We start from the raw sequence: 72,089 nt of genomic DNA, 5'->3' as shown, positions 1-72,089 counted from the left end.
AATTAGTATCACCAGTCATCAGTTAATTTTATTAACACGGGCTTATAAAGAGTCATACATAAGAAGCAGGTTTTAGCCCTTTCAGAAAACCTAAAGAAACAACTTTGGTATCCAAACGTATAGAACTGTGAAAGCATAAAGTGTTTCATTTATCATTCTATTAACAAGAAAAATAATGCCAGATAATTTATGAAGCACTGTCTAATTAATTCATTAGCTATTATGAATATTTGTTATTGAAAGAAGTGTATCTGAGGGAAGACATTATTTAGATGGTTAAAGTTGAAAAGTATTGAAGAAGGAATGTTTAAAAAAGTAGTCATTTAAATGTTTGATATACTGATGAAACAATACTAATAATGCAAGTTTGATGTTTTGACATGTACTTGCTGGATATGTTTCTACCCTGGTAAACAAGGAGCATATCAGCCTCATTTACCCTGCTGTAGCAACCAGGTTTAATTAATTTTTTTTCTGTTGGCTCTCTTCAAGAAGATTATTACATTTCTCTGTCAACTGTTATTTTTTGAAAATACAATTAGACCTAAACCTTTCCAAGAGCATTTTATCAAATTTGATAGCTTAAATGAGAGACATTGTCCTTTGCAAATTCATATGTTTTCATTAGTTTAAAAGGCCTCCCATCAGAACTTTTCATTAAATTTATATGAGATTTCTGGTGTGTAATTCCGTGCTTAGCAATATTTGTTTTCTTCTGCAATATTACCCAAACACTTTTGTTGTTTGTTTGTTTGTTTGTTTGTTTTTTAATTATGATTACATTTAGTGTTATATTCCCATCCTTTGGTGCTCTTATGCTGAAGGAGATGATAATTAAAATTGTATAAGTTGTTTTTTTTTTTTTTTTTTTTTTTTTAACAGAAAGAAAATATTTTTATGGGTTTCAGGAAAATAATCACTAACAGCTTCACTAAATCTTTAAATGCAGTTCCAATGAGATAAATTTTCTTACTGAATTAGATGTTTGTTAGCATGATAAATTTTTGCTTTAACCTTTGCAAATTAGAATATTAATGTACAGAATAATACTATTAACCCTAACAGAAATAACATTAGTGACTGTAATTCCATTTTGATCAAAGACAACAAAAGATTCAGATTTGAATCTGTTTATGATGGCAGCAAAAGAAGTGCTGCCTGGTGATTGTAATGTCATTCTCTGTTGAGACAGTTAAGGTAGGGGCTTGCTACCTGTAGAAATCCATCTTTTAGCTATGTAATGTCAATCTTGAAAAACTGTCTATGTTTCTGTTACATCAAGATTAAACACCTGTGTTGTACACCTAACCGGATTTACTTTTAAGCTTATTCTTGCAGTGGGAATGTTATAATGGTTCTACTTGCTTGTTCCTCAAACTTGAAGTGAGGAAGTTGACCAAGCTTGCCTCTCACACTCTTGGGAGAGATTAGTTCTCTCTTCTGTAATAGATCATTGAGTTCTGTCAAGTGTTAAAATATGTTTCACTGATACACTACGAACTGGCCTTGTGCTTTTGAGGCCAAAATTGTCAGTCAGAAGTAACAAAATAAGAAAAATTCTCTAGAAATTCTGTGTATTTGATATTTCTGAAAAGAAACCAGATATTTATGATGGGTAAGTATGGAGCTCATGATTTCGGTAGATTCTTTGAAAAAATAAACTGCACCTTCGCATTCCTAAAAATCAACAAGAATTCTTTGCCTACATTAAGGAGATAATCTTATACATATATATATATAAATATATAAATAAATATAAATTATATATATATATATATATATAGGTAGGAGTCAGCTACTTGAGCAAACTTGTTGCTTAGAGAAGCTGAAATTAATGAAAGGGCCCTGAGAGTTTAATGTAGTCAGACATCGTATTCCAGAACACTGGAAAGCAATGATTTCCCACTGGAAATCCCTTTGATATCAGACTATCAGCAATGAACTTAAGTACCTATGGCCAACTCTTTCTCCTGGGAGGCAAGCAGACTTCCCTGACACCTTTTGATATCCAATACAGCAGTCACTGGGATAGGGCTGAGTCTTTTCATCAAGTCGCAGTAGCATAGCTTAGAGCAGAAACATAAATTCAGGCTATCTACAGACCATGGGAAAAATAAAAAAGCAGTCTATGGGGAATTAATAATTTCATTATTTCCTCACCAAGCTATTCTGTTTTTCTAATAAATACATGTATTTGTATATGCAAAACCACCACCAACAACAAAAACAAAAAACAACAAACAACTAAAACAAAACAAACCAGCCATCACACCCAGCAACCTACAAAGAATCATTTTTCCTACATCCCAAGTAAAAGTTTGAGCTACAGAACCAATAACCAGTCACTTATTTTCTTTTTCTACCTTTTTGTCCAACCAGTTCATACCTTATCAAGCCCTTGGCTCAGGAGATTAATTAGAAGTCTGCCCAAGTATAGGGGAGACCCATGGCTCCAAGACACTCATCAAGGTCAATATTTGGACAAATATATTTGCCAACATAAAGGCATCTGTCTATCTATGTAGGTGGCAGTATGACTTTAAAGCAGAAATGTAGGCAACATAAGGGAATGAGGTACTTGCAGCACAAAGTAGTATCTGTATATGTAATGTGAGACTCAGCAACTTCTAGGCACTGTGTTTAGATGCATTGCCACAGTCAGACACCTACATTTCTTCATGAACTTACCTCAAAGAGGTAGGATTTTCAAAAATGTGTATGTGGAATAGAGTCATAGATTTAATTGTCTTTCATTGGTGCATGTACTTTGAAGTAACTTTGGTGCTTTTTGAAAGAAAAAAAGTCATCAGATGAAATCAGCCAACTGTCTGGAAAGGGAAAGGCAGATACTGTTGTTCCTAAACTACATACATTCCATCCAAATGGGAAGCATGTTCATTTTGCGTATCGGCCACTGCTTTGTGCACCAGAATCAGTTTGTAAATAGACTTAAGGGATTCATCCCCCTTAAGGATTCACTGAATATAACTAATATGCTCAGTGACACTGAGATGATTGTACTTGGCTGACATCTTTTCCATGTAGATAATGGTAGGGAATAAACAAAGGTAGTATATCTTTCCATGCCAGAATGGAGTTGTTTTTTTGTTGTTGTTGTTCTTTGTTTTGTTTTTTCCTTGCATGTGTGCCACAGTCTGTAGAGGTGTATGGTACAGGCTACAAGGTTTTGGAAAGACATGGACTATGTCTTACAACCAAAGCCTGTATTAAAGAGAATGTATATAGTGAGGAGTGGTATTTGCTTAGTGGGACAGCCTGAGGACCTGACAAAACCTGTCTGATAATGGCAAATACAGTCATTACAGTTCTATACAGTAAAATCCCTACTAATACTGGCTGTTTAGCAGGTAAGGATGATTTTTTCTGAGTTTATCAAATCTACTCTCTTCCAAGCAAAAGGCTTACAATAATAACCATTTCCTTTTCAAACCAACAGAAGGAAATTCTTGTCTCAAGAGTCTGTTATTTCTCTTGTGATTGTATTACTCCAGGATCCTCTTCATAGCATTTCTTTCTTCCCTTAAATAAATTTTTACTGTTGTGCTTCCAGAGCAGAAACTGTTGTCAGGAAATGAACTCTTTTATTGTTGTGATCATAAACAACAACAACACACAAATGGAGCTCTCATGTATCTTCTTGGACACTGATGCATGACATGAGGCAAAGAAGAAACGGACATGAATTCTGTCTACACAATTGTCCTCTATGTTAACATGGTATCTTAGGTGAATACTTGTGCACCATAAAGCTAGAGTGCTCTTTTGTGTGTATATAGCAGGTAGTTCTGATTTGAAAAAAAAAAAAACACATATATCCACAAAGTTGTTTACTGTTTGTTTTTTTTTTTTTTTAAATTATTATTTTATTTATTTATTTATTTTTATTTATTTCTACCTATGCATCCCTGCTAAGGAAATGCCTACTAGTTATCATCTGTTATCATCAAAACACATTTTATATTTATATTTTGTCTTGTTAAATTACTTCTGTTGTATCCATTACTTCCAGTTGGCTGATTTGATTTATGTGGAGTCATGGAATGTGGAATCATTGAATTTATAGAATCATAGAATATCCCGAGTTGGAAGGAACCCATAAGGATCATCGAGTCCAACTCCTGGCACCACACAGGTCTACCCCAAAATTCAGACCATATGACTAAGAGCAAAATCCAAATGCTTCTTAAACTCCAACAAGCTTGGTGCAGTGACTACTTCCCTGGGGAGCCTGTTCCAGTGTGCAACCACCCTCTCAGTGAAGAACCTCTTCATGATGACCAGCCTAAACCTTCCCTGCCTCAGCTTGACACCATTCCCACGGGTCCTATCACTGGTGACTAAGGAGAATAGATCGGCGCCTGCCCCTCATGTAGGGGCAAGGCATTGTTGTCTACATGTAGCTGTAGACCACAATGAGGTCTCCCCTCAGCCTCCTCTTTTGCAGGCTGAACATGCCAAATGACCTCAACCACTCCTCTAGGCCCTTCACCATCTTTGTAGCTCTTTTCTGGACACTCTCCAATAGTTTTAAATCCTTAGATCATGTTTTTTCATTTGCATGAAGTTTTTCAGGTTAAAAGTTATTTAAAATAAACTGAATTTCTCTTTCACATTAAAATACCTTGGATTTTCTAGATTTCCATTTTCCTTTTTTATTCTTTTCTGGTGTCTCTCCAGTATTTCTGGATTTTTTTTTTTTTTTTTTTTTTTTCTCATGCTTATTCTCATTTTCACATCTTTTTGTCTTTAGAATTATTTAATGAACTCCATGTTTCTGGTCTCCTATTCATTACATTCCAACTCATAAGGTAGATCCTGCATTTCAGTGTGCAAACCATCAACACAGTTAACCACTTTGTTGTGTTTGCTTTACTTCTTTCTGGACCTCATAGGACTAGCAGGTAAGAGGCAGCCTTACAGAAAGTGCCCATTAAATCTTTCCAAAGAATGGAAGATTTCATATTTACTGAAATCTAATATCCAGGTAAACAGTTGCAGTATTTAAAGCTCTGAACAATAGTCCTGCAAATAGGTAATAAAAATATTTGCATAATCTGTGAAAATTCCATGTCACATATAAGACGTTGTTTTCCATTATTAGATTCCTCGGAATATTCTCATGCCAACAGGGCCTAAAAACATAAGGGGTCTGGGGACAGATAAACATTCAACTTGAGACTGAACAACATTGGAAACTTTTTTTGGCTGTTCTCCATACTAAACTATGTTCTAAACTGTGTTGGCAGAAATCAAGAGAGTTTTTACAACTGTCACATGCTGTTTCAGGTCTGTGTCTGTGTGTCATTCTGTTCCTGGGCAAGTGAGTGGGGCAGTCTTGGTGAGATGACCAGATGATTGGAAGCATAGGACAGTAGGAATTGGAGAACAGCACCCTTAAAGGCTATAAAATGTCCAGAAAATACTGTTTCAGAAGCCAATAAGGATTTTGAAAAACTCGCAGGAGACTCTGGTATGACAAGTGATTACCCTGCTTGTCAAATAAGCAAAGTGTTGCCAAAAAGATTGAGATGGATTTGAAAGTAGGCTTCAAATACAGTTAGGTATTTAAGCTCTGAAAATCTAATCTCTTGTCCCCACAGGCAAGAAAGCAAGCAAAATGTTCTATGAAGTCATCTATTGATCTTTGCGTTTCTGAACTGGGTAGTTCCACACAACTGTGCGTAGGGGCAAATATCCTGTGTCATACACACTTTAAGTGAATTTAACTTGATTTTACCATGTAGTCTGTACCTAGAGAAGTATTTACCTGCAGTGACCTGTTTTCACAATTGGGTGTCTGCCTGGCAGGAGTACTGGGAGTGACTTTTGAAATATCCATGTGGTTTAGGAGCATGGACACTATTGAGCTTCTAACTCTCCTTGACACTACTGGAAACTCTTGCATTGCAAACACTTTATAGGACCTGCTGGGATGGTACTGATTTAGTTAGCTCTTCTGAAGAGCTAAAGCCTGTTTTCCAGTTTGCATTTGCCCCAGTTGAAATGCACCTCACTGTGGTAGGAGTAGAAAAGCAATCTGTTAGGGTTTGGTATAGAAGCACTCATACACACTCATTTTTATGCTCATCTTTTGATCTCTTCCTTAAAACCCTGCACGACTCATGAGAATGTGTTTATAGCTGTATAACCCTGAAATGTTATGTTGCTGATGCAGATTGACCTCCATAAATAGCACGTCCTCTATACCAAGATCCATTTTCTCCACTCTCTACTGCTCCTTTGAGATGATTTTTACTGTTGTTCCTAGCTCTGGGGATTTTTGTTGAGAGCCTGTTTGCAGAACACATACCACACATACCTTTCAAGGCTCTCTGACTCTTATTACCAATATTACTTTTAAAAATGATTTAGTGAAGGCTACAGATGTGCTAAATAGTTTGGCAAAAAAAAGTATGGAAAGCCTCTGAACAGGGGCACCCACCTGCTGGCTTGTGAGTCAGTGCTTCTTTGGTTTTACTGTGCTGAATGTAGAATAAATAGCAGATGATGAGAAATGTTGTACACTGCAATAAAACACAGAGAATGCATGTTTCATGACAGAAAAGTAAATCACTGCTGCACATTTTGTTACAAAATATGCACTCTACTATTCTGTTTCTTGAAAAGGTTTAAGTGAAAATGCAAAAACCTCCTTTTGCAAAGCACTTTAATTTCAGATTTCTCATGCAATCCTACAGCCTCTCTGTCCTCTCTCCCAGGATGGAGCACCTTTTTTAAGTATTGAATCACAATTGACAAGAGCCTAACCTGAAGTATTTTACTGCTATTAAGTTCCTTTAAAAACAAGAGAGAGAGAGAGATTACTAACATCAGCATCATATGCTGCTGTTTAGAAGGAAACTAGCTAAACAAAACACATTTGGCATAGACACATTTCAGTGCCACAAACTGCACTAATGTGATGAGGTAAAGAAGGAAAAATAAAGGAGTGTTGTTTCATCCTCCCCTGGATTGTGGTTGTGCCCAATAGCGGGTTTCTTAATGTTTCCATTACATCCCCCTATTTTTAGAAGTTAATAGCTCGGCTATAACAATTTGCTTCAGGCTGAAGCTTGGCGTACAAGGTCTCAGTCAGGGAGCACATTTAGTGAAATAGAAGATTACCCATTTTAGAGCTATATATTTTTTTCTGTCACACAATCTAAAAATATTCTCCATTTCAGAAATTACATTTGGCATCTGATTTATCTATAATGTAATCTGATATCTTTTTTTCACTGCATTTGACCAATGAAAAACCCTGTAAGAGAAAAAAAAGTTTTTTTTTTTTTTTTTTTTTTTTTTTTTTTTTTTTTTTGTGTATCTATATGAGAGTGGTGGCCAATGTACTGCCCTTTCTCAGGGTTAAAAACAATCTGTTGCCATTTGTAATTCAGGCAGACTTACACTGTGTACATTATATGACATCAGTTTACCATGTGAGTTTTTTACTTTAGTATAAGCCATAGCAGGAGAAGATGCAGGACTAGATGGATGGAGAATCTAATCTAATATTGTTCCTGTTTTTATGTTTCCTAGATCTTGATCATTTGGGCACTTCAGAAATATCTACCTGAAAAGATATTTCTATAAAGACAAGGTGTTCTGTGTGAACAGACCATGAAACTTAAACAGCATGATACCTGCTAGTCTTCCATAAATTTCTTTTTCTACATTTGTAGTTATGCTAAATATAGCAGAACAAATGGTTGGAAGAAGGAGTGTTTTGGAGAAGAGACAACCCCCCCAAATCATTTATAGAAATGAAGATAGTATTGTAAAAGTGATAACACTTGTATTTACAGAACAAGTTATAAATATTTCAAGGATCAAAAATAATACAAATAACTGTAGAACATTTTTTTTTTTTTTTAGAAGGTATTTCTGTTTTTTGGAGGTACCTTTGTTTTTGTTTGTACTGTGGCTAAGTCAAAATGAAATCCCCAAATTATATTATTGCTTTGCTGCATAATACTTCTGTGGATTTTCTGGGCTGAAAAGCAATAGAAAAACTGTGTTTATTTCTTATTTCTTGAATATCAGTTCATTGTACTTGCGTCAAGTTGACATTATTTATTTATTTATTTATTTATTTATTTATTTATTTATTTATTTATTAAAAGAGATCAAGGACTAAAATACATCAAAATTGCATCAAAATAGTCACAGAGAACACAAGACATCCTGTCCCTCAGCCTTGCACTGGTGTTTGTGCAGACCAGCACTCTGGACACTAACATGCTTTTTTGGGGGGATATGTTTCTGTTGAGCAGCCCATTGATTTAGTACAGCAGCATGCCAATGTTCCTTTTTCCTATAGCATCTGGACCAACTCTTGATATAACCCAGTTAAAAAGATATCATCAGGCAACTTTTACAGACCAGAAAAACTCTCCATACTTCAGAAATTATCTTACTCTTCTTTTCATGCAATACACTTTGTTGTCATGGGCTTCTATATCAACTCATTACCTTTTGTAGAAGATTTCCTTTCCTTTCCTTTCCTTTCCTTTCCTTTCCTTTCCTTTCCTTTCCTTTCCTTTCCTTTCCTTTCCTTTCCTTTCCTTTCCTTTCCTTTCCTTTCCTTTCCTTTCCTTTCCTTTCCTTTCCTTTCCTTTCCTTTCCTTTCCTTTCCTTTCCTTTCCTTTCCTTTCCTTTCCTTTCCTTTCCTTTCCTTTCCTTTCCTTTCCTTTCCTTTCCTTTCCTTTCCTTTCCTTTCCTTTCCTTTCCTTTCCTTTCCTTTCCTTTCCTTTCCTTTCCTTTCCTTTCCTCTTCTTCTTCTTCTTCTTCTTCTTCTTCTTCTTCTTCTTCTTCTTCTTCTTTATTTGTTTTTCCATTATTTTCTATTTTTGCATGTGAAGGACTCAGGAATAGAAACAACCTTTGCTGGAAGCCAAGTAATCTGCAGGGTACATTTTCTGCAACAGGTAGAGCAATATAATTCAGTGTGCTTAGAAATTAGCCAAAATGTAGCTAAACTTGCTTGGGTAACTTCTTTCAAATTCTCTCTCCCCCATCCCGACAGGGAATCCATCTTCCATCCTATTTCCACTCTGTCTTCTCCCAAACAAGGAGAATCTATTGCTCAGCTCTTCAAAGCATATCAACCAGGTTACTGGCATGTAAACATTACAAATGAAGCATGTTGTACAAAGACATTTGATATTCCCAAAAGCCTTCACGATAACTGTAATCATCAGTCGTTTGTTCAGTGGGGACTAAGGAGTATCTGTACTTTTCTCGTATATTAAAACCTCTAGAAAAAATACAATATTGTCATAAATTACTTCAAGAAACAAATATCTTCAGTTTTGACAGGCAATGGCTAATTTGTGTTTGAACTACAGACACCTTCTGAAAAGTATTGGGAAGGAAAGAAGCCTCAGTTAGTCTTTGGAATGGGAACATTTTTGAACAGCTTTTAATAGACATTTTATTTATTTATTTACTTATTCTTCCAAACAATGCATGGACCTAACTAGTAAGTTTGGCTGGATTTTTTGTTTTTCATCCTTATCATCTACAAGGTTGACTTTTTTCTTATAATGTTCTCTCAAACTTTGTGAAAGTTTCTGATATGCAAAATAGATTTCATGAAGAATGGCAGTCTAGGTCTTCTCCCTCCCTCCCTCCCTCCCTCCCTCCCTCCCTCCCTCCCTCCCTCCCTCCCTCCCTCCCTCCCTCCCTCCCTCCCTTCCTTCCTTCCTTCCTTCCTTCCTTCCTTCCTTCCTTCCTTCCTTCCTTCCTTCCTTCCTTCCTTCCTTCCTTTCCTTCTCTTTCTGTTCTCTAAACCTCTATATTGATCCTTTGAACTTGTGAGTTATTATGTATCATATGCAGTTTAAAGTAACCTTCCCTTTAAATTCCACGGCTTTTGTTGGCTAAGTAAGTACTTCAACAGCATTATTACAGTTTTCTTTGTGTGAATATTGTCAGTCGGGCACTTAGCACAGGTAACTATATAGCAGTTATACTTGGGACTTAGCTGTGAATGTCACCTATTAGGTCTTTGCAAAATCCTCACAACTGATCAGAAATTCCACTGCATGGAAAAATTGTCTATTGTCAAGCAGAGCTTTAATTAAAGCTATGCTTTGTTTTCAATCCAATTTAGGAACAAATACAAAAAAAAAAAAAAAAAAAAAAAAAGTAAAATTTACAATGCCTGGCAATGTATCCAATTCTGAGCTGAACAAAGAAGCTTATATGCTGAAAATCTTGTAGGAATAAAGCATGTAAGATAAATAAAAAGCTTCCAGTGCTTAATTCCAATCGTCTCCACAACAACTGGAGCTGCTGATAAGACACCTACTCAGAGTAATGATGCATAATGTGAAGAAGCAATAACCCAGACTGCATAAGTATGAAGGAATGCCATCCTTTTAAAGAAAAGTGTGGCAAATGTGAAGCTCTGTTAATGTTCTGAGCCATTTTCAAAGGTACTTTTGTGAACACGGCAAATTGCCAAGGTTTATTTTTTTCCAAGTATTATAGGGAGAACAAGAAATGTGACTAATATAAGGGCATCAGGCATTTGTCCATGTACTATCATGTAAATATTTATGTACTGTCAGTTCATTATTAGTAGAGGTTCTAATAGGAATATAAATATTATAAAGTGTGTTTACGACAGATAAATCATAGGGGTGCTGAAGTAATTTGCAAGAGTAAAGCTCATTTTGGATAATTACAGAGGCCCAGAAGATTGTATTTATGTTTTACAAAGAAAGGGGTTGTTCAGAAGAAAACTGTTTTGGGCTGCTGACATTCTGAGAAGGCTAGAGGCTGAACCTGCCTGGGACTGACTTAGGAGCATATGCAAATATTAATGAAGGATTTTGAGAAAAGAAAGGAGGGAAAAATTGGTGTGGTTGCAATTGCATACCTAACCTTATTCAGTCAAATTTCATGCAGATGAATTACTGTAACTATAGAAATAATGTAAGAAAAGATTAGTTAAGATTATGCTGGCAATAAAGATACTAATGTTTCATTACAAACAGAGTTCTATTTTGCATTTTATGTGGGGGTAAATTAGACTGCAATGTTGTTTATCCTTGTTTTATGAAGGCTATTTTCATATCCATATTAAAGCTTATTATTGCTCTTGCCTTCACTCCCCTCCCCATCCACATTTTATCTAAGCTAACTAAATACTTGACTCGGCACATCTTTTTTCTATATGTCTTAAATATAGTTAAAGCTAAGAATAAAACAAAACAACCAATCTCTCCTCCATCCCAAAAAGGGCTATACAACAGAGCAGTAGACTTTGGAAGGTCATATTATAATGAGATTAAAATGTGCTTCTCTAAGGTAGTGTTCAACTGCAAATAAATGTAGTTCAGCTGTTTTCCATTAACGTTTTACTGATTAGGTTAATTTCAAGTGAGATTCTACCACTTGATTCTACCATTCTATGACAAGCTAGTCAATGTCTGTCTGGTAGATGATTGTTCAAGTAAAACACTATGAGAAGGAACAAAATTGTTTTCTGAACTGTAATAAAAGAGCTTAATTAGAATGAAGTCTATCCCAAACACATTTTTAGTGATAATAAAAGCTATGAATTCCTTTTTTGTTTGAAGATCTTTTTGTACTGGAGTGGTTATTGGAAACTGGCTGTCTCTGAAGGACAAAGTTTCACCTAGAAATTTGGGTATATCTTTTAATACTTTTTTCTTTTATTTTCTCCCTTTCCCAAGCCTTGTCAAGAGCCATGTGTTTGTTGTTGTTATTGCTGTTGCTGTTTGGTTGGGTTTGGTCATAAAAACTAACTAACTAACTAAAAAATCATATGAAATACAGTAATAGGCAGCTAATTGGTTCTATTAAATAAATGCATGAGGGTTAAAGCTCACTGAACTAGCTACTACACAGTTTATGGACTTTTTGCCATATTGACCACTTCTACATATATATCACACCATCTGTCCTGAAGGCCTATATGTCAGAACAAGACAAAACAGATATTTTCCCACAAATAAAACCTATTGCCTTGCCTAATCCAGCTTCCTCAGCAGAGGATGGGACTCCCTACCAAAGCAACAGAAAAGTTCACCTGACAGACTTGCATCTGTGGCTGACTACATGTATTAAAGGTTTTTAATTGTACCATATAAAACAGAGCTGGAAGTTATTCATTGACAGCCTGAGAAGCCTAAAGCCTGCTAGGCTGCCTCTGGTAATCTGTTGCTTGTTCCCTCCGCAAACACAGTATAATTTTCTGCATGTGCTCCCTTTTCACTTTTGATGACAGTGTTCATTGTTACTTTCCACCCTGGCCTCCCTCATGACAGCATGGTCTCATGCCACTGGATAAGCCTGGAAAGACAACTTCAAATGCTTGAAAATGGAAAATAGAAATTGACTTGTTAACTAGATACAAGAATATTACAAGTAGCTTCTATTTCTAGTACTGTATCTTCTGTGTGGCTCAAAGAATTAATTTAGACAGCGTTTAGCCAGATGGAAGTTGAAAATGTTTTCTGAGAATATAGCAAGCTTTAATAGATTTTTCCATTGTTATTTTTGTATAACCTTATTATCAGTCTTTCTTTTGAACTGTCTTTTTTTTTTTTTTTTTTTCCCCCTGCATTCTGTCTTCACCTTCTGTTTTTCAGTGGACTTAGTCTTCATTCCAGTTTCAAAAGTTAACCCCTTAATCCTTACCATTGTTTATCTAACATGATATTTTCATACTAACCTTTTACTTACTAATCCTTATATGCTGTAATTTTTTACGTTCAACTACTGAACATGTTGAAAATCTGTTAAAAAAATAAATACAAAAATAAATAAAAGGAGAAAGACAGTAGAAAACTCAGCTTCTTCCCTTATGCCATTTTCATTGCACTGGAAGCTTTTATACACTTAATCTTCTTGACTAGTAGTTCCATGTTTTTAAGAGGATTATATTATTAATAGTTTAATGATTCATTATGCAGTATTTTCCAATTGTTACAAAAGGTTATTTTTTTCTTTTTTTTCTTTTTTTTTTTTTAAATTAATTTAATTTTTTAACCTTCTTAACAGTCATGACTCATTCTGTTGTCACCTGTACTTTCACAAAATTTTGCTTCAAGAAGGACACAAGTGTATGCCTGTAGCAGAAGCAGATAGATCTCCTGCCAGTACAGTGACTCAACCTACTGGGGGACTAATACAGTCAAGCTATACTCCAGAGACTATGGTTTGATTACTGTCAGTACCATTTAAATCATTAATCATAGCAGTGGTAGTGACAGCAAGTTTCTTGACCTCATCATGAAAGGCAAGGAGGCTATCCACTGGACCAATTCATCCTTCAGGCAAAAGAATACTGTAGGGAGGATTTTTTTATTTTATTTTATTTTATTTTATTTTATTTTATTTTATTTTATTTTATTTTATTTTATTTTATTTTATTTTATTTTATTTTATTTTATTTTATTTTATTTTATTTTATTTTATTTTATTTTATTAACTAACGTGTTCTCTTCTATCCACTAATTCTGTCTATAATCTTGGCATAAATGTGAGGGCTATAGGGAGGCAGCATCTCATATTTCTTCTGCTCCTAGGGAAACATCCTTTGTTTCTGATCAATGAAGTACATGTTCATGTTCTCACCCCTCTGTATCCTATCTACACTATCTACATAGTATCTTGGCATCAAAAGTCAGAAGCGTAAGTATCTTCAGCTGTATAATACCAACAGTACACATGGCTGTCTGTCATTATATGGAGGTTGGCTGCATCCCCTTCTGACCAGTAAAGTATATATTCCTTAAAGAATTCTCTAGTGGCTCAGGTATATTTATAATCTGTTGCTGACAAAGGATTTAACCCTGAAAAACTAGAGGGGCTTCTTTTAAAACTGAAGATTACAAGGTAGAAAATGCCTAGGGTTTCTGTTCATTTTGTTGATGGAATTGACAGCATGGCAACTTGCTTTCCAGTACACAAAACATGTAGTACTTATTTTAGGCTGTAACATCTATGCTATTCTGCTGGCAACATCTGCTATTTGTTATGCTTTCTCATTACCTCATGTAAAAACCCCTCATTTTCCAAGTTATTTGAACACAACCAGTCTTCAAATAAATGATCTCAAGCAGTCCCTGACAATTAAAGTGAATCTGATTCTCCTGTTCCTTCAAGATTATTTGCAAAAACTGTTGCTTTTGTCAAGACAGGATCATAAAAGTGCATTTTTGGATCTTTATTCTTTCAGTATAAGCAAGGTCCAGTGGCAAGAACGTGGTATTCTGAAACTGGGAAAATGACCAGGAATTATAATATCTTTACTGAAAAGATTCAAAGACATGATCAAACACAGTAACAGAGTGCTTGCAAGTCATATGAAAAATTTCAAAGTACCTATGTAAATAAATACTCACATGGGAGGATAATTAACATGGGTGTGCCAAAGAGGTCCCTTAATGGCTTCATTTCTTTTTTTTATTAATGAGCCACCAGTCATACAAAGTAGGCACTGCAATATCATTGGATGATTAACTAGAAACACTTACTTTTCAACACCATAGAGAAACCTTCATTGGACTGAGTGTTTTCAGCAATTTTCTAATTTATATACCGCACTGGTAGTTAATGGGTATTTAAAAGGTTTTAAAAGCAGTTTGCAAAATGAAATTTTACAAGAAATTGCTATAATAAAATGTTAGCCATGTGCACACAGAGTATACCTCACTTGGATGTCCATATGTGAGTGAACAGCAGCTCTGATCTATACACACATGTCCAGCAAGTGTGTATTAAATGCCACTGGTTATGACTTCTATTCATAGCAGAGGACCTTGAGCATATTAGTCAAAGACAACATAAATAATATATTTATATATATATATATGTATTTACACAGTTGTTAGTAAGTTATGACTGAATAGTTAATTATATGCTCATTTAGGTTTGCCAACTGATGCACTTGGTATTTCAAATACAGTAATTCAAATAGTGTACTTCAAATGACAGCTCTAGGCAGGATCCCTTGACACCAGGGGAGCAGCACCATGTAATTGGGCATGAAGCTCCAGTTATAAGCCCTGACTTCTGCTGCGGTCATTGGAGAGAGACAGAGGGGTACCTGCAGAAGTACTTTTTTTTTTTTTCTTTCTTTCTTTATCTCAGGCAGGAAAACCTTTATTGAAGGGTGTCAGGACTAAGACCTAATTTTTATTTTGTTTACTTAATTGGAACATCAACTTTGCACTTCATGGCCTACACTCCAAACTCCTGTTTCCCGGGTTTGTTGGAAAAACAGTCAAGGAAATTATTTTACTTTTTATATCTATTTTATAATTCACACTTACATCAGCAGTTCAAATTTCCCAAGGAAATAGTCACTTCAAGGTAGATTCATTTGGATTCTAGCTTGAAGTCTAAATCCTACCACTTTATTATTATTATTATTATTATTATTATTATTATTATTATTATTATTATTATTTCATGTCTGTGTCCAAAATTTCTTGAATGCTAGGTTATTTTGACCAACCCAGATTCTCACTTCTTTAGTTCTGTACAATGCCTATGTGTGAAACACAAAAAATTTGTCTTCATATTTAATATATATATATATATATATATTTTTGTTTGTTTGTTTGTTTGGCTCCTGCCAGGGCTTGTTGGTCTTTGGGTATTTGATCTGTAATTGGATATTCAGTCAGTGCTTTATTTATCACTTTTCCTTCTGACTCCTCTTCCATTCCCTCACTTTTTTTTTTCTTTTAATATTTTCACACAGGCAGTTCACAGCTTTGACATATGTTCATGTAAAACTATTTGGTAAATGTCAGTATTCATACCAGTAGGTCACAGTTAAATCTCAGCTAGTGCCAAGTGTTAGAACTTTGGAAACCCATATAACTCACTTAAATATTTCAGTCTTAACCTCTGTCTCATACATTTAAATGATGTGGGCTTTACATTACAGTTCGTAAAGTGTACGGAAGGGACAAGTAATTATGTATTTGTCTCTTAATATTTACAGAGGCCAATACAGTGATTATTTAGTAGACTTTGAAACAAAGACCAATGAAACTTTTCTAACAGAAGTACCCCAAAATATGGTATAAAAATAAGCCTGGGGGGGTCATATAAGAATATTTAAAGTGAATATAAAATATAAAATTAATAAATAATAAAGAATAAAGCTTGGGAGTTTAATCAGAAGTTTGCATTGATATTTTGGATTAAAATTAAAAAAAAAAAAAAGGCCACTAATCCTCACAGACCTAACTTGCCAAAGAAAATATAAAATTAAGTCAAATAATATTATTGAACATAAATCTCTCAGATTTACATAAATAAATATATTTGTTAATCAACAGAACATACGAGTGAATTAATCTCATGCTCTAATGCAACAGTCTTGAAAATGTGAACGTTTGGCAGGCTGAAAACATTACTTCAGCTGTAATTTTTCTGTTTCTGGTTTCCGGCTTCCTTTGCAGTACATTTTTCAGTTGTATATGGAGATATGAAATGGTAGAGATATGAGGGATTCTGAAGAAATCATGATATTGTTAAATGTTAAAGAGAGGAGGAAAGAGTCAATGAAATGTAACTGGAGAAAAAAAATAAATAAAAAATTGAACTATGACCCTCGCATGCCAGGGCAGAAGTAATGCTTTTATACATTTAACTGTTCCATGATAATCGTGTGAGTGTGGGTTTTTTGTTACATGCTTACGTGGACAAAATGAACAATCATGTTCCATAATGTACTGCTTTGTTTTCTATATAAAATCCTTCTATGTAACTTACTTTAGATATGTAACTTTCCTAGTGATTATCCTCCAAACAATTTAGGAATAGGTAACTAGATTGACATTTTGTTTAATTATCTCTATTAAAAAGCAAGCTTGTGGTATATTATTGTAATAAATTTTAGCAATGAATGAAATAATGCACTAGGATTACCATAAAGAAAAGCCTCTTTTTGGTGAAAATGTACATCATAAACATTAAAAATCTACAGTATTTGAGCCTGTAATAATAATAATGGCAATATGAATTATATGATTATTGTATTCTTATGAAATATTTTACATGCTGATACCTGAAAAGGGTATAAATTAGCATAGTCTAAAATATTATTTGTGTCCTGGTTTCCACTGAGCACTATCCTTGAGTATGGAGGTAAAGCTTTCACAGAATCACAGAATTTTCTAGGTTGGAAGAGACCTCAAGGTCATCGAGTCCAACCTCCAACCTAACGCTAACAGCCCTCCACTAAACCATATCCCTAAGCTCTACATCTAAGTGTCTTTTGAAGACTTCCAGGGATGGTGACTCCACCACTTCCCTGGGCAGCCTGTTCCAATGCCTCACAACCCTTTCTGTAAAGAAGTTCTTCCTAACATCTAACCTAAAACTCCCCTGGCTCAACTTAAGCCCATTCCCCCTCGTCCTGTCACCAGGCACGTGGGAGAACAGGCCAACCCCCACCTCTCTACAGCCTCCTTTAAGGTATCTGTAAAGAGCAATAAGGTCACCCCTGAGCCTCCTCTTCTCCAGGCTGAACAAGCCCAGCTCCCTCAGCTGCTCCTCGTAGGACTTGTTCTCCAGGCCCCTCACCAGCTTCGTCGCCCTTCTCTGCACCCGCTCAAGCACCTCCATGTCCTTCTTGTAGCAAGGGGCCCAAAACTGAACACAGTACTCGAGGTGCGGCCTCACCAGAGCTGAGTACAGGGGGACGATCACCTCCCTAGCCCTGCTGGTCACGCTGTTCCTAATACAAGCCAGGATGCCGTTGGCCTTCTTGGCCACCTGAGCACACTGCTGGCTCATATTCAGCCGACTGTCCACCATCACTCCCAGGTCCTTCTCTGCCTGGCAGCTTTCCAACCATTCCTCTCCCAGCCTGTAGCTCTGCTTGGGGTTATTGCGCCCCAGGTGCAGGACCCGGCACTTGGCCTTGTTAAACTTCATGCAGTTGACCTCAGCCCATCGGTCCAGCCTATCCAGATCCTCCTGCAGAGCTTTCCTACCCTCAAGCAGATCGACACACGCACCTAACTTGGTGTCATCTGCGAACTTACTGAGGGTGCACTCGATGCCCTCGTCCAGATCATCGATGAAGATATTAAAGAGGACCGGCCCCAGCACCGAGCCCTGGGGGACGCCACTAGTGACTGGCCTCCAACTGGACTTGGCTCCATTCACCACGACTCTTTGGGCCCGGCTATCCAGCCAGTTTCTAACCCAACGAAGCGTGCGCCAGTCCAAGCCAAGAGCAGCCAGTTTCTTGAGGAGAATGCTGTGGGAGACGGTGTCAAAAGCCTTGCTGAAGTCAAGGTAGACCACATCCACAGCCTTTCCCTCATCCACCCAGCGCGTCACTCTGTCATAGAAGGAGATCAGGTTCGTCAGGCATGACCTGCCTTTCATAAAGCCATGCTGACTGGGCCTGATCGCCTGCTTCCCCTTCAAGTGCTGCATGATGACTCTCAGGAGGATCTGCTCCATGAGCTTTCCTGGCACTGAGGTCAAACTGACAGGCCTGTAGTTTCCTGGGTCTGCCCTCCGGCCCTTCTTGTAGATGGGCGTCACGTTTGCTAGCCGCCAGTCGATTGGGACCTCCCCCGATAGCCAGGACTGTTGATAAATGATGGACAGCGGCTTGGCCAGCTCCTCTGCCAGTTCCCTCAGTACCCTTGGGTGGATCCCATCTGGCCCCATCGACTTGTGCACATCTAAGTGCCGTAGTAGGTCACCAACCAGTTCTTCATGGATAATGAGGGCCACATCCTGCTCCCCATCCCCTTCCACCAGCTCAGGGTACTGGGTATCCAGAGAACATCCGGTATTGCCGCTAAAGACTGAGGCAAAGAAGGCATTGAGCACCTCCGCCTTTTCCTCATCTCTTGTAACTAAGTTTCCCCCCGCATCCAGTAAAGGATGGAGATTCTCCTTAGTCCTCCTTTTTGTGTTGATGTATTTATAGAAACGTTTTTTGTTATCTTTAACGGCAGTAGCCAGATTGAGCTCCAGATGAGCTTTGGCCTTCCTAATTTTGTCCCTGCACAGCCTCGCTACTTCTTTAAAGTCCTCCCTAGTGGCCTGCCCACTTTTCCAAAGCTTATAAACCCTCTTTTTCCTCCTAAGATCAAGCCACAATTCTCTGTTGAGCCAGGCCGGTCTTCTTCCCCGCCAGCTCGTCTTTGGGCACGTGGGAACAGACCGTTCCTGCGCCATTAAGACTTCCCTCTTGAAGAGCGCCCAGCCTTCCTGGACCCCTCTGCCCTTCAGAACCACCTCCCAAGGGACTCCACCAACCAATGTCCTGAGCAGCTCAAAGTCAGCCCTCCGAAAGTCCAATACAGCGGTTTTACTGGTCCCCTTCCTGGCCTCGCCAAGAATAGTGAACTCCACCATTGCGTGGTCACTCTGCCCTAGACAGCTCCCGACGATCACGTCCTCCACCAGTCCTTCTCTGTTTGTGAAGAGAAGGTCTAGCGGGGCACCTCCCCTGGTAGGCTCACTAACCAGCTGCGTCAGGAAGCTATCTTCCACGCTCTCCAGAAACCTCCTAGACTGCTTTCTCAGGGCTGTGTTGTGCTTCCAGGATATGTCAGGGAAGTTGAAGTCCCCCACGAGTACAAGAGCTGATGATTTTGCAACCTCTGTCAGCTGCCTGTAGAATTCCTCATCCGTCTCCTCATCCTGGTTCGGCGGTCTATAGCAGACCCCGACCAGGACACTAGCCTTGTTGTCCCTGCCGATCCTAACCCAAAGGGACTCGACCTTGTCATTCCCAACCTCGAGTTCTACAGCCTCGAAAGACTCTCTAATATAGAGAGCCACACCACCACCCCTTCTATGCTGCCTGTCCCTTCTATAGAGCTTATAGCCAGGCATTGCAGCACTCCAGTCATGAGACTGGTCCCACCACGTCTCCGTGATGGCAACCAAGTCGTAGCCTGCCTGCCGCACGATGGCTTCCAGCTCCTCCTGTTTGTTACCCATGCTGCTTTGTCACATCTCAGAACAGTTAAGATACACAGATTGCACAAACAAGTCAATGAACCTTTCTATGTGTCCGTGAAATATGCTGTTGGGTTTCTATGCAATTTGAAGTTTAGTAGTATTTTTGTGTTCTTTACTGTGATCATAGTGGCATTTTCCAGACACCTTAAAAACCTTAAAATACTTGTCACCTGTTGTTTTATTTTTCTGTATCAGCCCAGTATTTTTCTTGGCTTTCTGTGCTTTCTTGTAGGTAAAATACTTCAGGATGTAACTTAGAAGAAGCAGCATTTGTGAAAAATTCTAGTGGTTTTGGAAATTAGTACCATAAATCTGAGATAATTCCTAAGGAGTTCCATGATCCCTGAGGAATACCTTCCTAAAATTATTTTTTACAAAGGGCTGTGTCTAAAATTATGACTGTAAAATTATGACTGTCTCATAGATACAGCGTCTTTTACTTTGGCTTGAAGTAGCTTTGTTTTGGAGGCATGCATCTGCACTTTCTCATAAAACAGTACTATATAGTGAGCGATCACTTCTCCTTTCTGCCCCGCAGCTGAGCAGATATCTAAGATACTCACCTAGAAAGCAGGTGACTCAAGTTCCAGCTCTTCCTTGGTTAGGAGAATGTGATAATATAAGCATCCTATTCATCCTATTCATCAACAAGCTCATGAGGTTTCCGTGGCATGGTTCTTCTGAGTTCTTGCTTTTGAAGCTGTTGCACTTTGCATCGACTAATTAATGATTCATAGGGCTAGAGGAAACAAGAGGGGGCAACTATTTGGTACTGCATAATAGGATTAGTGCACTTGGCAGGATGAAGCTTCAGTTTGTTCTCCAAATATTATGTCATTATATGGTTACTTGTTTTGCAGATTTCTGATCTTTAGGTTCCCTAATGAATTAGATACTTTTGAAATCTTTAGTCTTTGTTGTATTGTTTTAGGCAGGGAAAAAAAAAAAAAAAAAAAAAAAAAAGTGCTTAAGGGAATGATTTAATTCGTCAGGATTACATGGTAGGTAAATTAAAGACAGAGTGACTGGTTTAAGGGGGTTTCTAACTGGTGCTCTTCTTTATATTGCAGCAGATGCACAGATTTAGCTAAAATATTATCTTGTATGCATTTCAGTGCATAACTTTTCTTGCCAGTCACCAGATCACCAGATTGAGGTCATACCTTCCAGGATAATTGCAAATCTTGAGATCATCCTCTTTTAGTAAACTAGAGAATTCTTCGTTCTCTGCACATTTTCTTTAATTTCATTGGTTTTAAAACTAGATGAGAACTCACATTCCTTCACATCTTTTCTCATGGTCTATTTCCTTTTAACTACTAGGCTGAACATACAGTTTATGTACCTTTTTTTAAGCACCTTCTCTTCACTCTTACCCTATCCTATCCTATCCTATCTTTTCCTATCCTATCCTATCCTATCCTATCCTATCCTATCCTATCCTATCCTATCCTATCCTATCCTATCCTATCCTATCCTATCCTGTCCTGTCCTGTCCTGTCCCGTCCTGTCCCATCCTGTCCCGTCCTGTCCCGTCCCATTCCGTCCCATCCCATCCACTTATTTTCTGAGATGCAAAACCAAAATATTTTCTCATTTCTAGCCAATTTTCATAACATATCCCATTAGCAATAATTAATATTCTCTATTGTCCATAATTTGGATGTACACATGCTAGTAACATATTCAGCAAAGGTGGATATATGCAGATATTTCATGATACAGCAGTTCTCATTGTTATGATTTTATAATGTTAGCCAGAAATTATAAATGCCACAGATTCCACAAATCAACACAGCTTCTTTTCTGTTGAAAATATTAAATCCCACCTTTGCTGTCTAAAACAGAGTCCACAAAGGGCAAGATCCTGATATTTTTCATGTTCCATAAGCCTTAGTCTCTGTACAGGCAGTTGCAAATCCTACTTTCCTCAGTGCAGATGAATAAGGCTTCAAGGATCAAAAACTCTCTGTAAGTAAACAAGCAAATCTTTTTTTGTTTTGTTTTGTTTTGTTTTGTTTTGTTTTGTTTTGTCATCCAAATTAGCAATCAAGATCCACATCTGAAAATGTCATACATTAAAATAATGTACTTTCATATGGGGAGGATATCACCTTTAATACATGCTTAGGTTTTGGTATACCAACAATGAAAACTGCAGTAGAAGACATTTTCCATATAGTATACTCTGTTCACTTGAGTTTACTTTTTTGTATTCTTTTTTTTTTTTTTTTTTTTTTTAAGGATCAATAAAATTAAAGTCCCACTAAAACAGATTTGCATACTTCTCCCTCTTCATTTCTATATACTTTAAACTTAAAGACAAGGCCTAGGAAGGTTGGCAGTGTCACTGTGCAATCTACTTTGCAAAATCTGTATTGTGATATATGACATGCGAGAAAGTAGGCAGACGAAGATACAGAAAAAGATTGGGAAATTACTTTCTATATTGAACTGTGCTGTGCAGTGAACACTGATTTTCTGTTATATCCTAGAGCTATCTTGTCATAATAATAATATATATATATATATATATTTTTTTGTAAGTCCCTTCCTTTTGTTTCTAGATTTTCCAAGAAGTAGCTGCCTGTCTGAAAGAAATAAACGGTAACTGAAAATTCCTTGGTACAGTACGAATACTGATTAATTTTCTGATGTATTTTTAGTCATATTCCATTAAATATGTAAAATGATGAGTCGCTAGTATTGGTGAGAGGGGGAAGTGGAATATAATTAATAGATGAAAGAATGCCCCTTCGAAATGTAGCTGCTATAAGTACACTTGGCTGATCATGAAATTTCTAATTCCAGCCTTCATATCTATATTTTAGATTGACTGTACCCTGGGGCCTCAGAAGTGAGCTTCATTTACTGAAAAGTCATGGGAAGTCATGTTTATTGTCTCAGCAGGTAGCTGCACTTTAAGCGTAATACTGAAAGACGAGAAAACAGAGGCTAGTTGATGTTATTAGAGGCACTCTGTAGCTTCCTGACAGGTGTACACAGCAGAAAAAAAAAAAATATATATATATATGAGTAGCACACACATCAGATTCTATCAAGTTTTAAATATTTCTGCTATAAGGACTTCAACCTAAATTCTTCAGTTTACCCAAATACATGAGAATGGCGGAAGCAATCTCTTCGGTGAAAGAAAATGTGGCCAATCTATGTAAGAAACTGTACCTGTAATATTTTGTGTAGCCTGTAAGCAATTCAGCTTTATCCCTCAGACTCATATCAGTTCTTTAACAATACACATGGATGGATTTGTGTATTAAAACTGATGGCAGTAATGAAATATTTGTTTGTTCAGTTTCAGAAAGGATACTTATCTATTTGAGATTGCAAAGTAATACATTATGCTTACATATTTCATATATGTAGGCAGCAGCAAGGCGACCCTGGATAGCCTGCTCTCTTTTTGTCATATAATGTTCTTAGTTCCTAATAACATTGTGATAAAATGTATACACTATCTGTGTAGCCATGTTTATTGCCATATGGTAGTTCCCAAATTACATTGCATTGTGATGAGTAGAGACTGGCCAAAACGGTCTGGCTGGCTCTCTGCATCAAGCATTTGCTGACAGGGCTAGTGTGCACTAATGGTGGCAATACAGCTGGTAATACAGCACTACTGATAGGGTTTTCCTTGAGCTCTCTTTACTGCCAGGTTTTATTTTCTACCATTACAAAAGCACATTTATTGTTTACATTTATTATTAAGTATTACACATCCCTAAGGCATACCATGCATGCTTCCATTAATAATACCTGAACTGGTGTATAGTATTACCTAATTAATTCATTAACTAATTAATCAAATTCAAAACAAAGTTCATTGACAAAGTTCATTGGAAGTGTCCTATTAAGAGTGTCATTCATATTAGTTACCCTAACCTATTGACTTCTGGATTTGTTGCTGGTATTTCTAGGAGAAGTAGCATATATAATTTTGAACATGAATCTCCCAAGATGGAGTGAAGAGTCAGAAAAAATGGCGAAATTTGGACCAACACTCCAAACGTTGTATGTGTTTATTATGTTTCTTAGCCTTCTTGCCTAAAATAAACAATGCACCTCACCATGTTGTTTTGACCATTTCTTAGATTTTACTGAGCCTTTGTGATATGCCTACTACCAGATTGCTGTATCTTTATCCTCATAAACATAATCCAGTCCTTACCCGATCTAATAATTTTTATTCATCCCAGCCAAACAGTCCTTGTGGATATGTTCACATTGCAGACTGTAGTGTAATATAAAAGCACCCAAGCAACTTTAAATAAATCAGTTAATGTACTTAAAGTAGTTTTCTCATGGGCCTGAAGGTTGCTTCTTAGGCTACCCTGGCTTCTTGGAAAAAATGAACAAGTTTACTTTGATTATTATCTTTGATGCACAGACATTTATATTATACTGCTATCAGTGTTGTCGCTGTGCCCTATATTATAGTACATTTCTGGGTTCATAAATAACTCTAAAGCTATTGGAGTAAGACATATCTAAGTCTTTAAAAGATGTACTTGCATTTTGGAATTATTGAATCGTACACAGAAAACCATAATTGCATCTCTTCATATTCTATTATATCTTGTTATCCCAGAGTGGATTAGCACTAATATAATTTGCAAAATGTTTCCAGAACTTAAATACACTGGAGAAGTCAGAAGGCTTATACTAGTTCTTGAATTCACAGGGTAATCTTAGTCTGCTACTACACCTAGCACTTCATAAGCTTTTGTTTAAGACTAAAACTGTAAAACAATCTGTGAAACAGAATGACGTTAAGAATTTAGAGACACTGAAATTTATTTAACATTCCTCATTAAGTATTTTTATATCTTATCTAGAGCTTTGTGTATAAGTGTTTTTTTTTTTGTTTTTTTTTTTTAGCTGAACTTAAAATTCCAGAGAAAAGTAAGAGACAATCCTCTATGCTCCTGAAAAAAATTAAAAATATGAAAAAGTTACGTCACTCTGAATAGAAGACTGCTGTTGGCTTAAATTCATTTTTAAATTTCCTTGGCGTCTTCAATTTATTTTAAAAATTAGATTAGCAATATTTTGAGATTAATTTCCAAATTCCAAATCAAAACAAAGCAAAAACAAATAAGATTAAATAATTTGTCCTTTTGTCTTTTTTTAATTTCTTTTAGGTTTTCTAGAGTAAAACTATTAGCCAAACACTATGTAAATTCACTAATGATTTTTAGATTCCTCCTGTAAATTTTTTTACCACACGAAATAGTTTCTACAAATATAGGAACTGATAACAAAGTACTTATGATTGTGATTAAATCTTATTTATTAACTCCTATGCATGAAATTAATCTCTCGGCTTCAGGATGGCTTTAAATATCTGAAATTAAAAACTTCTTTTCAGTAAAATCAATGGAAAAAAAAGGTTGTTTTCTTTTTTTTTTTTTTTTTTTTTTTTTTTTTTTTTTTTCTTTTAACAATATTTGGTCAGAAACATTACTCTCCAAATCCTCTGTTTTGTTTAGGTGTCCTCTAGCTCTACTTATCTTTCTCTTTATGACAGAAATATCTATTTCCATCCCTAGAATCTCATATAACCTGCCTTTTGGTCCTAATGTGTTACATCCGAGTGTTTGGGATAATGGATATCTTTCTAAAAGTTATCTAAAAGGTAACTTTTAGAGGGCTCACAGACTCTGCTATGGCACAGCTGTGACCATAGGTCAGACTGTCGGAAAAATAGCTGTGTCCCAGTCTCCCTTTGCTTGGGAATGCCATTCAAGCTGAGGCACTCAGCTTTGGTTCTTGTCTGAGCTGTATTGCAGCTATGCCTGTTTATGATAGGTGTACATCCCACCTATCCTGGTTGTGCCCCACTGGCCCAAATTAATGGGTTGGCCTCATCACTGTGGGCTCGTGTGGTTGCTAGACTTGGTTACTGCCATTGGACTTGCTCTGCTTATCTTGCTCAGGGGTGCCTCACGTCTTTGCCGGGTCACTGCCCTGATAGCTGTCCCCCATGGCAGGGGTGCTATCTTTCCCTGACAGTGGGACTCACTAATGAGACTTTTCAGCTGTATAGTTGGAAAAGCTCAGTTCCTTTACAGTGGCTGTAACAAAAGCAGTGTTTTCCAGAAATAAATAGCAAGAAAGAAAATGAAAAATAAATTTCTGTTTAGGAGTGGAGCAACAACGACAACTCTAGATAGCTACCTCAGTACATTCAAATGACTAACCCTCCCATACTGATTAACACGTTCTTTATGGTGAGAGACAGTTACAGAAAAAAGCCTATAGGTTGCAACCCTTGCAGATACGTGTTGCTAAGGAGAATCGAAATACCAGCAGAAAATTACTTGGCATAATGAAAACATCACTTGATTATCATTCATTCAGTAATATTATTTTCATTAAGTAAATGGAGATTTCAAGAGCTTTCATGCCTCAGTCTCTCAGAAAAGAACACTGAAAGCTGACCCTCAGCTTGAATATGAGCTAATAAAAGCTTTTCAAAATTGGAGGTAGGCAGTGGTGCCTACCAAGGTGATGTTTGTCACTGTTTGAATTGACCTTTCTGTGAAGCCTGAAAACCAATTCAGATGTGATTGCAAAGGCTGCTTTTTGGTAATATCCAATTTTATTGACAAAAGGGAATAGGGTCGACTCATTTTCATAACAATCTGCTTGAAGAAACCCTTAACCGCTCTATCATTTACAGTTGTTTTGCAATACAGCCTATGAAAATATTACAATATTACTGGCTTAGAGTAGAGGTGATAAGAAGGGAGATTACTTTTTTTTTTTTTTTTTAACTGCTGTTTTAAGAAGAAAAGTCTAGAGTTAATGAGCAAAAAATGATAAGTAACTTATTTTTTTCTTTTTCCATTAGTCTATTTTAGCTTTGAAATATTGCTTTCTTTAAAACAGCAAGTAGGTTTTACTGAAACCTTTCACAAATTAAACAATGGAAAAAGAAATTAAAAAAAAAATACAATGCAAAGCAAAGAAGTGGCTTTCAAAAGCAGGTACTTTTGAAGGGCTCTTTGTTCTGGAAGTCAGGGAAGGCTAGTGACAATGGGTGGGTGATAAGTAGCTGTCAGGAGACCTGGTTCTGGTTTTGGTTCGCTACTTACATTTATGGTTTCAGTGAATTTATTCTGTTATCTGATTTTGGATTATCCTAGTTCAAGTCATAATTTTCACTGATTTCACTCATAATTGGTGAATGAATCATTTGCTTGGACAAATTTTGCTTATCAATTGTTCCTGAACAGTTTTCTACAAGTTATTCCTAATTTTCTGAGTTGCATGAATGGTTACCTATGTCACATAGCAACATTTTTCATCTTGATGGGATGAAATATGCTTTCTAAACTACTGTGCCTGGAGAAAAAAAATGCAGTTTTGATTCTTGTCATTAAGACTACTTAAAGCAGATTGTTCTTTGAGCATAGAGCATGACTGATAGAGGTAATATACAGACATGAGAAACTGTAGGATATTCAAAATATTTTGGTAACTTCCCTTAGCCCAACACAGGACATCCTTTTCTATGGATCCTAGATTTTTAAATGTCTGATATAACTCACAGGCAGATTTATTGGCTGTTTTGCATTCATTCAATTTTCTTGTCATATTCACACCAAGCATATTTCTAATAATAAAGGTAGAACCTAAATGTGTATTTTGTTCATCTGCTTCTTTCTGTATCTGAAATGAAACACCAGAGTCCTTAGGAAGCTGTTGTGTTATTTCTCCTGCCTATAAACAATAGATCACTTTTATATATCTGCCAAAGAAGGGCATGGATTGAATACTCTGCTCTTCACTTAGTGTCATGCTGTCACCAGCTATTTTTGGTTCCTAACAGCATAAATGTGCACAATGGTCTTTGTCTTGTACTGAATGTGTTAGTGCCAGGTCTCTTCTTTAGGCCTTTAGAAAACAACATCTTACTGCTCTGTTAAGTATTCCAAAACAAATGAAACTGAAAGGTCATCTATTCTGTCAGTGCTTAGCTGTGTTAAGGCAATCAGCAGACTTACCAGATGCATCCTTGGTTCTCAGTGTCTTCCAGGATATGGAGCCCTCTTGAATTCTTGTGGTGGTAACACTTCACTCCGTGACTTTTATCTTCTGCTGCTCATTGTTTACTTTGGCTTCCTTTGCCTTCCTTTTCCTTTACTCAGGTTTTGAAAGCACAAACCCTACATCCTTATGTTCTGTCATATATGTGCCTGCACAAATCCTCTCTATGTTTATGTGTTTTTTGTTTTGTTTTGTGTTTTTTTTTTTTTTAAATTTTTAATTTTGAATAAAATCTCTTCAGTGATTGCAAGAATTATTAGTCAAATTAGTTGGCAAGTGCTGTTATTTGCAAGCATATTTTGCATGTTTTCTTTTGCTGTATTTCCCTGGTCCAGTGTGACTTCCTTAATAAATGGGTCATGAGGACTCCAGGGACCATGCTGCAGAAGAGAAAACCAGTTCTGTTACAGAGTTTAAAACTGCTTCACTCCTGCTGAGGACCTAGGCATCTATTTTTAATTACTAGTTTTGTGATTACTCCTTCAATAATGTGCTTTCCAAAGAGTGTTATTTCATTAACACAATGTTAGCCAATTCAGCTACTTAAAAAAACAAACACACCCCAAAATGTTTGTTTTAATTAATTATAAAGGGCAAAACCAGGAAAACAAGCAAATATTAATAAAAGGCAGCAGTCTTGAAAAGGGCAAGAGGGAGATTAATACATGTACGAACTATTGTATAGGGAGAAGCACTTTAAATAGAGCTGTGTGCAGAGTCAGACACAATGGAATATTCATTCTTGCAAATTGTTCTCAGTAAATCTATCTAATCTATTTATTTATCCTCAGATCATGCACATTTAGATCAGAGTTCTGCCAGCTGAGTTAATAATTCTTATCTGAAAGTAATTATGTTGGTCCATAAGTTTTCACCACTGTGTTGTTCCACATCATATCAAACTGTGTGATGTCTCATCACATTAGCATAAAATGTGTTGTGGTGGTGCACAGCATGATGTGGTGGCAGACTAGAAATGATGCAGCATTCCTCACGGTAGTGAGCTAGTAAGTATCACTGATATTTTGAAACTTGTGCATATTGCAGTTTGATTGCCCTTTAGAGGATTAAGTTTTTCTTTCCTTTGCATTCAAAGGGCTTGAACAGGATGTTAACTTTTATGACCCAGGTTTGGTGCCCTGGAGAAAGACTGTCAGAACTCCAAAAGCCTTCAGACATACCTTTTAGTTACAAAAATGTGCCAGTTTTGAATTTATTGACCATCTGTCAGACTTCACTCACTACTAGCTAGCTGTCATTGTTTGTTATTTGATGCACTTCTATAATGACTCACTGCAGGGAGCTACCAGTATCTCCATCACAGTGATTAATGAGGTCACTGTCTATCAAGCATCTTGGTTTATAATTATTTCTAGTCACCAGCTAGTACACCAGATGAGATGTAAGTAATGTGCTTATATATAGTATTTGCCCCTAATAACAATATTCACCTGTAGAGAGGATATTCTGCTCTTTATTTGCAACTAGTATTTTTCTTTACCTGTAGTTGAGGCAGTTCTTAAGCCAGTCCCATTCAAAATCATCCTCTCAAGAGTGGTAGAAACAACTGGCACAACTGAGCTGCAGTAATATATTTTTCTACCCTAAAATATCTGTTCTAATGCATTAATGTGTATTTTGTACATGAATATTTATTTTGTCTGTATAGTATTTTTGTAGATAAATAACATTTTAAAGTATTTTGATTATTCTGTTACTGTTGGGGATCCTGGAAACTTGAAAAATAGTTCCCTAATACCTTATTTATTAATTTATTTATTTTTAGAATATTTTTTCCTGAGGAACCCTGTAAAGACTACAATTCCATTGTGTGATGGATTTACCAGTGTACTTGAAGACATAATGCCCATCTTGAGGAGTTTAAAATAAAAAGAGACAATCATTACTGTGGTAGGGACCAAAAAGAAGGATAACATATTTCAGCAGAATTAAAGAAGAATTTTCTTGTCATTGAAATATAACAGTGAGAGGAACATTAGGGTTTATCTCAGGCAAATTATTTAGGGCCATGCAAAATGTCTCTTTTATGGTGATAGATTTATTCTGGGTACTTTTTTTGTAGCAGCTAAGACAAAAATGTTCTAGTTTCAGAAATAGAATCAACAGTGAGTTTCTGTTCTTCTCCCTACCCAGCGCATGTTTCATGTAGTGGCACAGCAGAGAGGCTCAGGAGACTTAACCAACATAAGGGAAATGTCAGGTTCAAATCTCTTCCATTCCAAAATGATTTAGCACAATCCTCCTACAGGAGAAAAAAAAAAATAAATAAATTAAATTTAAAAACAAACAAACAACATGCAAGATATGTTGGATATCTTTTTGTCACTTTAATTTTGTGTAAATTATTGGAAAAGTTTGAGAAAATTACAGATAATTCTGCTGCCTTAATTTCCACACTTGGTGAACTCAGACAAAATTTTCCAATCTACACTCTTATTTGGGCCATCCAATATATGTTCTGTATTCACAGACTAATTTATGAGAATGAATATATCAACATTTTTGATGCAGTAAAGTAACATAATGATATATATTAAGCACATAAAGCCAGGTAATTACCACCTTGTTACTTATGACATGCATTATGTTTGCTTTCAAACTGAGAGTTTTTCACAATTATTCTGATCATTCATTGATCGGTGGAATATGTTATCAAATAATTAAATTAATACAAAGTATATGTTCCATTTAGATTATTTTTATTTATTTATTTATTTTTAATCTCTTAATCCCTTTACACTGTTTCCTTTTTTTGTGATAAGCATTAGCCTCTGCCTATTGGCAGAGGCTAATTTTTTTTTTTTTTTACTTCTTTTTTTTTTTTTTACCAGAATGCCTTGCCGTAACTATTATTCACTGTTAGACTAATTAACATTTCTATAAAGATATGAAAATCAAAGTGCATTCTTTGCCAAAGTCCAATGACAGTTCTACACTGAAAGCAAGGTCATTTTACTGAGGTTGATACTTTTCTTGCCACCAGGTCTAAGAATCATACCTATACACATCCAGAACACAACAAATCACTAATTTGTTGTAAATTTATTGCCAAGACTCATTGTTTGAAAGCAAATAAAATAGTTCTTAGCTGCTTCCAAACCTTTCTGGAAGAGCAGACAACATTTTCCTTTCCCTCTCATCTCCTGAGAGGTAACTTTTTGAACTAGAAAGGAGAAATTGTCTAATATTATTCTCTCAAGGGAGAAAGAAGGAACAGAAAGAACCTGATGGCAGCAGTCTGTCCACTTTCTTCTCTTTCTCTGAAATGCTAGTTTGGAAGACATCAGTAATTAACTTCTAGAGGAAACTGAAACAAGCAAACAAACAAACAAACAACAACAAAAACACCACAGAGAAAACAGAGAAATTGAAGAGACATTTCACTGCTCAAGGGGAGAAGAGATGGTGATTTGGATGGATATTGGTGATGCAGGAGCAGAATTAGTGTGGGGAGACTGGGGAAGACACAGGCTTGTAGTTTCTCTCAGTTGATGGTTCAAGTGATGCTTTAAAATATCATGTGTAACAGGGCTTGCTCAGTAAATATTAAACTTTCCTTATACATTTGGGAGAATCAGCAACACTAGAGCTGCCACATGGTCTGAAGGCATCCAAGGGCATTTTGAAAAATCTAGTCAAAGAAAAATTTACAATATAGCCTTATGAAAAATCTGTCAGTGGGAAAGGGGGTAGCAGATTTCACTCCACTTTTTTTGAACCTTAAGATTGGTAATATAGTACTTTGACAGAAAATATTAGCAGCTTTAGAATACTGTATGAGATCAATTTAATTAAAATAATTTTAGAAAACATGTCACACCGAGTCAGTCAAACTAAAAGGCAAATTCCAATCTCAAGATTTATTCCTTTTCTTACTTCTTTTTATTTCACAGTCTGTCCACTAGTTAAAAGGTATTTGCTTAGTTTCAGAATACTACAGAATTGGCATTTTTATTGTAAAGAATAAAGCAGTTCTTGTTTCATCAAAAGCTTTACCTTGTGCAGCTCTGGGAAACCTGTACAACCTTTTCCCTCGCATTAGCTATTCTATCTTTATTTTCTTTTCAATTTTGTGTTTTCTACCATACAGTTTTCTTTCATGCAGATTGTCAAATTTGTCAGGATTCCTTATGTGTTTGAAACTCTTCAAGTATAAGGGTTATTTTTCTACTAGTAGTTCTAAAAATATATCCCCAGAAGTTATAATTCATATGATGATAACCCAGGCTGCAAGAAGAGACATGACTCAATAACAGAAAAATATAAAAATAAACCTAACATTTCCTTCATGTGCATAAATCAACTGGGAGTTCTTCCTTTACATGAGATGTTGAATTTGAGTGGATCTAGTTATTCGTTACGACAGGTTGTAATTAGTTTGCATTTGCTTGAGATTCTTCTACTCGCAGGAATAAAGAAAATATTTGTATGAAAGGAAACCAGAGGACCTTTGACTGACCTAACCCACTGGTCTGTCTGGAGATACTGCTGAGTTCAGTGTTTATATAAGCAATTGGTTTCATGACAAATACTGTAAAATACAGCCTTGTTCTGACTACTGTAACTTTCACTGCTTTAATGATGTCCCTTACTGAAGTCTAAATTTATGACATAAGATTATTTGGGGTAGATTTTTTTTTTTTTAAATCATTATGTATTTTTGCAATTCCTAGTACAAAGGGAGTCTGAACTGGGAACTTGTAGCTCTAGTATTATACAAATAATAACAACAGTTAAAAGCCTTTTTTTCCTCTGAGGCATTATGACTACAAATTGAGCTTTGTTAATGACTAATTAGTGTTTTCAGCATCTTCCCAATGCAGAAGTCAAGTAAAAGGTATTTTTCTAGGCTTTTTTTACTTATCCTCCCCAAAGATGAAGAGTTTATTATATTAAATCTCTTAATTTTTCCAGGAAAAGATCTAAAAAAATGTTTCAAAATTTTAGGTCAAATCATATTTAACTTAAGAAATCTCCAGCCACTGGGACTTCTGATATATTTCCTCTGTCTTTTGGAAAACTAGATGTCATGACACATGACATTCATGTCAGGAATATAAAGAAATAATGAGATATAAACTGCATATATGACCTTCTCCATAGATGGAGATAGAGGGATATATTCTATTACCAGTCGCTACAGGTTCCATATGATTTTAAACACTTAGATTTCCCAGAAATGTTGTTCAACCTTTTCTTTGCAGATTTCTGCATTCTAGCACAGTTGCATGCTAGCTAACTTTCCAGGTTTGGGGCAATTAGAAAAAAAGTGAAAGAAAAGTGCAAAAAACAACCTTGACCAAATTTGGTAAAGAGACTATAAGAGCAGAAAGGTAAGGGATGGATGTGAATGTGGTTATTTTTGCATGTTGAAATTGTCTTTTAAAAATCATTTCACCCCACTGAATTGTTGACAATAACATGAATGCTTATTTTCCCCAGATTTGAATTAAAAAATTTAAAAGAAACAAACTATGAAATGCTCTTTTTTTTTTTTTTTTTTTTTTGTATTATTTAAAATTTTTATATTATTTAGATTCTCCTCCTCTCTCCTCCCCCTTCCCTCCCAGATACATTGCAGGTTTATTTCTTTGCCCACCCCATTCCTTTCCATACACTTCCTGCTCTGGAAAATTGTTCTTAAAACTCTGTTGCTCATCTTAACACCTATAGCTCACATACTGAGACAATATGACCTTTAAAAATCAACTTTGGATTAAGGGTTTCTCCAAAAAAATAAATAAATAAATAAATAAAATGGTCATTTGGAAAAATGAAGAGTTTATTTAAGCAGATAGATGGTTCTTGCTGATGGGTCAGAAATGTTCTGAGATTTCCAGAAAAAGAATACCAGCTTTTGGTTTTCTGCATTCCAGATAACTTGGGCTCATCTATATTCTGCAAACAAAAGGCCAATAATCTATTTTGACATTTAAGGCTAATTTCTACCCTACCCCTGAACTCCTGTCAGGGGAAAACCAAACTCTCTCCAGGATGCAGATCTGCTGTCATTTGGAAAGAGCAATGACATTTTGTTACCCACTTCTCTCCTACATGCCTATTTAAATAAAGCATAAAATAATGTGTTTGCCTTTTCCTATCTGCCTGAGGTCTTGCTATCACTTTATCTCAAATAAATATATATGATACTTAAAGTGTGTTTTGTTTTGTTTTGTCTTGTTTTCCAAAAACATTTGATGCTACACTAAATATTGGTAGTAATAGTCTTCTTAATTCCAGTGGACACAGATATAAATAAACAAATTTTGAAATTCTTGTTCTTTATTTGAACCTCCAGTTTTTGCATTCTTCTTATATATTTTTTCATTTTTCTCAAGTTCCTTGAGTTGTTCTACTCTTCTGCTCCTGGGAGGCCACCAGTAAAGAGAATTTAAATTGACAGCATCATTCTGATGTGTCCATCACTATCATGGCTTCAAGATGCACATGGGATACTACAGGTAGTGGTATCGTGCTCCTAGGGAGGAATAACCTCAAGCACCAGTACAGGCTGGGGGCTGACCTGGTGGAGAGCAGCTCTGCAGAGAGGGACCTGGGAGTCCTGGTGGACAGCAGGCTGACTATGAGTAAGTCAAGAAGGCCAAAGAAGGCCAAAGGTATCCTGGGCTGCATTTGGAAGAGTGTTGCCAGCAGGTCAAGGGAGGCGATCCTCTCCCCCTGCTCAGCCCTTGTGAGGTCACACCTGGAGTATTGTGTCCAGTTCTAGACTCCCCAGTACAAAAGGGACATTGAACTTCTGGAGTGAGTCCAGAGGAGGGCTACAAAAATGATTAGGAGACAGGAGCACCTGCCATACAGGGACAGGCTGAGAGAGCTGGGCCTATTTAGCCTGCAAAAGAGAAGCGTGAGGGGAGACCTCATCAGTGTGTATAAATGTCTGAGGGGAGGGTGCCAAGAGGATGGAGCCAGTCTCTTTTTAGTTGTGCCCAGCATCAGGACAAGAGGTAACAGGCACAACCTGAAGTACAGGAAGTTCCGGCTGAATATAAGAGGGCACTTTACTGTGAGGGTGACAGAGCACTGGAACAGGTTGTCCAGACAGGTTGTGGAGTCTCCTTCTCTGGAGATATTCACAATCTGCCTGGATGCAATCCTGCAACGTGCTCTTGGTGATCCTGCTTGGCAGGGGGGTTGGACTAGATGACCTTCAAAGGTCCTTTCCAACCTCAGCCACTCTGTGATTCTGGTATAACTCTCATCAGGGTAGTTTTTATGCAGATATGGGAAACACAAGTTTGAAATTGCCTAATGCTGAACAGGATGATAAATGTTAATTTTTTGCCTACCACCAGTGTTCAAGCTACTAGTTTATAACTGTACATACTACATAGATGCAACTTTATCTTACTCTCTAAATAAAATTGGTGACATTTCATGAGTTGTCTGATTCAGCAAATGTTTGTTCTGGGAATGGGGTTGGGCCTCTAATAGGATTAAAGCATTTGTAATGGGACCAAGGCAGGAAATCCCAGGGAAGAACAGTTCTGAGATGAGCAAAAGCAGAACTCTAGCAACAGAATAACATTTAACAGGACTAACAGTAATAGAACAGGAGCTTGGGGTTGAAATCTTGAACTTCGATAAAGTCTTGCTTGTGATCAGTCTTGTGATGTTCTCTTATTTTTCTCTGCATCCAAATCCATTGAAATAATAGTGATTCACCACTGCTCTGGCTCATAAAGATGCACTAAGACTCTGATCTGGGAAGTCAGTGGGATTTTTGCCACGATAAGTCAGTATAACTCATGTTGCATTAAATGAGTGGACATAAGGTATATTTCAGGACCTGATCTGTCCTTGTGCTGTCTCCTGTGATGGTACATAGAATTTCTGTGAAGGTAACTAGAACCTTGTTTTTATATTGCGGGGCAGAAATGTTTCACCCAGAAATCGTCATTTCTCCTTGGTTGTATATGTTTTTGAGCATCCATGACTATTGATCTCTGGGAGGTCAGTATAATGACAAGCTGGTGTCATTATAGTCTTTTCCAGGGTTATTACTGAAACCATAATAACTAAGTTTGTTAATTTATCTGCTTTTTAAACTTGTCTGCCTTTTTGAGAAGTAGCTGTTTTTCTTTTTGTTTGTTTGTTTGATTTTGTTTTGCTTTGTTTGTTTGTTTGTTTTTGTTTTGCTTTGTTTGTTGTGATTGCTTGTTTCTCAGGTGTCATTCTATATAAGCTGTACCCCAAAAAGAAATACGGAAAGGAAGAAGAGTCCATTATAAGGACAGATAATCAGTCAGAACTCACAAAATCAGGAGCAGATGTAGCTCAATTAAGCTCAATAGTTCACAGGTGTTCACAGGAATGACTTTAACATAAAAACACTTTAGTGTTAAAACACTCTTCAGTGCTTTTATTTTTTTTTTCTTTCCCCTATAGCTCTTTAAATTTTATATATTTCATCTAAGCAAAAAAGAAAAATAGGTAATTGGAGTTTAGTTGGGTATAACTGACTTAAAATTCAACATGCTAATAGTTTGATTTTGGAGTCATGGTGAGCCTACTTACTGGAGGGAAGGTGTATGTGTGGGATGGGGGAAGGTTAGACGCACCACATGATTTGCTGATATCATTTGTTTCTGAACTCCTGGCAAAAGGCATCCACAATTAAAACTGATACACACAAGATCTGTAGGTTACTAGAAAATACTGGAACTCTAGTCCTAGTTGGCTTCAATATGTATAATTCTTTCTCAGCAGCATGCTATGGACTTTGTCATTGTCTCAATACCTGGACACTATGCTATCATCCAGAAACACAGCACAAATGCCATTCATTCTTTTCAAGCTGGTGCTTTCCTGACTGCTGTTTTAGGAGTTTATTGAGAGGAATGGGCAGACTGATAATATACGTATTTTTTGTGAGTATCTGTTGTTATTAGCATTAATCTTTTGACTTCCTATCACATTGCAGAACAGAATGGTTTTGTTTTGCCTACGTACTGTAACGTGTGATAGAGAATTTAATTTAGTTTTTATATCTTGTATTTTTGGGGCTGAGTTTTTTTTTTGGTTTTTTTTTTTTTTTGTTTGTTTGTTTTTTTTTTTGAAATTAAGTAATACAAATTTTGTCTTAACATAACTCCTGTAATGATGAATGCTGTCCTTTCTTAGTAAGACATTACTGTTGTTCTTACTTGCATATTTGCATTCAGGGCAAGATGCACCTCCTGGTTCAAAGAATGGACTGTAAAGTGTGCATGACATTGCCATCTTGAACTACAGAATCACAGAATTGTCTAGGTTGGAAGAGACCTCAAGATTGTCGAGTCCAACCTCTGACCTAACACTAACAAGTCCTCCACTAAACCACATCACTAAGTTCAACATCTAAACATCTTTTAAAGACCTCCAGGGATGGTGACTCCACAACTTCCCTGGGCAGCCCATTCCAATGCCTCTCACAACCCTCTCAGTAAAGAAGTTCTTCCTAACATCCAACCTAAAACACCCCTGGCACAACTTTAGCCTGTTCCCCCTCATCCTGTCACCAGGCATGTGGTAGAATAGACCACCCCCCACCTCACTACAGCCTCCTTTAATGTACTTTTAAAGAGCAATAAGGTCACCCCTGAGCCTTCTTTTCTCAAGGCTGAACAAGCCCAGCTCCCTCAGCCACTCCTCGTAAGACTTGCTCTCCAGACCCCTCACCAGCTTCATAGCCATTCTCTGGACTCACTCAAGCACCTCGATGTCCTTCTTGCCTTCTTGTAGCGAGGGGCCCAAAACCGAACACAGTACTCTAGGTGTGGCCTCACCAGAGCCGAATACAGGGGGACAATCACTTCCCTAGACCTGCTGGCCACACTGCTTCTTATACAAACCAGGATGCCATTGGCCTTCTTGGCCACCTGGGCACACTGCTGGCTCATATTCAGCCGATTATCCACCAATAGTCTCAGGTCCTTCTCCGCCAGGCAGCTTTCCAATCACTCATCTCCCAGCCTGTAGCTCTGCTTGGGGTTACTGCGCCCCAGGTGCAGGACCCGGTACTTGGCCTTGTTGAACTTCATACAGTTGGCCTCAGCCCATCGGTCCAGCCTATCCAGATCCTCCTGCAGAGCCTTCCTACCCTCGAGCAGATCGACACACGCACCTAACTTGGTGTCATCTGCGAACTTACTGAGGGTGCACTCGATCCCCTCATCCAGATCATCGATAAAGATATTAAAGAGGACTGGCCCCAGTACCGAGCCCTGGGGAATGCCACTAGTGACCGGCCTCCAACTGGATTTGACTCCACTCACCACAACTCTTTTGGGCCCAGCTATCCAGCCAGTTTTTAACCCAGCAAAATTTACATTATTTGGCTTTATTTAATTTGCTATTCAGTGCCATTTTTCTTATGTCACTGCACAATCTGCTTCTTAAGCAAATGAGCTCTGTCTGGCTTAATTTGTTGAAATCTTCAGGATCAGACCTGATAGTCTTTAGCTTTTGGATTTCCAGATTTGGCAGAAAATTACATCTAGCCAATAGGATAAAGCTTTTGTTATATGTTTAAGAACTAACACAGTCATAATTCTTATATTATATTGAATCTCAGTGTTTTGCTTCCTTGTAAGAATTTCCATTTTAGTTTAATTTGGGTAGCAAAAATGTGCAAACCACTTCTGCATCCCTCTGTTACTATTTGTACTTCCTCTCTCTTTATTTCATCTGTATCATTATGCTTTTTCTGTGGTGTATGCTGCAAGTCTTTGTTCTTGTTGATTCCTTTGCACTGTATAATGAGGAGTTATTTGGGCCTTCTGAAAACACAAGAAGAATTGCTGGAAGATACTGGTAAACTCCAAGGACTTGATTAATTTAGTCTATAATCTCACCTCAAATATTGAGGTTACCCATGTGAGTAAAAGCAGCATGTGAACTTTTGTTTACATCTCCAGCTACATTCACAGACTTGGACTAAAATTCACTGTAAAACTGAGAAAGAGTGTTTTTGTCTGTGTACAAGGAGAGAGGTACAGATTATCTTGCCAAATAAAATTGGCATTGGTCTCCTCTAGAAACTGGCTTTGTTTATGTGCTAATGCAAAGCACTGGAAGTATAAACCACCTCTGGGATCTTACCTCTTATATGGTATATCTAGTCACCTTTTCTTCTACCAATTACAGCTGATATTATGTCTACACATCATATCACCAATCAGAGCACCACTGAAAAGATATGCAGTTGTTCCAGTATTCCACTGAATGATATACTGTGCCAGTAGTATTCAGTGATTCAGAGACTTCCCAGGTCAGGGTAGTCTCTTGGCCTTTGCCAGCAGCCAGCAATCTCAATACCCCTCAGGGGAGAAAGGTTTGAAGAAATAAGATAAAAAAACAAACAAACAAACAAACAAACAAACAAAACTCTTATCTTGAGATAAAGACAGGGAGATCACTTACCAATTACCATCGCAGACAAAAATGATTTGACTTGAGGAAAATTTTTAATTTTAAAACAGACACAGCATAGGGATTAATGTAATTTATTGCTTATTGACTAGAGCAGTGAGAAACTAAAAACAAATTAAAATAACCTTTCCCCTATCCACTTTCTTTTACCCCTTCCTCAAGCAGGGCAGGGGAACAGGACATGGGGATTGTGACCAGCCCATAATGCTTTTCATGTTCTGCTCTTCATGGTCACCCTTTTCCCTTCTCCAGAGTGGGATCTGTCCTACACGTTGCAGTCCTTGCTGAACCGATCCAACTTGGGCTTCCAACAGACTGCAGTTTTTCAAGAACTGCTCCAATATGGGTTGGAACAATGGGGTCCATCCTACAGGAATGGACTTCTCTAGCATGGGTTCCCCAACAGACCTTTTGCTCCACCATGGGCTCCTTTCCACAGGCTGCAGTTCTGACCCAGGGTCTGCTCCTGTGGGGGCTCTCCATGGGCATGGAGATCTGCTCCATGTGGGACCCACAGGCTGCAGGGGGACAGCCTGCTCCAGGGGCCTCTCCACAGTCTGCAGGGGAACTCCTGTTCCGGCACATAGAGTACCTTCTCCCTCTCCTTCTTCATTGACCTTGGTGTCTGCAGGGTTGTTTCTCTCACATCTTTTTACTCTTTACTTCCAGCTGCATTCTCTCCCTTTTTAAAATATGCTCTCATAGAGGTGCAGCCCACATTATTCATTGGCTTAGCTTTGACCAGCAGCAGATTTTTGGAGACATATGGAACTAGTTTTATATAACATGGGGCAGCTTCTGGACTCTTCTTACACAGGCCACCCCTGCAGACCCCTCTCTGCTTCCAAAAACATGTCACGTAAGTCCAACACACAGAGTGACTTTAACATTTAAACATTTCTGAGCCATGGTTTTATTTTGTAAAAGGTAAAAGCTGTTTCACAGCATGACATAATCATGACCTTCTTACACTGTCTGAAATGTAAAGTAAAACAATTACTAAGTTAAGGAATTAAATTATTTAAATTGCAAGTGGAATTTGTTACTCTTTCAAGTAATTTTAAAAAATTAATAAAACATTACTTAAGTAAATTTAGTGCTTGTATCTCAAATATGAAGTAATAAATTTCACATAAATGAATAAGTCATTATTTAATTTAAGTATTAAAACCAGATCATTTTCTAATGGTTGGTATAAAGCTGCAGAGCCTGTGGCTGTGTGCAATAGATATTAAGTATAGCACAAAACTAGTTTTAACAGTTGGCTTCATTGCCTAGGCTGGGGTGGGAAGGGAGGAAAGGCTGGTACTATTGAGATCTGCAGGACTCAGTGAAAAAGGAAGTGTTGATGGAACTCTCATCAGTCTGCTTTGTTGAACTTCCTGTTTTAGGCACAACACTGTTTTTTCCATAGTTATATCCTACAAAATTTTCTATGGGATTTATTGTTTAAAATTAGTTCTGCTGGAACAATGGTTGCATTGCAGAGTGGAAAGGTGTTGCAGATCATATGGGGGAACTGTTACACTGCTTGACATGTCTGTGTACTCCATCCACATCCCAGCTGCAAATCTGGCAGACCCTTGAGCCCGACCTGGGAAACTGTAGCTGAGATTCCAGAACAGTGAAGGGCCATGCCCCCAGATTATCAGTCTCCCTGCTGTCAGCTTCCTGGTACATAGCTGGAAAGCTCTGCAAGCCAAAGCAGCATTGTAATAGATAGTGAGAACCAAGGCAGAATTTTGACTTTTGTTTGTTTGTTTGTTTTTAATTCCCTTTCATGGAGCTTTTGACACATCTACATTCATACTTGGGAAGGTGATTTTCTAATTGGCTTTCTAGACCCTACTCTCCTTGTGTGTTCCCCTAAAATATTGGTTTGATGCACACTTATGAATGCTTTGCATCTCCCACTTAGTAGTCCTAAATGTTCTCTGTAGGAGACCCAGCTTGAGCTGTCAGTCTTGGCTCTTCAGCCTCTTCAAAGTAGGCAAGAACTCTGGTCATCACAGAAGTTTCAAAATGCAAAGACTTTTGTGCATGGAAGTTGAAGAACAAACACCCTTAGTGTTTGTTCCAAACAATCTTAATTAAAACAGTGTAATTAATGGCAAAACCTCATTTCTTATCTTGTTTAAACAAACAAACAAACAAACAAAAAACTCTATTTTCATATAAGCTTACACTAGTAATCATGTTTTCTTTTGACACTTTAACTTTTGTGCTGCTGGAGACCTCAGTCCTTTGAGAATCTCTGGCTTGTATGCCGGTGTTGCTGTGTGATGTACCTTTCAGTATGGGAAGCTGGAGATACAGCTTGCCACAAATCTCTTTGTGTTTTTGTGTTCAGGCTCCCTTGGTGGGGGACTTTCTTGACTTTCATGGACTCTCTGGTCCTGTCTCCAAGTCCTCAGGAACAGTTTGTTGATATCCCTGGGAAAAGAAGTAGCAAGTCTTACCATTTCATCTTGCTTCCAAAGGTTTGAACAGAAATATTTATATTTTCCCTTTGATTGTGTATAATAGTGTTTTGTTTGTGCAAGATGCTAATTTGCCTCTCAAATCAGGAATCTCCTTCTCTGAGTTTTTCTGTTTCCTCCAACACAAATATTTTAAATTTTCACTGTCTGCAATTTCCTGCAGTCTTCTTTCTTCAAGGAAGAATGCAGAGGTTAGAATTTTTCAGAGTTAATAACTTTTCATTACGAAAATATTTTTATTAAAATATTATTTCAGACTAATCTTGGTGTGGAGAAAGAGAGGAACTACAAAATAGTATCAGTGATACTGTTACACAAGTACGTGGCATTTATTTAAGGCAATTTTTAGTTTTCCTGGTGGATAAACCTACTGTTTCACATAACAAAGTATCCCTTATAAGCTATTATCCCCAATAATAGCTTATTCCAAGCTATTTTGAGCTTTGAATTCTTGCACTGAAATGAGAATTGAGTTTCATATTCTTAGAATAAAATTCTTGATAAAATCATTTACAAGTTGTTATTCAAGTTTGTTTCTATCACTAGATACCTCTAGAGATGGTAAGGATGGTGATCAGTAGGAAGTACCTGTCTCTCTTTTATGGCCCTATAGAGCTTAGGTATGTAGTTGAGGGGTACAAAGATGTTGGGCCTTTTTTCCTTTTTTGGCAGAAAGAGCCACCACCATAATTCTTTCCATAGTTAACTGCCATTTTTTTTTTTTTTTTTAAATTTTTTTAAATATATCTCTTTGTTACATTATCTTTAAATTGACCATGTCATGGTATGGCCTTACAATCTTCATAGTGCTAAGAGTATATGAACTTTGGAGTCAATGTTGTTGATGTGAAAACTAGTGGTAGAGGGAATAAACATCCTCAGCTGGCTTTGCTGCTGAAACCATCCCATAGTAAAATGGGACCTTGAGAACATTTTTTAGTCGGATAAAGCTTTGGGAAATAAATCCTATCAAGCAGGAACAAAACTGTGATTTCTATTCTTTCTTACTGGGAATCATAACGAATTCTCATTACCCTGTGGGAAAACCAAACTCACAGCACCTAAACAAATTAATAGGGTAGGCAAACAACATCATTAAATCTGCGTGTTGCTGGATGGTTAGAAGAAATAGGAAGAACACATGAAGAAACTCCAAAAGCCAGGCTGTGTTGGACACGCTGAGTCATCTTTACTTGTACCAGTTAATTAAACCTTTTCCTGAGTGAATGGAATCTTCTTCTGGCTTCATTTTCCTTGCCATCTTCCTTGGTATAGAAACTTTGTGCTGACTCACAAATACTAATGTTCATCTGCCAGTTGTTTTGCACATGGTGCCTGAAGCCCATTTCCAAAACTGAGAACATATTTGAGATGAGCACCTTTGGCAATGCATCTTGATTTGGAATCACATATCATTCACTATCACTTTATATTTCCAGTAGGTCTCTTGCACACCAATTTCACAGCTTCCCATTCTTTCTATGAATAGACAAGATATAGCTTACTTTATAAGCAGTTGTTGCCAAATTTATCTTCAATGCTCCTGTGGTAGTGGGATAAATGCCAACATCTTTGTGACTGAAATTTTGAAGGATATTTGCTGTCTTTCAAATTGGCTGTTGGTCTAGTTGCATCATACAAAATTAGCTGAGACTCCACTGGTAATCCTGTCTCCAAGCTGCTTTGCATAGCATGTGAATACTGAAGCTATCAAAAATATTTTTGTGTAGAAATGAGCTGTATAATATTTTGTCTGCTTTCCTGAAGATCTACACTAAACTTGGGAAATTTCAGAAGATCTTAGGAAAAGCACTGTGATTTTTTCCCCCTTATTAATTGGATAATGGTTTATGCTTGGAGGAAGCACCAACTTCTGAGCTATTATATACTTTGACCTGCTTGTACATTCCTGTTTGTATTGTTAACAGCTACCGTTATCTGAAAATATCCATTGCATTGACAGAACAATTTTGTTCATTAAGTTTAAATATAAAATGTCAAAATTGCATTAGAGAAGCAAATGCATATTAAAAAAAAAAACCTGTACAGAACTAGAAGAATGTGGGAAAGAGTATGCCATGCATTCTAATGAGATCTATTTTACAGACTTAGGCTTTTCCAGATGTGGCATATATAACTTGCCCTTAGCCAATATTGTGCACATTAAATATGCACTCATAATAGGACATACAACAGTCTGGTATAAAGTGTTCTGGACTTTAGTTTGAGTTGGAGGTGTTAGTTTTGATTTTGGGAAGAATATTGATTTAAAAATAATATTTACTTAAATATGCCCTTAAAACTTCTCTAAGAGATAGTTTCACAAAAAGAATGTCATGTTTTTGAAAGTGTGTAACCTGGCAGAAATCATATAAAATGGAAATCAGCTCAAATTTACACCTTAAAATACTTTGCTTCATTTTTAAGTCCCGAATCCTGTTCCCATACATGCATGCATTTTTCCTTTTGATTTCTGCTTTTGTAGTAATTGAATCATTGTACTGCACTCTACATAACTCAAATTATGTATTCATCAACACTCTTTCAAAAAGTGCTCTTATTTTCATTGTAAAAAGAACATGGTTTAATAAATACAAACAGTACTAGAATAATTGCCTAAAAATTAACTTTTTTTTTTTTTTTTTTTTTTTTTCATAAATATACCAACTTACATAGCTAATCTTAAAATTTCAGTACCATGTGGAAAATTCAGGTGGATGTTAATTTTACTGTGTAAATCCAATTTATAATGTATGTTCCTTGATTTGAAACCTATGGTACTTCAAATGTATTGTGAACTTGAAGAAATAATATATCAGATAAAATCTGGAGGCTTAAGATTTGCTCTTCTTCACCCCGTTGAGCTTTGTGTAATAGGTAATGGAAAATGCCTTTTCATTAGTGCAGTTGATAAAGTTAAAACTTTTCTTGATTAATATTCTCTTGCAGAAAGCAGGCATGGCTGTGGATTTATGCTACAGATGTGTCTTGGTGCTTGTAATTTCTTTTGTACTAAAGATACAGCTGATAAAGATTTTATTAAATAAAGATAATTGTTGTTGAAGGGTTTGGATGTTTAATATTCCTTAGGTATCTCTACTGACAAATCAAAAAATTGTGAGAATCTTTGATACTTGACAATGACCTTTAGTGATATTACAGGGATTTATGCAAGTCTTATTCAGGTAAATGGTGCAAGGAATATGGTATTTCATTGTTCTCATGTTGATACATGATAAGAAGATAAGGCCTGCAGATAGAGAGTACTGTGGGTAACCATATTAATCTAAGTTTTCTGTTTGACTATTCTAATTATTAGCACAGTAGATGGCACCCTTTAAAATTCTTATACATCTTCAACAAATTCTTGAAGCATTTCAATATTCTCATCATAACACAAGTGATTTTGAGATAGTCATTTACTCTCCCACCAGCTTAAATTAATATAAATTCTATCAGTAACAAAGACTGTGCATATATCAATTTCAGGATGTATTGACTACATCTATGCAAGTAAGTTAAACATACCTGGGAACTTTCTTGGACACTGATGTCAGCTTATAAGAAATGTCACATGATGATGCTAGTCCTAGCATCAACAGAGGATGCATGGATGATTTCTCCTGGAAATCATCTCTGGAATATATTAACTCTCAAACCTATTAACTCAAATCTATTAACTCAAAATTCAGAAATTGTTTGGGAGCATGCTAGCAGGACCTCAGTCTAGAAGTGTGGCAGAGTCTTTTTAAAACAATTTGATGGTATAGATTATAATCTCCCAGTACCAGGAGATGTTCTGTAGCACTGTCTAATAGATTAACAAAAATGTGGCTTCTCCATCCCAATTACTCTTGGTCAGATTCTTGGCACCAACACGTCTTCTAGGATTATTAGTAAGAGAAGAATACAAGTAAAGTCTTCTGAAAAGAAAGAGGGAACTTGTATGATTTATGTCATCAAGAACTCAAGGTAAGAGAATAGAGTGACACACAGGCAAAAAAAATATTGGAGAATATTTATCTGTTTCGACACCAAAAGCACATAAATATTTTTATATATTAACATGTATACTAGAAAAAAAAAAAAAAAAAAAAAGAAAAAAAAAAGAGCTCTACTGATGTAAAGACCCTCAGCTAGTAAATTTATTTGTCTTCATACTTTTCAGTAGCTTCATTTGCTTTAGAGTGCAGGACCTGAAGACCAACTCTGTCAGTGGTTGGTGACTAACTGCTCCACAGCTGACGGGAAATTATTCATAATTACACTGAATATTCATAAAATGTGAAGACACTTTCATGCTTGCAGAAGTCTTATGTCTGCAACTGAGTGTGGATACTACACTAAAAGCTAGCTGAGTTATGAGTACTGGCTTCCTCAAGGAGGGCAGGAAGAAGAACTCCTTTTGCATGAACCACCAGTGTAGGAGTTAACAGAAGGTAAATATTCTCTCTGAAAATATTATTTTGCTGTTTTCTTAAACAGATATTAAAGACCTACTGAGATGGTTAAAGCCCAGCTACTGTAAGGTCTTGAAAAAACATTGAAATCAATAAGCATATCAAAGTCTAAAGAACATGAATTTCTGTGTGCTGTTATCTTTTTTTTTCACAATATTTATGTAAAAAATGTAAGATATTCACAGAAATTTAAGGGTTAGAACTTTGGAGCTATACATATTCATTAACTAAGAATGTTTGTTTTCCCCCCTGTTGTCTTTCTCATGGGTAGCTGAACTCTTAGGGTACTGCTTTATATTCGAGAAGTTTAATTCTTTTTTAATTCTCCAGTGGTCATATCTTCCACTAAGTTTATGTTTAGCTTTTCTCTCTCCAGGTGTCATTTCATCAGTGAGTAAAATTTGGTTAATGCTACCAGAGAGATGCATTAACTGATTCAGGGACAAATTTCTATTTTCCTGGTAATTCTTCTTATATATATATATATATATGTATATGTTAATACATAAAACAGCATAATCTGTTCTGGCTGATCAGAACTGATTCTGATCTCATTCCCAATCACTCTGGCATTGATTTAACATTATTCTTGCTTTATCAGGCATACTAGGATAAAAGCTGTTGTGTGCATTCATCTTTGTTAAAAGATGAATGAATAAGACAGCTTTCGAAAGCTTTTTAAAGAGCAAGGTGCTGGAACTGCATTCTCAATCTGCATTCTTTCCTGCTGTTTTATGGGATGTACTGAAAATGTGCTTTTTAGAGGTCAGATCATTTTTTCTAGTTGTGGAAAAAAAGGATGTAAGCCATAAATTAAAAGACCTATAGGATAAGTTCTATTCCAGCTACAGACACCCTATTCCTTTGAAAATTATGACTCATCAAAAGCAAGAGTTATATTGCATTTATAGAACTCCAGTTAGTTTAACACTTACACATTTGTAGATTGGACTTTGTAATTAATAATAATAATTCTTAAAACAAGTCCTTATTTTCTGTTAACTCAGGAAAGAATTACAATCTGCTGGAATGGAAATTACTTAGAAGAGGTCTTACCTGATTGTAAGTATCTACAGGGGCTTTGTGATATACCTTCATCTTTTATTCTCCTCTAAATTAGCAGCCAACAGATAGATGTATGACATTTTGTAACCAGCTGCCTCGTGTCATCTTTATGTGAGAAAAAAAAAAAGAAAAAAAGAAGAAATTAATGAGTTCCTTGGAACTGGTTGAAAAATACACTGTAACAGAGAATAATACTCAGCATGGTCAGGCAAGCATGTCCAGAATTATGGGAAAAAGTGCTCAATGAAATACCAGGTTTGAAAATTGCCTAGCTTTCCTGGGGGAACTGCCCCTTTGACAGCATCTCCAGTCTCAGGTGAAGAAAAGAGATATTCAAGGATATGTTCTTTACACTCTATGTTCTCTATAAGGTGCCAGTCTGAATATATTTTTCTAAACTTGTGGCAAATAATTCTGAGCTTTTGTTGTTAAATTAAATTGACCCACATAACCAAGTTAAGTTTGAAATTACTTTGTGGACATTAAGTAACGTTAGAGATCAGTGAAATTATGCAAGTAACATTTCCTTGAGCCTGTCAGCACCTTTTTCATCAACTACACAAGCTGTTTTACCAGCGGACACTCTTGTACAATATGTATAGAATGGGGATTTGAGTTACAGTGTGATGTAGAATTACATTTGGCACTTGGATTAGGGCCCTTACTTCCAATTCTCCTTTGGTTTGTTGTAAAAAGATAAAAAGTGTGTGTCATCCTTTTCTCTGTAACAGAGATTTTTGACAGGAATAAACCATATTGTTCTGTTATTCTTGTTAGCTGAAGGCTTAGTGATCAGGTGCTGTACTGTTTCCCTCATTTATTCAGCGCCGTATTATCCTCCATTGTCTCTTGATTGATTTGAAGTAACTTTAACATTTGTAGGCCACAGAGAAGATTAAAACATTTCTATCTGTCTTTTGAAGACTTTCTCTTAGGATTTTGAGCATGGCAGTCCCGTGATGACATTCTAGATCTAGAAGAAAAGTCAGCAACTAGTTCATTAAATGGGACTTAGGCAGAATGTCCAGAAACCAGGACCTGGAAACTCATGTTCAGCTGTTGCCTGAGACTTGTGACACTTAAACTTTATATATAAATTGTTTTATTACCTTTGACACTGTAGGCACAGAGCCCATGCCTTTCCATGTGCCTAGGACAACCTGGTCCTGACTGATCAGCACAGTACCACCTGAATGGGATTCAGAAATCATAACACAATTTAGTTTCAATTACATTTAGCCATCTATAGTACAGAGTCAACATCTGAACCAATCATGACAGATTCTGTACATGGTCAGTTGAATAATGCAGGGTGAGATTAATTTCATCCTATACTAAACAACCAAAATAGGTTAGATGAATCATGTATCATAAAAGTATCTTTCTCCATTAGCTCTCCATTAGCTGTACAGGGAATCTAAATAGATATCTCAGGTGAATCCATCAGAATTTAGTTAAGATGGAGACCACTTCATATTCTTCCTTGTAGATTCCAGAGGGATTAAATATAGGATGCACTCTCAGAACATGGATAAGATACTGATGCAACTGGCTATTGCATAAATGCAGCTGAGACTGACACTTTCATTTAGCAGAAATCTATGGTTACTGTCTTCATGTCAAATTTCTTAACAGTTGATGGTAGCCCGAAGCGGACAATAAGTTTGTTGAGATGACTTCAGAGACCCCAATCTTCTGATGTACTTCCTTGCAAGACCACTGAGCAAGGAAAAAAACAGATAGAAGACTGCTGGATTGTCTCATGTCAGTGGAAGAGGGGAAGAGGGGAACACTTCCAGTACTCATGTGTTATAAGGCTTCCTTTTCTCTCTGCTGACAAATGATACATGATGCATTCAGTGCTGAATGACAAGATTTTCATGGCTGATGCAATCTGAAATCCACCATTATTTTAAGGAATAAGCTTTCCAGTTTATCAGTTTAAGTTATGCTCACTTCCGAAACAATTGTTTTGTACTACTGAAAATTGTAATTTCTGTATCCCTATTATTTCCATTGAGATTATAAAGGTATTTCAAACTATTGATGGCATACAGTGAATCACATTTTCTCTGTATTGTATAGTGAAAAGTGATTGTTTCCTAGAAGAACCTAAAATGAGTGATATTTTTAGAGTAAAATATGAATAATTAAAGCTTGAATGATAAGATGTTACTGCTTTAGGCTGTCCCACTTGCAATCAGGAAAGAATTGGTGAACTGGTTTAACCTTTTGGTTTATGGTATCATCACATATCTCTTTGTTTGCTCTTCTGCTGCTATACATCAGTGGAACATTTCTCTGCTCTCTTTTCCCTCAGTAATTACATTCTGAAAGCAGGATGGCATATAATAGCTACTATCATGATGCCAGTACAGCCTCTTGAAGTCTCTTTTGTTATCTTGTTATTTATAGAGAACTTAGTCATTTTGACAAAGAAGTAAATCCCTTAAATGGTGTTACCCTTTCAATACCCAGTTATTAAATCAATTGATTTTCAGAGACAATGGAGGACTGTTGATGCATGGCCCTACCTGAAGAAAACCTATGCAAAATAATCATAGTTTGGGTTGGAAGGGACCTTAAAGATGGTCAAGTTCTAACACTTCTGTCTTGGGCAGGGACACCTTCCACTAGATAGTATTACTTAAAATCCCATCCAACATGTCCTTGAATGCCAAGGCGAGGTAATCCATAATTTCTCTGGGCAACTTTTTTCACTGACTCACCACCCGCAAAATAATTAATTTCTTCCTAATGACTAATCTAAATCTACCCTCTTTCATTTTAAAACTATTACCCCTTGTCCTATTGCTACACTCCCTGATAGAGTCCCTCTCCAGCTTCCTTGTAGGCCCCTTTAGGTACTGGAAGGCTGTTATAAGGTCTCTCCAGAGCCTCCTCTTCTGTAGGCTGAACATCTCCAATTCTATCAGCCTGCTGTCACAGGAGAGGTTCTCTGACCATCCTCTGGACTCACTCCAACAGGTCAATATCATTCTTGTGCTGGGGTCTCCATGGCTGAAACCCCCACCCAAGTAGGGTATTCTGAGAGCAGAGCAGAGGGGGAGAATCACCTCCCTCAACCTGCTGGCCACACTTCTTTTGATGCCGCCCATGATACAGTTGGCTTTCTGAGCTGCAGGTACACACTGCCAGCTCATATTCAGTTTTTCATCCCCCAATGCACCCTGGTCCTTCTCCTCAGGGCTGCCCTCAATTCATTCTCCACTCAGTTTGTATTTGTGCTTGGGATTGCCCTAATGCAGGTGCAGGACCTTGAACTTGGCTTTGTTGAACTTCATGAGGTTTGTACAGACCCACCTCTCAAGCCTGTCCAGGTCCATCTAGATGGCATCCCTTCTCTTTAGTGCACTGACCACACTACATAGGTTGGATGTTTGTAAACTTGCTGAGGGTACACTCCAAGAAGCATCAGAGGAAGAAAAAAAAATAAAGGGCAGACAAACCCTAACATCCATTGGTTTTGATTTTGTTAACACTTTTGTTAGCAGTGTGATTCTACAGGTAGTAGCAAATTTCAACAACATACAGAATACTATAATGTACATATAGGTGTGTCAGCACTGATAGCTATAGGTTGATGTCATTCTTCACACCTAGTGGAATGCAGGGTGATATCCCCTGCTTTATTGCCTAACAGTGAGTACTCTTGCTGGTAACATTTTCTGCTTTTTCAAGCTCTAATTCTGGGTTTGGCTAAAGATTCTGCTTGTCAGCTGTGGTGGCAGGTGTGTGGATATCGCAAACTGTCATTCATCATCCCCATCAATGCCTCTCCTATAGAAATAATGTTAGTAGCACTGATCTTGCTTTATTTTAGACATCTACATCACAGACACCTGCTTTTGAGCCAGTCACCTTCTAGATGTGCTACTTCTAGGACACATCTTTGTATGTCTGCCATTCAGTGGAATGAATTTCACAAAGTGCTTATTCTATCCATAGAAGATGGGGGTTTAGAGACTTCAGTAAAGACTATTGCTTGGGGAAAATGTACTTTTGGACTGATGAAGCCCACTCAGTAGTAATTACTTTGACCATTCTGGGCTGCGTGAGTGGCTTGCAGGAGACTTTTGCCAGGAACTGTTTGTCTAGGAACTGTCTAACTAGATGGCACAAACAGAAAGACATGAAAGCAGCATTAAACTCTGAACTTAGTCCAGAAATTATCTAAATAGCACCAAAAATTGGAAAAAAAAAATTGCCTTGATGATCACTTCAGAGCTTTTGTCCAGTGGGGCTACATGTATGCTAGTAAATTAAACCATTTCAGGAAAACATTATTGTGTACAGAAACTAGACCATCTGAATTATTGAGATCTTGGTGAGGTTTTGGACTGTGATAACAGTTTTTAAATGGGAACAAGAGGACCTTCCTTATTCACCTTCCCCCCATCCACCCTCTTCCAACTTCTCCCCTGACTGGCACAGGAAAATGGGGGAATGGGGGCTGCAGTCAGTCTCCATCTGACTTTGTCTCCACTGCTCCTTCTCGGTCACTCTCTGTCCCTGCTCCGTGTGGGGTCCCTCCCACGGGATGCCGTCCTTCCCGAACTGATCCTGCAGCGGCTGCCCACAGGCAGCAGCTCTTCAAGAACTGCTCCAACATGGGTCTGTAACACAGGTCTGTACCATCAGGAGCAAATTGCTCCAGCAGGGGTCCCTCACAGGTGGCAGCTCCCCCCAGACTCCCCCATTACTGCGTGGGCTCCTCTCCATGAGCTGCAGGTCCGGCCCAGGGCCTGCTCCTGCGGGGGCACACCATGGGCTGCAGCCTACTCCAGGCCACATCCACCTGCTCCACCGGGGGCTCCTCCACCCACGGGGGGGCTGCAGCATGGAGATCTGCTCCATGTGGGACCCATGGGGACTGCAGGGGGACAGCCTGCTCCACCAGGGGCCTCTCCACAAGCCGCAGGGGAACTGCTGCTGCCTGCCTGCAGCACCTCCTCCAGCCCTCCTGCTGCACTGACCTTGGGGTCTGCAGGTCTCCTTCTCACTCCTCGCTCTTCCAGCTGCTGTTGTGCAAGTTTTTTTTTTTTGCTTTGTTTTGTTTTGTTTTTCTTAAATCTGCTCTCACAGAGGCGCAAACATCACTTATTGGCCCAGTTCTGGGCAGTGTTGAGTGCCTTTGGCTGATGGCTGAAACTGGCCCTTATCTAACATGTGGCAGCTTCTGGATTCTTCTCACAGAAGCCACTGCTGCAGCCCCCTGCTACCAAAACCTTGCCAAGTAAACCCACTGCAACACCCTATTTTGGGGAATAGACAAGTTTCTAAGTGTGTTTGAGGACTATTTCATGCCAGTTGCTCTCAGTGCCAGGGAATATTCCTGATCATGTTTAATTTACTAATATAGATGCAGTCTGAGTGGATGGATGACTGTATTTCACAGAATTTCTAGGTTGGAAGAGACCTCAAGATCATAGAGTCCAACCTCTGACCTAATGCTAGCAGTCCCCACTAAACCATATCCCTAAGCTCTACATCTAAATGTCTTTTGAAGACTTGCAGGGATGGTGACTCCACCACTTCCCTGGGCAGCCTGTTCCAATGCCTCACAACCCTTTCAGTAAAGAAGTTCTTCCTAACATCTAACCTAAAACTCCCCTGGCTCAACTTAAGCCCATTCCCCCTCATCCTGTCACCAGGCACGTGGGAGAACAGGCCAACCCCCACCTCGCTACAGCCTCCCTTGAGGTACCCCTAGAGAGCGATAAGGTCGCCCCTGAGCCTCGTCTTCTCCAGGCTGAACAAGCCCAGCTCCCTCAGCCGCTCCTCGTAGGACTTGTTCTCCAGGCCCCTCACCAGCTTCGTCGCCCTTTTCTGCACCCGCTCAAGCACCTCGATGTCCTTCTTGTAGCGAGGGGCCCAAAACTGAACACAGTACTCGAGGTGCGGCCTCACCAGAGCTGAGTACAGGTGGACGATCACTTCCCTAGCCCTGCTGGTCACACTGTTCCTGATACAAGCCAGGATGCCGTTGGCCTTCTTGGCCACCTGAGCACACTGCTGGCTCATATTCAGCCGACTATCCACCATCACTCCCAGGTCCTTCTCCGCCAGGCAGCTTTCCAACCATTCCTCTCCCAGCCTATAGCTCTGCTTGGGGTTATTGCGCCCCAGGTGCAGGATCCGGCACTTGGCCTTGTTGAACTTCATCCAGTTGACCTCAGCCCATCAGTGCAGCCTATCCAGATCCTCCTGCAGAGCTTTCCTACCCTCAAGCAGATCGACACACGCACCTAACTTGGTGTCATCTGCAAACTTACTGAGGGTGCACTCAATGCCCTCGTCCAGATCATCGATGAAGATATTAAAGAGGACCGGCCCCAGCACTGAGCCCTGGGGGACGCCACTAGTGACTGGCCTCCAACTGGACTTGACTCCATTTACCATGACTCTTTGGGCCCTGCTATCCAGCCAGTTTCTAACCCAACGAAGAGTGCGCCAGTCCAAGCCAAGAGCAGCCAGTTTCTTGAGGAGAATGCTGTGGGAGACGGTGTCAAAAGCCTTGCTGAAGTCAAGGTAGACCACATCCACAGCCTTTCCCTCATCCACCCAGCGCGTCACTTTGTCATAGAAGGAGATCAGGTTCGTCAAGCAGGACCTGCCTTTCATAAACCCATGCTGACTGGGCCTGATCGCCTGCTTGCCCTGCAAGTGCTGCGTGATGACTCTCAGGAGGATCTGCTCCATGAGCTTCCCTGGCACTGAGGTCAAACTGACAGGCCTGTAGTTTCCCGGGTCTGCCCTCTGGCCCTTCTTGTAGATGGGCATCACATTTGCTAGCCGCCAGTCAACTGGGACCTCCCCCGATCGCCAGGACTGCTGATAAATGATGGACAGTGGCTTGGCCAGCTCCTCTGCCAGTTCTCTCAGTACCCTTGGGTGGATCCCATCCGGCCCCATCGACTTGTGCACATCTAAGTGCCGTGGCAGGTCACCAACCAGTTCTTCATGGATAGTGAGGGCCACATCCTGCTCCCCATCCCCTTCCACCAGCTCAGGGTACTGAGTATCCAGAGAACAACCGGTATTGCCGCTAAAGACTGAGGCAAAGAAGGCATTGAGCACCTCCGCCTTTTCCTCATCTCTTGTAACTAAGTTTCCCCCCGCATCCAGTAATGGATGGAGATTCTCCTTGTTCTTAATAAAGTTAAACTGACTGCATTTTCTGAAACTTTCAAGAAAGTCTCCAACCCTTCTGGCCTATAGAAACATTCTGTATTCAGTGTCATTAGTGTGATAGCATATTTGATTATTCTTTTCATTTGTGTGACTGTGTGCTGCTACCAAAATTGCCATTAGCTATTTTGTTTCTGTGCACATTGAGAAAACAAACAAACAAACAAACAAACAAAAAAGTCCATTTCAATGTGAACACCAATTTATACTGTAAACAACGTCCACTGATAATAAGGGCTATATGAATTTAAGGAAATCATGGAGCTCTGTCCCCACTGAAGTTCTTATGTGTTACAACATGAGCTACTCTTTCTACTACTGCCCATTAATTTTTACACAGGTTGATTTCTGAGTTCCTCATGTTCCCCTAAGAATCTCCCTTCAACACAAAGGAAGCAAATAAACAAATAAAATAATAACAATAGTAATAGTAATAGTAATAGTAATAATAATAATAATAACAATAATAATAATAATAATAATAATAAAACAACAACAACAACAACAAAACAGTCCTTTGCAACCACAGGTCTGTTGACATTCATTAACACTGTTAAAAACCCATAACCTCGGGGAAATTATTTTAAGACTTTTTAAAAAGAAATTTCATAACAGTTGTTGGTATCCAATCACAAAAAAAAAAGATTCAATGTCATTCTGCATATTTACATAACATAAAAATCTCTCATTTGTGAGAGATGGAGTTTCTATGAGCAATTATCAGTGACCCTTTCTTGAATACACCAATCAAATTAGCATCTCTGAGGACAAAAACATATTTATTTTTTATTTTTTAACAAGAAAAAGAAAAATGAAGTCTCTTAGAATAGAAAACCATAACGAGTGTCAGTAGTTCTCCCAGTGGGAATTATTTGTGATTATGTCAACCTTTTTTAGACAAATTCAAATTCTGAGATAGAGAATGAAGCCCACAGATCTAAAAGCAAAAATAAATAAATAAGATATAATAAAATAAAATAAAAATCAGTCCATTTCTTAAAAAATAAATCAAACAGTCTGACAAGTGAGGTAAGGATTCAGAATTTGAACTAGGAGTGGTAGATGACCCTTACTCATGTCTAATAATAGGGAATTACATATCTGCCAGGAAAGAAACAAAGGAGACAGGCAAAATATTTACCATCCAAAACTGAAAATGATGAACCAGTTATCTGTCTGAAACAAATGGTTTTAATTCTGCTTATGCATTTAGTCCTGCAAATTTAGTTCCTTTAGTTTCTTTACTCTTTTCTTGGTTGTTTTCACCCAGATATATATTAAGGAGAACAGAACTAAATCCTTATCATGAGTACAGCTCTAATTCCAGGGCTGTTGAGTCTTCTTTTAACCATGAAGTTTTTTTTGAGCGATTTCATAGTTCCAGAATGAATGCTACAAATCTCAGCACTCTCTGCTATTGTGCCTTCTACATTAAATTCACAAAAGTTAAAGTACTGGTCCACTCCATAGAGCAAAGATGAGACTCTGTGACTCTCCTCCAATAATGATATGCTGAAGTTTGTCGCTCTCTTTATAGTTCAATGAATTATGGTGATTTTTTTTTTTTTTTTGGGGGGGGGGTGGGGGGTGTTGTTTGTTTGTTTTTGTTGGTTTGGTGGTTTGTTTGGTGGTTTGTTTCCACCTAGAAGGGAACAGCTTCAATAATCACAGCATAAGACTAATTTCCTTGCTGCAAGCAGTCTGTGAAGTTGTGGAAAGGGAAAAGATACCAGAATGTACCCTGAAAGTCAAAGAAGGTGCATAAACAGTCTCCCACATTTTTAGCTTGTTTTGTATATGGGACAGAGATATCATGAATGTCTCTTCCATCTGCCTTTTGTTTACCTTCTTCTTCCGTCTATTTTATTTTTTAGATAAAGAATATTTTTATTTATTTTAGTAATAAATATTATTTATTTATTTTAAATATCATTGTTATATTTAAATATTTTATTTAAAAATAAAATGAGTATTTCAAAATACAAGTTATGAGCCTTCTCTTGACCCTCTCTTTGTTACTGAGATTCCAGAAGATGGACTTCATTTTAATATTCTCATGTTATTTAAAACCAGTTAGTTTTCTAACGCTGTGTTCCAGCTCACAGAACTGGGTGTTGGATATCCCAGTCTGAGGTGTCAAATTCCCTTCCTTATATCATTATAAGTCTCTATAAAAGTAGTAGACTCAGAATACTGATGACTGAGTATGCTCCCATATTTAGTATTTTAGCAGTAAAATAATTTGGGCCTCATTTTTATTATCTTTATTTAATTTCACATTAATTGATTACAGATGCAAAAAGGCAGATCATTGTTACATTAACCAGGATAATTCACTTTTTGTTTTTGTTAACAAAAATTGAATTCTATGAGCTAGAAACCCTCCATCCTGCTATTTCTGTAGGCAAGAGAGAGTTTTCATTTAGAAGGGAACCAGTGTAACAGTTCCAAGGTTTGTCTTTGTTTGGATTCACTGCTGAGATGGCAAAGCTAATAAGCTTACATGATGTGATCATTAGTGTGACAGCAACTTGTACAGACCTGATCAGCCTTTCTGCAGCCGAGCTCTCATTCATGGTGCTGGTGGGATAACTACGACAAAGCAAAACTCAGAAGAGGGCTGCAGACCATGTACACATGGTACAAAGGAAAAGTACAGTGGCATAGAGGAAGGAAAGGTCATATAAAGACACAAGAAGGAAACAAAGCCATCATGCTTCTTCATTAAAATTTTAATTGTCAAAGAGTTTAGATAAATTACTTTTTTTTTTTTTTTTTTTTTCATCTCTTATTATTTTTTCCATATTTACTCTTGATTATTTTACCAATCTCCCTAAATCTGAATTTATTTGATTTTCATTTTCAGTTTGGAAAACAAAAATGATTAGCACGGTATAAATAATACTAAGACTTCCTCTCCTTTTGCTGTTTACTGAGGGCTTGGCTTTCTAAATCTCATCTTTCTAAACTTTACTTTTCTAAACCTGTGGAGACTTACCCACTAGTGGGTAAGATTGCCCACTTCTGCTTATGGCTTCATACATTTATTGCTAGTTTAAGCATAACTTAAATCATGGGTTTAGTCATCATTTTAAATCCTCTGTGACAGTTGTTCTTAGAAGACAAAACATAGCTTTAAAGAGCAATGACTGACAGATAAGATGAATCTAAACGTATAGGTAGAATACAGCTCAGAATATGTTGATTTCAGGCCTCTGTTAATCCAGTTGAAGCAAGTCAGTGAGATTGATGTAATCTTTCTCAGGCTTCCTTCCACCACAATATCTGATCTCCTTTTCCAAGGTTATTTTTCTATCCCTAAATTCCCATGTGAACTGAAAACTGGATATTGAGCTTTAGTTTCTGAATTCTTATTTTCATGTCTGAGCATTCAATCATGTCCCTTGAGATAACTCACTTTTGTGTGTATATATGTATAAACACCATTTTATGGCCTTATAAAAGGTTGGATCAATACTTCTATATTATCTCAGAAAGCATAGTTAAGGCATTTACTATTTCTCAAGGTATTAGCTAACACCTTGCATAACAATCCTTCCATAAAATTTATACATATTTATATTTTCTCTTGAATGAAGTTTTTAGCACACTTGCTTGGATGCTTAGATTTGTGAGATAGTTTTGTTAATAAAGTGCTCTGACAGATAAAGAAGAACTTTATTTATTTATTTATTTATTTATTTATTTATTTTTCCATATTTTCTAACTGAATCATATGGGATCCAGCTCATTGCATGAGTAAGTGGGGAATGAGTAAGTAGGGAGGAACAAAGAAATAGGATACAGGGATAACATTTGTTGATAAATCTCTCATTCTGCCTTACAAACTTATAAGCCTCTTGGTCTCTTTTAAAAAGGTTTTACAGATTTATTTTTTATTTTTAATAAAGACATGAATATACATTTTCTTTAGCATAAAGGAGAGAGCCTCTGTAAATGTCCTGTCATGTCATGTATAATAAGCATCAGAATTTCCACTGTTTGATTTAAGTTTCTTTCCTTAAGTCTAATAATTCTAATAAAGACTAAGTTTAGGCCCCATACATGTAAGAGAATTTAAAAACTCAAAGTAATTGATACACAAATCCATTAATTGAAAAGCTTTATTAGTTCTTCTGTTTATAGAACCACTTGTCTCAAGCAGCTGGTGATGGCTTAGATGCACTACCACATTCTGCTCTATATTATAAAAACTGTGAGAAGTTCAGTTCTCAAAGGACTACTAATGGGTCATATTCTTTCTGGCAGTATTTTAAAAATATCTAACACTGATCTAACTCTCTGAAAAATAATAACAGATTCATGAACTTGTTCATTCTCATTGCTTCTCAATTATCACTTCATGCTACGACTGGATTTGGATTAGTAGTGAACGAAACTCATTTCCATCCAGCACACAAGTTATTGCTTGCTTTCATACCCTAAGCCTTCTTTTCCGAAAAATAAATAAGTAAATAAATAGATAAAGTAAAAATAATTAAAAAAAAATGGAGCAAAAATCCACCCACTGCGATGGGATCCTTACCCATTGTGACAGCAAGAAGTCCAAAAGAGGGCACAGGGTACAATTACAGTATTAAAACCACTAGTCTCAAGGATGAATTTTCCCTTCTGCGTCAGATTATGCTTAGAGAAGTATCCACTCTGTTCACATCTAGCCTTTTATTGAGTAGACTGATGTGCTCTTTCTATGAAAAATTTGGCCGTTGGACTACTGGGACCTAAGAAAAAACTTTCCTGTGTGTGTGTGTGTGTGTTCATGCACAGGCAAGTAGGAGGTATAATGGCTACATGTATGTTTCTGCCCACAGAACACATTTTTCTATGCCATGAAACTGATGCAAGTTATGCATACCCTATGGGATGGCACATGAAATATGAGATTATTCATGGGTGCAGACCTGCCAGAGGACTTTTTCGTGTGGAGGAATTCAAAGCTTGTTCCATTGCATTTTCTGGAGGCCATTCCTGGAGCAAACCAGTCTCTCAGAACCCACCAGAAATTTTGTTCAAAAGCTAGCCAATTGGATAGGTGGTGACTAGATGAATTTATATTTGTGCAATGTGGATGACAAAAGAGTAGGGGAGCAGAATCTGGGCTGGCAGCACAGGAACATTTATTGCCTCTCACTAAATAAAGCAGCAACCGAGTGGCATGGCATGATTTACATCCACAAGGCAAAACAGATATCCAGATCCACAATGGAAACTGTTACTGGCATGTGCTGTTCCCTATCCTGTGCCTGAACATTGACTGGGACAATCAGCATAGCCAGAAGGATGCTTATTATTAAAGAATAAGAGTAATTGAAGGCCAGCATCTGAACTAATGCAATAATCCAGTTTTTGATTGTTTGTTTGTTTTTACTAGCATGCATATAAACAACAAAATGTATTATTATTATTATTATTTTTTTTTTTTACAGTTTCTTTTTCAGTATTTGTATGAAGGGAATATTATGTTGTTTTTAAAGAATAAATATTTAAGAAATACTTAATTTTAATTTAAAAAATAGGTGCATTCAAAACAATTAGATGACTATACTTGCTTCCTCTCCTAAATGCTGTAAAAAGCAAGTTTTGAACTTTTTTCTTTTGATAACCTTTTCTAAATTAAGGTAATTTCAATTTTATCTTACATGACTTTCCATTTAATGATTGTTAAATCATTAAAAATTAAAAGTTGTAAGTAAAAAAATGTAAAAAATAATTAATTAATAACAATTAATCATTAAAATTGTAAGTAATGTTTAGATCTTCAGTAGACTGCACATACCTACTTGTATTTTGTTTGGTAAAAAAAAATAAATATATAGAAATATCATTGTTGTCAAGTTATTACTTAGCACTTCAAATGCCAAGAATGGGAAGCAGTGACCAAACAGAAAAGTGTGCTAAAAACAAAAAACAAAGCAAAACAAAACAAACAAACAAACAAACAAACTTTAAATTTAGATAATTAAACAAAAGAAAAAAAAATAAAAAGACTGTGGAGGGGATGGAGGTCTTTAAAGTTTAATTCCTAACAGAAAAAGTTTCCGATTATGGAAACTTTTATATTATATGTTAATTTTATATTAAAAGAATAAAATAATTGTTGCTTGTGGTTATTTTCAGAAGCTTTGTGTACATCCAGGTACTACCAAATACTTGAGGAGTTTGCTTTTTCATATCATCAACTTATAGCCTGTGTGTTAGAACAGCAAAAGTGTTCAGTCTCTGATGAAGCTCAGGGCTTAGTTGTGCTAGATGTTCTCTGCACATAAAGCAGTGTCTTTAGTCCCACTGGTATAGGATATGGCAGGAATTAATGCTTCCTGGAATAAGAGCTGTTGGGGCCTTTTTTGATGTTGTTTTCATATGTCAACACAACTGGTCAAAAAAAAAAAAAGTGCATCAGAAAGGGGATGTTATGGGACAATCACAACTCTTATGTCAAATCATAGCCTCATCCAAAACATACAAACAGCACATTGCCTTTGGTAAAATATCCAACTGAGTGGAATCTAATAAATCTTTAGATTCAGTTTATTATTTTTCTCCCTGAAGTTACTGTTAGTACCAAAGAAAGAAAGAGAGACAGAAAGCCTGTATTCTCAACCTTGTTGGTAGCCTGCTGATTTTCCATATTTTGCTCTGCTCCCCTGCTTATCTTCTATTTTACCTCAGCAGTTTTAACAGGTATATGTGGATCATTGGGTTGGCTGCTTTCCATGTGTTCTTGTCATACTTCAGAAGGTGCTCTGCTATCTACATTTTGTTTTCTACTGCAGAAATAAGATCACATTTTCCATTAAGAAGCACCTGTGGCCTCAGAAAGATTCACCTAAAAAGCAACATCAAAAGAACTCTACTGGCTGGCCTTCAACTGCCAAAGAATGCAAATTCACGGTTAAAGATAAAACCTGTGAAACCCGAGTTCAGCAGTGCTCTCTGTGGGTAGTCTTAAGGCAATGACAAAACATGAGTAGGCAGCAGGGCTTTGATTTTTAGCTGTGCTATCTAGTTTGTTTCAGTCAGCAAAGTAATATTCTTTTCATTAAATATTTAATTTGAATTTTCCATGTTTAACTGCATTTTTTTTTAACTCAATAAAAAATCTTTTGTGCTTGGGGCTATCATGATTGCACTATCATTTTGTGCAAAATCTGTTCCTTTCTCTCTCTCTCTTTCTCTTTCTCTTTCTCGTTCTCGTTCTCGTTCTCGTTCTTTTTTCCTTTTCTTTCTTTCTTTCTTTCTTTCTTTCTTTCTTTCTTTCTTTCTTTCTTTCTTTCTTTCTTTCTTTCTTTCTTTCTTTCTTTCTTTCTTTCTTTCTTTCTTTTTCTTTCTTTCTTTCTTTCTTTCTTTCTTTCCTTCCTTCCTTCCTTCCTTCCTTCCTTCCTTCCTTCCTTCCTTCCTTCCTTCCTTCCTTCCTTCCTTCCTTCCTTCCTTCCTTCCTTCCTTCTTCTTCCTTCCTTCCTTCCTTCCTTCCTTCTTTCTTTCTTTCTTTCTTTCTTTCTTTCTTTCTTTCTTTCTTTCTTTCTTTCTTTCTTTCTTTCTTTCTTTCTTTCTTTCTTTCTTTCTTTCTTTCTTTCTTTCTCTTTCTCTCTTTTCTTTCTTTCTTTCTTTTTTCTTTCTTTCTTTTCCTTCCTCCCTCCCTCCCTCCCTCCCTTCCTTCCTTCCTTCCTTCCTTCCTTCCTTCCTTCCTTCCTTCCTTCCTTCCTTCCTTCCTTCCTCTTCCTCTTTCCTTTCCCTTTCCCTTTCCCTTTCCCTTTCCCTTTCCCTTTCCCTTTCCCTTTCCCTTTCCCTTTCCCTTTCCCTTTCCCTTTCCCTTTCCCTTTCCCTTTCCCTTTCCCTTTCCCTTTCCCTTTCCCTTTCCCTTTCCCTTTCCCTTTTCTTCCTTTCTTGCCTTCCTGCCTTTCCTTTTTTCTCTTTCTCACTCTCCATCTTCTGCTTTTGTCTTTTTCTTTTATCTTTTACTTTTATCTTTTTTTCTTTCTTTTCCTTTCCTCCCTTCCTCTCTTGTTCCCTCTCTGCTTATTCACCTCTCTTTCCCCTGTCTCTGCTTCCTTTCACTCTATCTTTTTGATTCTCTCTCTTCTTTTGCTACCTACTTCTCTTCCCAGTTAATAGTTTGATTGTTTGTTTTATATCCAAAACTGAAATGAAGTATAAAAAATGTGATTATCTTAGGAAGGCTTGTTCTCCTTTCTCTTCTTGTGCATTCTGTTTTCTCCTTACTTCCAGTGAAGTTACCTAATGCTTGTTTTTGACCTGATTGATAAAACCTGTTTAAAGGCAAGAAAGTTAAGGAGAAAATACTAGAGAAAACATTTGATGCCAACTGTTCTTGGCTACACAAGGAAAATAGGCAAGAAAAAGGCTGGAGATCAATAGGATATAGGCTAACATAATTTCTTCATTAGAGCTTGAATTTCTATCCTCATGACCTGCTAATTTGTTCTGTTTTCAGCAACATGAGTAATTCACAAAAGGGAAGATACAAAGGTGATTTTTATTAGTCTCGGTGGATCTGTGAATGGCTTTGCCTGTCAAAGGCTCCTTTTCATTCATACTAGCAATAATTTGTTCTGCATTAAGCAGTCCATTTGTATAAGTGCAGGCCATTAAAGCTCCTATGAGAACCTAGTGGAGTAGATTTGGATGAGTTCCACTTGGATATGTTGCTATTCCCCATGTCAGATGTGGAATATTATTTCTGAAAAATGTTTACAACACTGAAGATAAGGGAAGAAGGATGGTATTGTCATACTTTTTTTCAAGGTTTTATGCAAAACTGATAAGGATTTACTTTATACACCAGATTTCACTTTCATAAAAAATATCCCCCTATCTTTATCTTCTCCAACTTCTGAAATGAAATTCTGTGCTACTTCTGTAGGAAGATATATAAAATATTCAGCCTGAGGCTGAAAGAAGAAACAGAAATATTTTTAATTATTGTGTGTCTTCCTACTTGAGGGCTAGGAAGACCCCTAGTGTTTATATATTTTTGAAGGACCTAGTTTTTCATAATCTCACCAGATTTTGAGGTATTCTGTATCAGATTCTGCAACTTGGAAACCCTGCCCAGATGAATATTGAATGTTTTGAGTTGTATAAAATGTCCTAGATCCCTGTCCTGATATAAACAGGGAGTGGATTAACAATATCCATGGTAATATTTTTTGTGTGTCAATGACAATAAATTTGGCTGAAGATATAACTGAGAACTAAGTAAAGATATTTCATGTATCTGAAAGTTCTTCTGATATTGATGGATAAGATATCTAAAATAAAAATAATTATTCAGATTGCTTTAAAACAGCGTCTTCTGTTTTCAATATCTAATCATACCAAAGCACACTTTATTGCTCTGGAAACCTCATGTAAAAATACTGTTACTCATGTTAATAATAGTAGTGCCTAAAGACAATGTCAAAGTAATAGAATCATAGAATATCCTGATTTGGAAGGAAACTGAAAAGGTCCACCTCCTGGCTCCACAAAGGACCATTCAAAAATCAAACCAATTGTCTGAGGGCATTGTCTAAATGCTTCTTGACCCCTGGAAGGATTGGTTCCATGACCACTTTCCTAGGGAGCTTGTTCCAGTGCCTAATCACCTTCTTTGTGAAGTACTATTTCCTAATATCCAATCTGAACTCCTGATGCAGCTTCCTGCCATCCCCTTAGGTCCTATTGCTGGTCACCAGAGAGAAGAGATCAGCACCTCTCCCTCTGCTCCCCCTCATGAGGAAGCTGTAGACTGTGGTGAAGTCAGCTGTTAGTTTCTTCTTCAGGCTGAACAAGCCAAGTGATTTATCTGCTCCTCATATGTCTTCCCTTCCAGACCCTTCACTGTCTTTGTAATCCTGCTTTGGACCTTCTGTAATAGTTTCATATCCTTCTTCTGTTGTTGCACCCAAAACTGCAGATAGTACTTGAGGCGAGGCCACACCGAGTAGAGCAGAACAATCACTTCCCTTGACCAGTTAGCAGTGCTGTACTTGATGCACCCCAGGATACAGCAGGCCCTTTTGGCTGCTAGGGCACACCATTGACTCATATTCAACTTCCCGTCATCTGACTTGCTGTCAATTCCAAATAGTTTACAATATAAATAGGAAAGGCACAGAACAGAGAGTAACAGATGACACAATAATCTCATACTCATATAATACTATGCTTTACGGGCTGCTGCAGATGACTGTTACTAGTTCAGACTTCTCTATACTTTCCAGATAAACTTTAGTATGATAACGAGTCTTGTAATTTTGATGCTGTATTCATCTTCCTCTATACCTGGTGATCTCCTAGTTTATTTCTTTTTCCTTTCCTTTCCTTTCCTTTCCTTTCCTTTCCTTTCCTTTCCTTTCCTTTCCTTTCCTTTCCTTTCCTTTCCTTTCCTTTCCTTTCCTTTCCTTTCCTTTCCTTTCCTTTCCTTTCCTTTCCTTTCCTTTCCTTTCCTTTCCTTTCCTTTCCTTTCCTTTCCTTTCCTTTATTTTATTATTTTATTTTATTTTATTTTATTTTATTTTATTTATTTTATTTTATTTTATTTTATTTTATTTTATTTTATTTTATTTTATTATTTTTTTCTGTGTTCACAGAATGGTTCAGTTAGAAGGAATCTTTGGAGGCCAACTGATCCAACCCCCCCTACTCAAGCTGGGCCACCTAGAGCATGTTGCCCAGGACAATGTCTATGTCCTCAAAGAGGAATAGGGATAAAAAAACACTTTTATCTGTGCTATTGCTAATCTGAACAATTCAGCAAAGAACAATTGATTTTCATTTGACTTAAGCTGATAAATTAATTGACAAGTCCTCCATGGATGCTTTGCAGTCTTACAGTACATGAAAAGTGTGCCTCTCCTGTAGGGCTCGACCAACCAATTAAGGAAATCTAAGTTTGCTCCTGAGATATGAAGATTTTTTCAAATTCTGTAGGAAATGGTTTGCTGTCCAGGAAAATGACTCAAACCGCCTATTTTTGAATGCAAGGGAACAGCTCATAAAATTGCTTTTCAGAACCATCTAATTATGGAAGTGCACATGTTTAATATTTTCTCAATTTTACAACAAAAATGTCCTTTGGACTGTCTTTGATATTAGTTCTTGGGCACAATATATTGTTTAAAATACTTTTAACTGTTTCATTAATTGATATTCAGTTATACTTGTTATTAATTAGTATTATATAAATGGTATTAAATTATCACTGTCCCATAATATTGCCAGACTTGTTCAGGACTTAGGAGAGGCTAGGGACAATGGCCAGTAAGCATACTCTTTTGGAACAATGAAGATTTTAGCTAATATGCTGTCGTGGTTTAACCCGGCCGGCAGCTAAACACCACGCAGCCGTTCGCTCACCCTCCCCCCTCCCTCTCTGGGATGGGGGAGAGAAATGGAAAGTGAAGCCCGTGAGTTGAGATAAAGACAGTTTAATAAGACAGGAAAATAATAATAATAATAATAATAATAATAATAATAATAATAATAATAATAATAATACAATGATGATACTAGTACTACTAATAATAATATGTACAAACAAGTGATGCACAATTCAATTGCTCACCACTCGCTGACCGATGCCCAGCCTAACCCCAAGCAGTCCGGCCCCCTTTCCCGGCTAGCCACCCCTATATATTGTTTAGCATGACGTCAGATGGTATGGAATACCCCTTTGGCTAGTTTGGGTCACCTGTCCTGGGTCTGTCCCCTGCCAGCTCTTACTGCACCCCCAGCCTGCCTGTTGGCAGGACAGAGCAAAAGGCTGAGGTGTCCTTGGCTTGGTATAAGCACTGCTCTGCAACAATTAAAACATCGGGGTGTTATCAGCACTCTTCTCATCCTAAGCCAAAACATAGCATTCTACCAGCTACCAGGAAGAAAATTAATTCTGTTCTAACTGAAACCAGGACATATGCTAATGTTTCTTGGACTCAGTGTCAGAGAAAAGGTTTGGACTAGTACACATATAACCTGTGTGAACTAATCTGTGGTTTCCATGCACACCCAGAGGTGTATTGTTAGGTGGAATTAGGTGTTCCGTCTAAACTTCCTTCTAATATCCTTCCCTCTAAGCTCTACTGTGATTCATCTTATTAATAGAGAAGATGTCCAACATTGCTTAAGTTCCTGGAGGGGGTTGGACAAACAAAGAAAAGTCCTGGCATTCAAAGATAGCACAGCATCCCAGTTTTTCAAAACACATATGTCAGTGGAGCGACTATTGACTTCTTCTCTTGGTCCGCATAAGAGCCCAGTGTCTAGAGCAGTGACTACCAAGTGAGAGACATTAGTATTAGCCATCCTCAAACTCTTATTTCTACTCCACTAAAGATCTGATAGTGTAAATGTTGGAAATTTCTGAATCAACCTACTCAGTTTGAGCTGTTGTGAATGTAGGAGTGATTGTCAGAGTTCAGAAATTAAAACAAAATCTGTAGTTTGGAGAAAATAGAACCCAAATGTAATGAGGAAATCTGAATCAGTTATTTGTATCCAACAAAAGGACGTGTGTTCAAACACAGCTTGTTCGTAAATTATTGTTTCTTTGAAGTGTCTTGTTCAGCATAACCGTAAGCCAAGCCTTTCTCTTAGTACTAAGTTAAAAATAAATAAATAAATAAAGACAGTGTGAGTATCTTATTCTAACAGCTTATATGATCCTGTGTGGATGAATTTTAGTTTTCAGTGCATTATGGTATTTTGGTTCTGGGAAGGATTCATTTGTCCATCTTGGCTGGTCATTTTAAGATATTTCTAAAGTCAATGGAGAGGTGCATTTCTCTTAGTCTGTCTGCATTTGACTCACATCTCAGACATGACAATTCTTAGTACCTCTAAGAGAAGTCTAGCTTACATTTATCCATTTACATTTTACGTATTTTAAGTGATATGAATCCCATTCTCTGAACATGATTCCAGACGTCTAAAAATGTGACCTTAAAATGCAATTAAGAAAATTCATTTCTGGATTATTCTGTAGTTATTTGAAACATATAGAGTATGAACCTGTAGGATAAGTTGACACACTAATTTCTGCAACTGCAGGCATTCAAAGCTTTCAAAAAAAAAAAAAAAAAAGTTCAGAATCTGCAATTACTCATAATCACACATCTTAGAATTGGAAATTCGTATTAGATTAAGTTCCTTAAATTTTAGAAGAGCTGAGGCTGTTTTGTGATCTGAAAGTTGATTTCCTAAGACTACATAATAGTTTATGTTAGCTTAGTAATTGCTTATTTGTTTGCAAACACCCGTGATTTTATAATTTTCATCATGTTAATAGGGCTTCACTTGCTTAAAGATACTCTTAATGCACTCCTGAGCATGTTAAAAAGCAGAAAAAAAATATTAATATATTTGTTAGCAATAGGAATAGTGATTTGCTTCTTCAATTTTATTTATTTATTTATTTATTTTGCTATTAGATTGGAGAGGAAAAGTTTCTAATCTCCCCATTCCTACTGCTTTCTTCTGTTATTAAAATCTGCAGGTCATGACAACAGAATAAGTTCTACTGAAGAAAAAAAAAGAGAAGAAGAAGAAGAAATGGACAGTGGCACAGTGGCGGTATATTTGCAGAGGAAGCTCTTCAAAGCAATCTTAAAATCTGTTTCATATATTGGACCTTAGAAGTGTAAGTACAATGCTTACTTTAAAATACTGTTATGAATAATTAGTATAATAACCAACAAAGGGCAGCATTAGCATAAATGAACTGGTTAACTGAAATTGTTCATCATTGGTTTTGTCTTCTACTTGGTGAGCAACAGAAAATTGCTTGCAGAAGTATAGAAAGGTGAGAGAAGCACAGCAGGATTCTCAGAGGTTTACACTTTTCTTCTTATTACCACTTTTCCCCATTCTTTATGATTATACTTTGTCCAAACAGTTGGCATGTGAGCCTATCTGTTTTGATAGCCTTATTTCAAACTTGAGTTACTAGTGATGTTACTAGCCGATTCTCTCAAGCCCTGTGGAGTGATAAGACTAATAGGAAAGAAAGATGAATGAGTGTAGAAGCAAGACGCTAGACTAATTATAATTAAAAAAAAAAAAAAAAAAAAAAAAAAAGACTGAGAAAATAAAGTAGTTCTTTGCCATCAGGGAAGGAAAGAAATATGAACATCTTTGGATCATGCAGCTCAGATGACTTAAGGCAATTCATAACCAACTACTAAAATAGCATATACTGTCAACAAACAAAAGTGCAAGGTATGGTAACCGAAAACAGGTTTGTCAATGTATCTTTCAGAATTTAGTAGGGTAATAAAATGAATGAGTTAAATTGTAAAATATTCAGAAATATGTGTGAAGTGAAATTTGGAGTCTGCTACAATTGTAAAGTAATCCTGAAAAGAAATGTAAGTCTCTATAAAGGGAAATTGTATGTAACAGGTTAACTCCCTACCCTTTTTGTTTTAAACGTGGAGAGGTCTGAGCACAAATGAATCTGGGCTTGACGCTGAAGGTCACAAAGTAGGGATCTTACTTTTTGTGTTTTATCTTTCTGGAATAACAGCATTTTCATTGCCTTGTCCTTCACTCCCTCATGTCATAATATTCAGTCATCAAGAGTCCCTTCATCAAGTTGTCATTTTTGAACTAGTTTGTTTTGGTATAGCTATTCTGTAGTTATGCTTGTTTACAGAGTGAGGGACTTCATAAGTTTGATCAGTGGTTACTTAGGATCAGTGGTTACTTCGGGGAACTCCAGAGAATATCTTGATGTGGTTGACCAAAAAGAGGACTATATTTCAATTCAGTTTTGATCAAAATCTTGGTGTCAGGAAACACTGTGTAGTCAGTTGTTCTTAATGCGTGGAACACAGATCTAGTGCCAAACCTAGTATGAAGTCATATGGACAGATTGAAGATCAAATTCATAACCTACAAAATGACATGCTCTATAAAAGAATAGGTACTAACTAATTGGCTTATTTCTAGAACCAGAAGTAGGAATTCACTTAAAAAATGATTCAGAACATTGCTTAGATAAAACATACTTAATTTCTCATCCAAATCCTTTTTTGTTGTATTGTTGTGAGCTGATAAAAATTCCCTCCCCACCTATCTCCGCTCCTTTTTTTTTTTTTTTTTTTTTTTTCTTTTTCTTTCCAGTCTTAAATTCACTGCATTTATATTGGCAGACAATATGTGAGGTTACCTAATTTAATAAGATCACATTTAAGGCCACAGTACCCACATCAATCCTAGAAAAGAGTTGTTTTATTGAATACAGTGTCACTGGAGGTTTTAGATATTGATAGCATGATGTAAATGTTAGCAGATTGGACTACATCTGGATTTGATATTAGCACTTTATGGGCTGTGTTCAGGGAAAGAAACAGTCTTTGATAAGTTGTCATGGTAATAGGTAGTGTGCAAAAGCCACAGGTAGACAAATGAAAACATAGTCAGGGTGTGATTCACCAGACAATATAGTAATCTAGAGTCATTTTAGATACGCAGAATACTCCTGCTGACCTCCAGATGTCACTTAAGAAAGACATGGGCTTCCTATTTGTCCTGGCTCTCAACTACCTTTTCTATCTGAGGTGCATTAGGGTATTTCAGATGACATGAAATAACTTATATTTAAAGGCAAATAAATCACTCCACCAGACTCCATCATCACCTCTATCTTGCAGATCTAGCTTTCTGAAATACCGTGCTTCTTGCAGCAGCTCCCATTATTTTTCAGCTGAAGGACTTGCAGTTCTATGTGGATCAAAGTTCTGAATTGCGTTGCACTCACCGTAATCGGTAATATAACTGTGGACATTACTACAAGACAATGCTTCAAAATTGTACCTCTGATATCTCTTCAGAATTCAGTCCATCAAATTAGTGCTTTTAGAGGTGAATCTATAGAATAATCTATAACTCCCAGTAGATATGGTATAACTTGCCACTGTACAGCTAACAAATTTTAAATGTACTTTGTACTTATCTTCATGGTGGTCTGACTTGGGATTTAAAAGAATGTAGCATACATACATGCCTTTCTTTCTCCTTTCAGGTCTTGCTACCACCCCTCATATTCCAACAGCAGTAAATGTAATTCATAGATTGTTTCATTGGTTCAGTACAATAACATAAATCCCTTATATTTCTATCTATTTGGTAGGAGCAAAATAGAACATGAATATTGTTATAGTGCAGATTTCCTCTCCTAAGGGAGAAAAAAAAAAAAAAAAAAACACAAAACAAAACACACACAACAAAAAAACAAACAAACAAAAACATTTCTAGTGATTGTGAACCAAAAAGAACCAACACTCCAGAATTCTTGACTTCTTCAGCTGAACCCTGTAATTTTAATGGAGTTTGGTTATCATTACAGATTAAATTCAGGCTCTGATGTAGTTACTTAACGCATGAGATCTCAGGGAGCTGCCCTAACTGTTATGATAATATATGAATGACAGGATTCTATCACTGGCAGCTGTTCTACATGGACCTTGTTATACATGGATGTGGCACTACATCCATGTCTAACAATTTGTCCTGCCAGTCAAAAATCTTGTCAAATATTGATCTGACATCAGATTCATGTATAACAAGATTTATGATTGGCAGATGAGCAACTGCCCAGAACTAAAACAAAACTAAAACTGCTTTTTAAAGCTAACACTGCCAACCAGTAATCTGGATTTTCTGTAGCATTTATGCACATATACATCATCTTGTATCTTTAATTTCAGTTTTATACATAAATAAAAAACCTTTGAAGGGGTAACATTAAAATTTCATTAAGAAACTAAGTCCAATCTTCATAAAGATAAGCATTTGTCTCTATGCTAAGAAATGCAATAGAAAACCCTGCCCAACATCTTCAATTTCAGTGCAGCCCTATGGGACATCAAAACAGCAGGAAGAAAGCGAAAAGGCCAAGGGGAATTAAGGTGATATGCATAAGAAAAGCATGTTAGACATGAGGAGCCTGGATATTATTACTAAAAAAATGCAGTCGTGATTTTTGAAGCTTATGTAAACTCAATCAGAATAAGAACTTCTGCTTGCTCATCTCTTGCAATATTTATGTGATTCTGAAGAAGCTTTCTGGATTCTACTGATTAGTAAGAGGAAGAGGAGAAGAGAGCAGCATCAGCTTGACTAAGCTTTTTGCAGACCTGTGCAAAGGACATTACTGCAGGCATGAGACACAGAGAATAAGAAAGAACATAAACTAGAGTGAAGAGATTAGGCATTCAGCAGTGAAACTGCTGCAAAACCCAAATCAGTCAAGATGTATCATCAGTAATTGAGAATTACTCAGGCAGCATCAGTCATTTAAAGTAACCAATGACAT

The sequence above is a fragment of the Aythya ferina genome, assembly GCF_964211825.1.
Source record: "Aythya ferina genome assembly, chromosome: 1".
Taxonomy (NCBI): Eukaryota; Metazoa; Chordata; class Aves; order Anseriformes; family Anatidae; genus Aythya; species Aythya ferina.
The sequence above is the reverse complement of the archived record's forward strand: the minus strand, read 5'-3'. Positions refer to the sequence as shown.